Raw genomic sequence first — 72,089 nt, forward strand, 5'->3', positions numbered from 1 at the left:
TAAACTAGGCTTGCATTATCAAACTAGGTTTGCTGATACCGATATCGCCAAAAAAATTGTCCATATTGTCCATTCTTACTATGTATAGCATGTACTGTTATAAAATGTGTGTAATAGCTGTTGTAATATGTGTAACATTATCAGTATGTGGCCTAAACTATGCACATGTTCTTCCTGTCATGAACCATGTCCACCCTGTCATGGAAGGCTTGCTGACAGGGTGGACAATGACAGGGTGGACATTTTTGGCTAATGTTAGCATTTAATGAGCACATGGTGGACCTTCACTTAGCAACATACTACAGTTAGCAAGCTGACTGTGTACTGTTTTACAAATATATTTCAAAGTTCTGATAGGTTTTTCTATCAATTGATATTTCACTATGACAGAGTGGACATGTTAAGCTTGACAACATCCAACTACACACATAATATGATGAAAATTATGAAACATAAGTGTAAATACTTACTCTGCAACTAGACACTGCTTCAGCCTTCATTGAAGAAAGACAAAATGCTCAGTAGTGATGTCACTGAAAACATCAGTGGGTTTCTTAAAGGGCAGTTACCCCATAATGACAGGGTGGACAGCAATTTCAGGGACACATGCAAAATGTTCAATATGATTATGAAAATACAATATACATGATCAAAATTACTTGTTTTATCAAATAACTTATTGTGGACAGTAAAACCATGTAAAAATTGTTGGATTTAGTATAATTTAACCACTTATTACACACACTGTAGTTAGCAGAGCAGTGTGTGGGACATGCCAAAATCACGTACATCCAATGAAAAAAATGTAATAAAATGAAGGAAACACTTTTTTAGAGACTTATCATTCTACTGATATGTGTGCAAATGTCTGGCCACTTATAATAAGACCTCAGACTTTCATTATTCTGCTACATTTTCATGATGACTGAGTGAGTCTGATGAGGACACCAAAGGCACCTCATAGTGATAACTCATATATAGAGTTAACATTTCTCTGTTTGTTTGAGATGGAGACCGAAGCCCCATTTATACCTGTTGCTAACATGCATATTTTGTCCTAATTTGGTCCACATCCTGATTGTGTCCACATTTGAAGACCGGTGTTGACGATTAAAAGACACATTGTGATCTGATTGTGATCTGATCTTCCTGACCACCTCTGGAGGTAGTCAGACGCATTGTGTCTGAATATCTTACAAGTGTAGACGGATCTGGACAGTGAAGCCATTTAAATCATAAACGTCCCGCCCTTTTGAAAATCATTGACAGGTGGGACCATTGACTTATGACATGAATATGTGTCTTAAAGTAAATAAACAGATATTATTTTTGAAAAGAATATCCGTAATATAATTAGCATACAGGGAGGGACCAGGAAATCTGGTCACAATGCAGACACAGTGAAAGATAACAGACACCATGTGTAGACGCCTATCTGAAAATGTGGTCACAATCATAATGTGAACAAGATCAGGAGCGAAGATGCATGTTGGCGCCAGGTATAAACGGGGCTTGAAGTGAATTTCAATTCTGACTTTAATCCTCATTGGTTGTTGAAGCTTATTAAAGACATTGGAGTCTTCTGGCTCTGTGGTGAGTTGTAAATAGATTATTATTGTACACATTATGCTTCTTATTTGAATTCCACTCACTGAAATGACTGACAGCTAATCAATTACTGATCGTCTTTGGTATCAGAGCCAAGTGACGCCAGGACAGCGGAGTCACTGACCACCTTCCGGAGACACTTGAAACCCCACCTCTTTAAGGAATACCTGGGATAGGATAAAGTAATCCTTCTACCCCTCCTTACCCCACCCCAACCCCCCAAAAAAAAAACATATTGTAAAGTGGCTATCCCACTGGCTATAAGGTGAATGCACCAATTTGTAAGTCGCTCTGGATAAGAGCGTCTGCTAAATGACGTAAATGTAAATATACAGTGTTACATCAGTCCATAGTGATCAAAACGGAAACACCTTGTGTTTGATGACAGGCTATAATGCTGCATTTAATTAGGGAATAATTTGTATGACCCTGCTAATATTAGTCTTCATTTCATTCCATTCTTGTAACTGTCTTGACTTGATCAGCATCATCTTTTGAGGAGGATTCATCATTTCAAAAGGCATTCGCACATCTGAGTTATCTTTTTTGCAGATGCCATGGTAACAGTTGAATAAGATGAGAAAAAAAGAAGAAACCTGCACACTGCTCTTGATAGTATCACTGCTCTTGATAGTATCACTGCTCTTGATAGTATCACTGCTCTTGATAGTATCACTGCTCTTGATAGTATCACTGCTCTTGATAGTATCACTGCTCTTGATAGTATCACTGCTCTTGATAGTATCACTGCTCTTGATAGTATCACTGCTCTTGATAGTATCACTGCTCTTGATAGTATCACTGCTCTTGATAGTATCACTGCTCTTGATAGTATCACTGCTCTTAATAGTATCACTGCTCTTAATAGTATCACTGCTCTTGATAGTATCACTGCTCTTGATAGTATCACTGCTATTAATAGTATCACTGCTCTTAATAGTATCACTGCTCTTGATAGTATCACTGCTCTTGATAGTATCACTGCTCTTGATAGTATCACTGCTCTTAATAGTATCACTGCTCTTGATAGTATCACTGCTCTTGATAGTATCACTGCTCTTAATAGTAACACTGCTCTTGATAGCATCACTGCTCTTGATAGTATCACTGCTCTTGATAGTATCACTGCTCTTAATAGTATCACTGCTCTTAATAGTATCACTGCTCTTGATAGTATCACTACTCTTAATAGTATCACTGCCCTTAATAGTATCACTGCTCTTGATAGTATCACTGCTCTTAATAGTATCACTGCTCTTAATAGTATCACTGCTCTTGATAGTATCACTGCTCTTGATAGTATCACTGCTCTTAATAGTATCACTGCTCTTGATAGTATCACTGCTCTTAATAATATCACTGCTCTTAATAGTATCACTGCTCTTGATAGTATCACTACTCTTAATAGTATCACTGCCCTTAATAGTATCACTGCTCTTGATGGTATCACTGCTCTTGATAGTATCACTGCTCTTGATAGTATCACTGCTCTTGATAGTATCACTGCTCTTAATAGTATCACTGCTCTTGATAGTATCACTGCTCTTAATAGTATCACTGCTCTTAATAGTATCACTGCCCTTAATGGTATCACTGCTCTTGATAGTATCACTGCTCTTGATAGTATCACTGCTCTTGATAGTATCACTGCTCTTAATAGTATCACTGCTCTTGATAGTATCACTGCTCTTGATAGTATCACTGCTCTTGATAGTATCACTGCTCTTGATAGTATCACTGCTCTTGATAGTATCACTGCTCTTGATAGTATCACTGCTCTTAATAGTATCACTGCTCTTGATAGTATCACTGCTCTTAATAGTATCACTGCTCTTGATAGTATCACTGCTCTTGATAGTATCACTGCTCTTGATAGTATCACTGCTCTTGATAGTATCACTGCTCTTGATAGTATCACTGCTCTTGATAGTATCACTGCTCTTGATAGTATCACTGCTCTTGATAGTATCACTGCTCTTAATAGTATCACTGCTCATGATAGTATCACTGCCCTTGATAGTATCACTGCTCTTGATAGTATCACTGCTCTTGATAGTATCACTGCTCTTGATAGTATCACTGCTCTTGATAGTATCACTGCTCTTGATAGTATCACTGCTCTTGATAGTATCACTGCTCTTGATAGTATCACTGCTCTTGATAGTATCACTGCTCTTAATAGTATTACTGCTCTTTAATAAGCTTTACGTATCGGCCTCAAGGACGATTCACCAGAAATGTAAATGGCATTTAGTCCAAGTCCAAAACACTGGCTGGATAAATGTGTTGTCTTGTGATGCAAAACCTTTACAGGCGCTGCTCTGGCTGTATAACTGTACTTTACCTCCATCTAGAGGCTAAAGCTGGAATCGCGTTACATTTTGACAGGGACACGCCTTGTTACGTCACACAATAACAAGCACAGCAGTGTACAAAGAATGGTTGTCACTAGTTACCACAGCCACATAGTCAAAATTGGCTATATATCGTAAAGATAAAAATAAAATAAAAAATAAAATGTGCTTTTTGGTCTTAGTTTAAGGTTAGCATTGTTGATTAAGGTTAGGGTTCGGTTTAAAATCAGATTTTAAGAAGATACGTTGTAGTAATAAGCAGGGTGTAGCCATTTGTGGCTGTGGTAAATAGTGACGACCACAAAGAATACGCGTGTGTAATGTTGTTGACCGAACCCCATTCCACTCCTTGCCACTCGTGTCATGGTCCTTGCTAACCTGAACTAAGTCCCTACCCCATTGAGGTTGACATTTCAAATAGTTAGGGGTTTATTTGCATATTTGGACCTCCGTTAGCTTTTGCAAAGGCAGCAGCTGCTCTTCCTGGGGTCCACAAAAAAAACACAAAAACACGACAAGTAACAAAACACTGATACACTGACAGACAAAGACAGGAACCCAAATTTAAAATACAACGATATACAAACAATACAACTACTACTAATAATACAAACATTAAAAAAATATATGTGTCTGTTAGATTGTGTCTGACTGTGTGTGTGTTTGTGTCCCCTCACAGTCCATTAGATGACCCCTGGTGGCTCCCCCTGTAGCTCAGTTGGTAGAGCATGGTGTTTGCAACGCCAGGGGTTGTGGGTTCGATTCCCACGGGGGGCGCCAGTATGAAAAAATTTATGCACTCACTAACTGTAAATTGCTCTGGATTAGAGTGTCTGCTAAATGACTAAAATGTAACATGTAAATAACAGACATACCCCTCCCCATCTTCACAACAACTTTGTCAGTATGACTTGACCATGATAATTGACCATCCAATGTTATACCTAGGAGTCTAACTTGCTCAATGGTCCCACCCTTTATACACAACTCCGGTTTAGGTCTTAGAGAATGTTTCGAACCAAATACAATGCTTTTAGTTTTAGGTGTATTTGAGAAACTAAGTGTGAGAACAGTTAGAGACTCCTGGATCGATGGTGAATTGATAAATCGTATGGTTCAAAGAAATGAGGTGGCCAACAAGTGAGGCTGCTCAGCTGATTGGTTGACATACTGTCAATAAAAACATGTTGTGACTAAACTTAACAAAAATAAGAAGAAATTAGGTCACCAAACAAAGATAAATGACAGAAAACACAATGGAAAAAATACTTTGGAGTGCCTTAAATGATATCATGGGCAGAAACCCAATTCATCTCCGTCGTTCATTGAAGTTGATGGGTCATTTATAACAAAACCTTTCGATATTGCCAATCATTTCAATGACTATTTCATTAGTAAAGTGGAAAAACTCAGAAGTGAAATGACAACATTGAACAGTGAACCGTCATATTTTTGTGTAAAATATCTAATAATGAAAGAGAAGGATTGCTGTTTTGAATTTGGTCAAGTTAGTGTGGGAGAGGTGGAAAAACGATTGTTATCCATCAATAATGATAAGCCACCAGGTACAGACAACCTAGATGGGAAACTATTGAGAATGGTAGCAGACTGTATTGCCACCCCTATTTGCTATATCTTTAACAAAAGCCTAAAGGAGTGTGTGTCCACAGGCGTGGAAGGAAGCTAACGTACACTATACATACAAAAGTATGTGGACACCCCTTCAAATTAGTGGATTCGGCTGTTTCAGCCACACACGTTGCTGACAGGTGTATAAAATCGAGCACACAGCCATGCAATCTCCATAGACAAACATTGGCAGTAGAATGGCCCGTACTGAAGAGCTCAGTGACTTTCAACGTGGCACCGTCATAGGATGCCACCTTTCCAACAAGTCAGTTTGTCAAATTTCTGCCTTGCTAGAGCTGCCCCGGTCAACTGTAAGTGCTGTTATTGTGAAGTGGAAATGTCTAGGAGCAACAATGGCTCAGCCGCGAAGTGATAGGCCACACAAGCTCACAGAACGGGACCACAAGAGTGCTGAAGCTTGTAGCGCGTAAACATTGTCTGTCCTCGGTTGCAACACTCACTACTGAGTTCCAAACTGCCTCTGGAAGCAACGTCAGCACAAGAACTGTTCATCGGGAGCTTCATGAAATGGGTTTTCCATGGCCGAGCAGCCGCACACAAGCCTAAGATCACCATGCGCAATGACAAGCGTCGGCTGGAGTGGTGTAAAGCTCGCCCCCATTGGACTCTGGAGCAGTGGAAATGCCTTCTCTGGAATGATGAATCACGCTTCACCATCGGACAGTCCGATGGACTAATCTGGGTTTGGCAGATTCCCAGATAGAACGATACCCGCCCCAATGCACAGTGCCAACTGTAAAGTTTGGTGGAGGAGGAATTCTGGTCTGGGGCTGTTTTTCATGGTTTGGGCTAGGCCCAGTGAAGGGAAATCTTAATGCTACAGCATACAATGACATTCTAGACAATTCTGTGCTTCCAACTTTGTGGCAACAGTTTGGGGAAGGGCCTTTCCTGTTTCAGCATGACAATGGTTTGTCGAGATTGGTGTGGAAGAACTTGACTGGCCTGCACAGAGCCCTGACCTCAACCCCATCGAACACCTTTGGGATGAATTGGAATGCCGACTGCGAACCAGGCCTAATCACCCAGCATCAGTGGCCGACCTCACTAATGCTCGTGGCTGAATGGAAGCAAGTCCCCGCAGCAATGTTCCAACATCTAGTGGAAAGCCTTCCCAGAAGAGTGGAGGCTGTTATAGCAGCAAAGGGGGGGATCAACTCCATATTAATGCCCATAATTTTGGAATAAGATGTTCGACGACCAGGTGTCCACATAGTTTTGGTAATGTAGTGTACTTCCCCTGTCTAAAAATAGTAAAGCACCCTTTGCTGGCGCTAACAGTCGCCCAATCCGTTTTCTACCTGTTCTTATAAAACTCATGGAGAGAATTGTGTTTGACCAAATACAATGCTATTTTTCAGAGAACAATTTAACTGCTGACTTTCAGCATGCATTTAGGCCCCGATTCCGACCCGAGGTAATTATGCATAAATTGAACTTAATTCCCTTTTTATGCACTTTTCTCTCTGACCTTGAACTTAAGCATGAGAATAGCATGTTATTCACCTGATATTCGTTTTGGATGGAGGGTGGAGCGATTTCAGTGCCAACAGAAATGTTATTTGAATTTTCACATTTTGAATTTATGTTAGGATATTGGATTTGAATTCAATATTTTTTAATTCGTAATGCACAAATTGAATCATAATATTCCTAAATTGAACTTTCAATTGAATGAATATTGCATTCAGTTTAATTCAATATTCAAATTCAATATTTATATATTCAGTTTCAATATGGTAGATATTGCATTCATTTTCTGTGTATCAAGTTTACAAACTATCATTTCAAGTTGACCAAAGTTTTATATATTCAATTTCTCCTATGCATCAAATTCAGTTTTCAAATTCAGTTTCTAAATTCAGTTTCTAAATTCAGATTCGAAACTGCTCTCAACAACATCCTGGTACTTTGCCAGCCAGGAAAAGTAGAAGAACAATGATAAATCTAACTCCCTTCCAGACAGCTACAGTGGGGGAAAAAAGTATTTAGTCAGCCACCAATTGTGAAAGTTCTCCCACTTAAAAGATGAGAGAGGCCTGTAATTTTCATCATAGGTACACGTCAACTTTGACAGACAAATTGCGATTTTTTTTTCTCCAGAAAATCACATTGTAGGATTTTTAATGAATTTATTTGCAAATTATGGTGGAAAATAAGTATTTGGTCACCTAAAAACAAGCAAGATTTCTGGCTCTCACAGACCTGTAACTTCTTCTTTAAGAGGCTCCTCTGTCCTCCACTCGTTACCTGTATTAATGGCACCTGTTTGAACTTGTTATCAGTATAAAAGACACCTGTCCACAACCTCAAACAGTCACACTCCAAACTCCACTATGGCCAAGACCAAAGAGCTGTCAAAGGACACCAGAAACAAAATTGTAGACCTGCACCAGGCTGGGAAGACTGAATCTGCAATAGCAGCTTGGTTTGAAGAAATCAACTGTGGGAGCAATTATTAGGAAATGGAAGACATACAAGACCACTGATAATCTCCCTCGATCTGGGGCTCCACGCAAGATCTCACCCCGTGGGGTCAAAATGATCACAAGAACGGTGAGCAAAAATCCCAGAACCACACGGGGGGACCTAGTGAATGACCTACAGAGAGCTGGGACCAAAGTAACAAAGCCTACCATCAGTAACACACTACGCTGCCAGGGACTCAAATCCTGCAGTGCCAGACGTGTCCCCCTGCTTAAGCCAGTACATGTCCAGGCCCGTCTGAAGTTTGCTAGAGTGCATTTGGATGGTCCAGAAGAGGATTGGGAGAATGTCATATGGTCAGATGAAACCAAAATATAACTTTTTTGGTAATAACTCAACTCGTCGTATTTGGAGGACAAAGAATGCTGAGTTGCATCCAAAGAACACCATACCTACTGTGAAGCATGGGGGTGGAAACATCATGCTTTGGGGCTGTTTTTCTGCAAAGGGACCAGGACGACTGATCCGTGTAAAGGAAAGAATGAATGGGGCCATGTATCGTGTGATTTTGAGTGAAAACCTCCTTCCATCAGCAAGGGCATTGAAGATGAAACGTGGCTGGGTCTTTCAGCATGACAATGATCCCAAACACACTGCCCGGGCAACGAAGGAGTGGCTTCGTAAGAAGCATTTCAAGGTCCTGGAGTGGCCTAGCCAGTCTCCAGATCTCAACCCCATAGAAAATCTTTGGAGGGAGTTGAAAGTCCGTGTTGCCCAGCGACAGCCCCAAAACATCACTGCTCTAGAGGAGATCTGCATGGAGGAATGGGCCAAAATACCAGCAACAGTGTGTGAAAACCTTGTGAAGATTTACAGAAAACGTTTGACCTGTGTCATTGCCAACAAAGGGTATATAACAAAGTATTGAGAAACTTTTGCTATTGACCAAATACTTATTTTCCACCATAATTTGCAAATAGATTCATTAAAAATCCTACAATGTGTTTTTCAGGATTTTTTTTTCTAATTTTGCCTGTCATAGTTGACGTGTACCTATGATGAAAATTACAGGCCTCTCTCATATTTTTAAGTGGGAGAACTTGCACAATTGGTGGCTGACTAAATACTTTTTTCCCCCACTGTATCTTTGCTGGCAGAAGAAGCAAGAGACAGTAGTGATCACTGAGCGATGCCAATTTACCACCACTGTCAACGGTAACTTAACTGTCTTGTCATGATTTGACTTCACTGCATTTATCAAGCTGTCTTATTACCATTGTGATATTGTAAATTAATCGTTTATTGTCTTTATATTTGAAGGGCATGGCTTTGCATGGACAAGGACAAGGACTTGGAATGGTTGGCCGACTAATAAAAAAGGAAGACACAGTCTCCTGTCCTCTGTAGCTCAGCTGGTTAGAGCACGGCGCTTGTAACGCCAAGGTAGTGGGTTCGATCCCCGGGACCACCCATACACAAAAAAATAAAATAAAATGTATGCACGCATGACTGTAAGTCGCTTTGGATAAAAGCGTCTGCTAAATGGCATATTATGAGAAAGTCCATCAGACCCTATACGCTTTCTGTTAACAGGAGAGACATTCACATCTCCCGCCTACGTATTCCGAATAAGTCGCTATGCCATCTCAGAGATTGTCATTGAGACATGCAAGGCGCCGTTAAAGTGTACTGAAGACAGACTATCTGCAGGTGAAAAGCAATAGCCCGAGGATATGAGGAGCTATGTGGTCCTCTGGTCCTATGGTCCTCTGTAGCTCAGCTGGTTAGAGCACGGCGCTTGTAACGCCAAGGTAGTGGGTTCGATATGAGGAGCTATGTCATCGCTTTGGATAAAAGTGTCTGCTAAATGGCATATTATTTATTTTATTTATTTATATGTCAATTCCCAAGGTGTGTGAGCGCTCTGGATGGAAAACATGTCATCTTCCAGTCCCCCCAACACAGTGGCTCCTATTACCACAACTACAAGGGCAGGAATTCCATAGTGTTGTCGATGCCGATCTGAAATTGGAATATGTGGAATGTTGGGGACAAATAGCAGAGTGAGTGATGATGGTGTTTGGAACAAGACCGGCCTTTGCTGAGCCCTTAGGAATGGGACCCTGGACATGCCGAACCCAATCCCCTAAGAACAAAGCCAGTGCCGTATGTTGTGGTGGATAATAAGGCATTTGCCCTGAAAGCCGACACTCTGAAGCCCTACGAACCTAGCTGGTAGATGAGAGCAGGATCTTCAATTACAGATGAGCACTAACCTGTCCGTAAAGACAACACCAAATGCCCCAAAATAATAATAATCATGCTTTTTTTTTTTCCAGCAAGGCTTTCAAGAGCAAGGCGCTGTGTGGAAAACGCGGTGGCAAGTGTTCAGATCGGTCCTGATCTCGTCCTGGCCGCAAACACCTCTTCCTGAGGTCGCGGAAGAGCGTCCAGAGTTGGACAGGGAGGAAGTGGGGAGTGGAGTGGTGGTGTCTGGCGAGTGGCGCTCCGAGGCTCCGTCAGAGTCCATGCTGGATATCAGGGCAGGATCCAGCAATAACTACGCCAGTGAAGCCAAGAATGTCAGACGAGAACAAGGACTATTTCAACTCACCGGAGGGCGCAGTCAGCTGGCAGTGGAACGTTTTCCAATAATCATTGTCACACTTTAACACCATCTTGCTGTAGTTCTAATTATTTCAGAAACTAGTATGTCAACTGTTTGTAGCCTATATCGATTAAAATCTATTGAATTCCATCTCATGCATTATTATTTTTTATTTTTTAACTTATCCACATCATAAAAATGTAATGTATAGAGTAATGAGTCAGAACTGTAGGTTAATCGATTTAATAATGTATTAATGTACAGTTGAAGTCGGAAGTTTACATACACCTTAGCCAAATACATTTAAAACTCAGTTTTTCACAATTCCTGACATTTAATCCTAGTACAAATTACCTGTCTTAGGTCAGTTAGGATCACCACTTTATTTTAAGAATGTGAAATGTCAGAATAATAGTAGAGAGAATGATTTATTTCAGCTTTTATTTCTTTCATCACATTCCCAGTGGGTCAGAAGTTTACATACACTCAATTAGTATTTGGTAGCATTGCCTTTAAATTGTTTAACTTGCGTCAAACGTCAAACGTTTCGGGTAGCCTTCCACAAGCTTCCCACAATAAGTTGGGTGAATTTTGGCCCATTCCTCCTGACAGAGCTGGTGTAACTGAGTCAGGTTTGTAGCCCTCCTTGCTCGCACACGCTTTTTCAGTTCTGCCCACAAATGTTCTATTGGATTGAGGTCAGGGCTTTGTGATGGCCACTCCAATACCTTGACTTTGTTGTCCTTAAGCCACTTTGCCACAACTTTGGAAGTATGCTTGGGGTCATTGTCCATTTGGAAGACCCATTTGCGACCAAGCTTTAACTTCCTGACTGATGTCTTGAGATGTTGCTTCAATATATCCACATAATTGTCCTTCCTCATGATGCCATCTATTTTGTGAAGTGCACCAGTCCCTCCTGCAGCAAAGCACCCCCACAGCATGATGCTGCCACCCCCGTGCTTCACGGTTGGGATGGTGTTCTTCGGCTTGCAAGCACCACCTTTTTCCTCCAAACATAACGATGGTCATTATGGCCAAACAGTTCTATTTTTGTTTCATCAGACCAGAGGACATTTCTCCAAAAAGTACGATCTTTGTCCCCATGTGCAGTTGCAAACCGTAGTCTGGCTTTTTTATGGCTGTTTTGGAGCAGTGGCGTCTTCCTTGCTGAGCGGCCTTTCAGGTTATGTTGATATGGGACTTGTTTTACTGTGGATATAGATACTTTTGTACCAGTTTCCTCCAGCATCTTCACAAGGTCCTTTGTTGTTGATTTGTGATTGATTTGCACTTCTCGCACCAAAGTACGATAATCTCTAGGAGACAGAACGTGTCTCCTTACTAAGCAGTATGACGGCTGCGTGGTCCCATGGTGTTTATACTTGCGTACTATTGTTTGTACAGATGAACGTGGTACCTTCAGGCGTTTGGAAATTGCTCCCAAGAATGAACCAGACTTGTGGAGGTCTACAATTTCTTTTCTGAGGTCTTGGCTGATTTATTTTGATTTTCCCATGATGTCAAGCAAAGAGGCACTGAGTTTGAAGGTAGGCCTTGAAATACATCCACAGGTACACCTCCAATTGACTCAAATTATGTCAATTAGCCTATCATAAGCTTCTAAAGCCATGACATCATTTTCTGGAATTTTCCAAGCTGTTTAAAGGCACAGTCAACTTAGTGTATGTAAAATTCTGACCCACTGGAATTGTGATACAGTGAATTATAAGTGAAATAATCTGTCTGTAAACAATTGTTGGAAAAATTACTTGTGTCATGCACAAAGTAGATGTCCTAACCGACTTGCCAAAACTATAGTTTGTTAACAAGAAATTTGTGGAATGGTTTAAAAAATGAGTTTTAATGACTCCAACCTAAGTGTATGTAAACTTCCGACTTCAACTGTATACACAATAGATACATAATCACAAATAAACATACAATTCAACATTCTCACTCACTACTTAAATCTTTTTTTTAAATACTTAAGCAGCAATTGCTGGATGTCCACTTTTGTCAATCTATCGAAGTCTTGGTAGCGTCCCCTTGGTAGCATCCCCTTGGTAGCATCTTCTTGGTAGCATCCCCTTGGTAGCATCCTCTTGGTAGCATCCCCTTGGTAGCATCCCCTTGGTAGCATCCTCTTGGTAGCATCCCCTTGGTAGCAGATGGATCAGACTATGGGTGCTGGTTCTCGTAGGCAAGCAAGAATTTGGGTATATACCTCCTCCTTTGCCTGATCCTTCACACTGGGATGGACTCTCCTTCTGGAGGTCTGGGTGTCTCTCTAACGGGACTTGACCAACTTTGTGCTTTGGTCCACTGGGGCTTGGTCCACTTTGCGCTTGGTCCACTGGGACTTGGTCCACTGGGGCTTGGTCCACTTTGCGCTTGATCCACTGGAACTTGGTCCACTGGGGCTTGGTCCACTTTGCGCTTGATCCACTGGAACTTGGTCCACTGGGGCTTGGTCCACTTTGCGCTTGGTCCACTGGGGCTTGGTCCAGTGGGGCTTGACCCACTTTGCGCTTGGTCCACTGGGACTTGGACGGGTGCTTGGACTGCGGGGGGTCTTCTGGGCTCATTGTGTGTTTTATCATCTTCCTGAAAAAGAAAAACATATGATGTTTGTGTAAAATTAAAAAAAATGTCCAAAGGCATCTTATAACAGTAGCTAACAGTAGTTTAAATCACATGATCTAAATCAGTGTTTCTCAATAGATTCCTGGAGGATTTCAAGGGTCCGATTTAAATAAGTTGTCGTGAAACTGCCACGTCCGTTTGAAATATTATAACAACAAAGACTTTCCTTTGAACAAAGAAACACCGTTTTTTCCCCCCTTGGACATCATTGTGCATCATTACACACTCGATAGAACAGCAGAGTACATACTACAATACATTGTTTACCACAACACTGGATGCTCATCTCCTCTGTTTGATTAACAAAACAACGAGAAATGTGCCTGGGGCGACCAGTGATGCTGTTTCACCTTTAATGTGCCTGGGGCGACCAGTGATGCTGTTTCACCTTTAATGTGCCTGGGGCGACCAGTGATGCTGTTTCACCTTTTGCAGATCTCAGCTTTAATGAAATCAAAACTCAAAGCCTCCATTTTAGCTTGTCAATCTTACTGTAAAGCAACATAAATTATGCATAAATAAATGCGCCACTAGGTGGCAGCAGAGGATAAGGAACGGCTGACCAGCTATTGGCTGGATTTTTTGGCAACATGTTAACACATCTCAACATCTGGATTTGGCTAACCAGACCATGGTGTGGGGCAAACTGTTGCTACCATAGCTATCTACCTTCATAAGAAGTCTGTTTTGTTCCGTTTTGGTTGCTCTGATGAAATAAAATTAAACATCAACCCATGTGTTACATTTTCTCTTAGTTTTAGTTATCCAAAGAGTTTACATCGCAGTTGACAAGCAGCCAAGTTAGCAACGCGATCACAAGTTTTTTTTTAACCTATTCTAGCTAGCTAACATTACCCCCTATCCTGCATTCCACTAATTAGCGTCGCGAGTCAGTTAAAACTTACCGTTGACAGTGGTTGTACAGTGGCATCGCGCTTGTGCTTGATCAGGTGTAATATCAAAGACGACTCCTGTCTTAGAAGAGTTAGTTCATATTAATACCAAAGACGACTCATTATTTATTTGTTCTGTTTTTTTATTTATCATGGTTCTTCTACTTTTCCTGGCTGGCAAAGTACCAGGATGTTGTTGAGAGCAGTTTTGAATCTGAATTTGAAAGGAGAAATTGAATATATAAAACTTTGGTCAACTTGAAATGATATTTTGTAAACTTGATACACAGAAAATGAATGCAATATCTACCATATTGAAACTGAATATATAAATATTGAATTTGAATATTGAATTAAATAAAAATATAATTTTTAACCTGAATGCAGTATATTCATTCAATTCAAAGTTCAATTTAGGAATTTAATTATTCAATTTGTGCATTACGAACTCAAAAATATTCAATTCAAATTCAATACCCTAACACAAATTCAAAATTATAACATTTAAATTCAATATCCTAACACAAATTCAAAATGTGAAAATTCAAATAACATTTCTGTTGGCACTGAAATCGCTCCATAATTGAGATGGAATAGATGAAGTTGTGGAGGACTACAGATACGCCGTATTCTGACCTTGACTTAATTCCCTCATAATTCCAACAACTTTACATTTGAGGAAACCATGAATAAAGTCTAGCGAACCTACCGGTTCCAAGTGGGAAAAGCATCTACTTTATATTTTTTCCCCAATAGCAATAACACCATTCTCCATGCACTGTAAGACTTATTGATAAGAACTAGGTAAATGACTAGTCTGATTGAATTGTAAATATAAATCAAATCAAATTGTATTTGTCACATGGTTACTTACAAGCCCTTAACCAACAATGCAGTTTTAAGAAAAACAAGTGTTAAGTAAAAAAATAGAACCTTTTTTTTTTGTTATACAAAAAGTTAAAACATTAAAAAAATTACATTTGTTTTATATCTATTTTACCTTATAATCGCTGGAGACAAATGTGAAACCAGTCATATGGCAGCAAACTGAAGCATATCAACTGTCCCACAGTAAAGTTTATGACATGCTGTACCATTACATTTTAGTCATTTAGCAGACGCTGTTATCCAGAGCGACTTACAGTTAGTGAGTGCATACATTTTTCATACATACATTATGCAGAATTTAAATTATACAGCCTTTTAACTTGCAGGGATGGGCACTCTCGAATGTCCTAATTATAGCCTACCCCGATTTTCTCTGTTTCCTATTTCTGTCATGTTAAATATTAGCCACTATCAGTATCGACCATCAGCCTAATAAAAACATACATTCAACTGCCAATTTACTGTTAGCTCCCTTCAGATGTTATAGCCTACATTATCATGACCTTTAATTACATTGTTTTGTTTACCTTCATTTGCTTCCTGTGTAAACGCCGTCACGACCGTGTGGTTGTTGCTGAGGATCATTAGTAACAGTTGAAAATATACAGAAGACATGTAGGCTAAAATAAATCGTTACGGAGCGTAGCGCAGACCAAGCCGTAACAGTCTGAACCTGACGCATGGCGCAATACTTGGCCATTGTTAGTGCAGGCAATAGACGAGGGTATAGCCTACTATTGTACACTGTTCTCCCTATTCTAATTCTATGTACACTAATCTTCCAACAGCACCATGGGTTAAAGAACTGAATGTTGCAATTTTCAGAATGAATCAAACCACAGTATTTTATTAATCAATATATTTTGTGATTCATACATACTTTCATAACCCTAAAATCTGCCTACATAATCTACAAGATAAAGAGTATTTTAAAATGTACCAGTTGGTGTTGAAATGAAGACGAATATGCATATATTTAGATTCTTTAATTAATTCCTTTTTTTCTGAACCCGTTCGCTTGATGCATTCTAGTCTTTCGACAACATTCTAAAAAAGAATGGCTAAAAATAAATGTACTGAAAACCCAATTGAATGAAAGCTCCACGAGAAAATCTGTTGGCTAGCAAGTGGGAGGGTTTTCAGAGGTTTAATTACATTTATTCAGCTTGCACAAGAGTACCACGCCTGCAAAAGCCTGCAACGCACCTTCATAAGGTAAGTCTGAATACCAATTACTGAGAAGTGCGTAGGAAAGGCTTAAGAAAGGCATAATTTCCTAAATTGGAATCGGGCCCATAGAGAAGGGCATTCAACTTGTACTGCACTGACTCAGACGACTGATGATTGGTTAAAAGAAATGGGTAATAAGATGATAGTTGGAGCTGTATTTTTAGATTTCAGTGCAGCCTTTGATGTTATTGATCATAAATTGTTATTGAAGAAACTCACTTGCTATGGCTTTACATCACCTGCCATCACATGGTTGGAGAGTTATTTATCCAATAGAACCCAGAGAGTGTTCTTCAATGGAAGCTTCTCTAACATCAGATATGTACAATGCGGTGTCCCTCAGGGCAGTTGCCTTGGGCCGTTACACTTCTCTATTTTTACCAATGATTTGTCACTTGTCTTACACAAAGCTAGAATGACAATGTATGCGGATGATTCCACACTCTACATGTCAACACTCAAAGCCAGTGAGCTCACTGATATTCTAAATAAGGAGTTACAGACAGAATCGGAATGGGTGACTAATAATAAACTGGCCTTTAAAAAATGACATCAAACTCAACCGTTTATCTTTTCCAGTGATGAAGACATGATAGGGTGGGGTATGCAAAATGGGTCAACTTGGAGCGCCTCTATCTCCTAAATGTGTTGCAAAAAAAAGTTCCTTTCTGAACACTTCTACATTGACATTTTTACATTTACGTCATTTAGCAGACGCTCTTATCCAGAGCGACTTACAAATTGGTGCATTCACCTTATAGCCAGTGGGATAACCACTTTACAATATGTTCATTTTTTTTTGGGGGGTAGAAGGATTACTTTATCCTATCCCAGTTATTCCTTAAAGAGGTGGGGTTTCAAGTGTCTCCGGAAGGTGGTGAGTGACTCCGCTGTCCTGGCGTCGTGAGGGAGCTTGTTCCACCATTGGGGTGCCAGAGCAGCGAACAGTTTTGACTGGGCTGAGCGGGAACTGTGCTTCCGCAGAGGTAGGGGGGCCAGCAGGCCAGAGGTGGATGAACGCAATGCCCTCGTTTGGGTGTAGGGACTGATCAGAGCCTGAAGGTACGGAGGTGCCGTTCCCCTCACAGCTCTGTAGGCAAGCACCATGGTCTTGTAGCAGATGCGAGCTTCAACTGGAAGCCAGTGGAGTGTGCGGAGGAGCGGGGTGACGTGAGAGAACTTGGGAAGGTTGAACACCAGACGGGCTGCGGCATTCTGGATGAGTTCTAGGGGTTTAATGGCACAGGCAGGGAGCCCAGCCAACAGCGAGTTGCAGTAATCCAGACGGGAGATGACAAGTGCCTGGATTAGGACCTGTGCCACTTCCTGTGTAAGGCAGGGTCGTACTCTCCGAATGTTGAACCTACAGGATCGGGTCACCGCCTTGATGTTAGCTGAGAACGACAGGGTGTAGTCCAGGGTCACGCCAAGGCTCTTTGCACTCTGGGAGGAGGACACAACGGAGTTGTCAACCGTGATGGCGAGATCATGGAACGGGCAGTCCTTCCCCGGGAGGAAGAGCAGCTCCGTCTTGCCGAGGTTCAGCTTGAGGTGGTGATCCGTCATCCACACTGATATGTCTGCCAGATATGCAGAGATGCGATTCGCCACCTGGTTATCAGAAGGGGGAAAGGAGAAGATTAGTTGTGTGTCGTCTGCGTAGCAATGATAGGAGAGGCCATCTGAGGATATGACAGAGCCAAGTGACTTGGTGTATAGCGAGAATAGGAGAGGGCCTAGAACTGAGCCCTGGGGGACACCAGTGGTGAAAGCACGTGGTGCGGAGACAGATTCTCGCCACGCCACTTGGTAGGAGCGACCTGTCAGGTAGGACGCAATCCAAGAGTGATGCCCAACTCGGAGAGGGTGGAGAGGAGGATCTGATGGTTCACAGTATCAAAGGCAGCAGACAGGTCTAGAAGGACAAGAGCAGAGGAGAGAGAGTTAGCTTTAGCAGTGCAGAGAGCCTCCGTGACACAGAGAAGAGCAGTCTCAGTTGAATGACCAGTCTTGAAACCTGACTGGTTTGGATCAAGAAGGTTATTCTGAGAGAGATAGCAAGAGAGTTGGCTAAAAACAGCACACTCAAGAGTTTTGGAGAGAAAAGAAATAAAGAATACTGGTCTGTAGTTGTTGACAACGGAGGGATCGAGTGTAGGTTTTTTGAGAAGGGGTGCAACTCTCGCTCTCTTGAAGACGGAAGGGACATAGCCAGCGGTCAAGGATGAGTTGATGAGCGAGGTGAGGTAAGGGAGAAGGTCTCCGGAAATGGTCTGGAGAAGAGAGGAGGGGATAGGGTCAAGCGGGCAGGTTGTTGGGCGGCCGGCCGTCACAAGTCGCAAGATTTCATCTGGAGAGAGAGGGGAGAAAGAAGTCAAAGCATAGGGTAGGGCAGTGTGAGCAGGACCAGCAGTGTCATTTGACTTAACAAACGAGGATCGGATGTCGTCAACCTTTTCTCAAAATGGTTGACAAAGTCATCCACAGAGAGGGAGGAGGGGGGAGGGGGAGGAGGATTCAGCAGGGAGGAGAAGGTGGCAAAGAGCTTCCTAGGGTTAGAGGCAGATGCTTGGAATTTAGAGTGGTAGAAAGTGGCTTTAGCAGCAGAAACAGAGGAAGAAAATGTAGAGAGGAGGGAGTGAAAAGATGCCAGGTCCGCAGGGAGTCTAGTTTTCCTCCATTTCCACTCGGCTGCCCGGAGCCCTGTTCTGTGAGCTCGCAATGAGTCGTCAAGCCACAGAGCAGGAGGGGAGGACCGAGCCGGCCGGGAGGATAGGGGACATAGAGAGTCAAAGGATGCAGAAAGTGAGGAGAGGAGGGTTGAGGAGGCAGAATCAGGAGATTGGAGGGAGAAGGATTGAGCAGAGGGAAGAGATGATAGGATGGAAGAGGAGAGAGTAGCGGGAGAGAGAGAGCGAAGGTTGCGATGGCGCATTACCATCTGAGCAGGGGCAGAGTGAGTAGTGTTGGAGGAGAGCGAGAGAGAAAAGGATACAAAGTAGTGGTCGGAGACATGGAGGTGAGTTGCAGTGAGATTAGTAGAAGAACAGCATCTAGTAAAGATGAGGTCAAGCGTATTGCCTGCCTTGTGAGTAGGGGGGGACGGTGAGAGGGTGAGGTCAAAAGAGGAGAGGAGTGGAAAGAAGGAGGCAGAGAGAAATTAGTCAAAGGTAGACGTAGGGAGGTTGAAATCCCCCAGAACTGTGAGGGGTGAGCCATCCTCAGGAAAGGAACTTATCAAGGCGTCAAGCTCATTGATGAACTCTCCAAGGGAACCTGGAGGGCGATAAATGATAAGGATGTTAAGCTTGAATGGGCTAGTGACTGTGACAGCATGGAATTCAAATGAGGAGATAGACAGATGGGTCAGGGGAAAAAGAGAGAATGTCCACTTGGGAGAGATGAGAATTCCTGTGCCACCACCCCGCTGACCAGATGCTCTCGGGGTATGCGAGAACACATGGTCAGACGAGGAGAGAGCAGTAGGAGTAGCAGTGTTTTCAGTGGTAATCCATGTTTCCGTCAGCGCCAAGAAGTCGAGGGACTGGAGGTTAGCATACGCTGAGATGAACTCTGCCTTGTTGGCCGCAGAACGGCAGTTCCAGAGGCTGCCGGAGACCTGGAACTCCACGTGGGTCGTGCACGCAGGGACCACCAGGTTAGAGTGGCAGCAGCCACGCGGTGTGAGGCGTTTGTATAGCCTGTGCGGAGAGGAGAGAACAGGGATAGGACAGACACATAGTTGACAGGCTACAGAAAATGGCTACAATAATGCAAAGGAGATTGGAATGAAATTAGCTAAACATCTGGGAAAGCGAGAGAGCGGGGCCTCCCTCACTTACGTTTCACTGAAACACTCAAATATAACTCTCCCAACTTCCACCTCAGAAACTATAATTGTTGTAAACTACAGCGGTTCAATGTTTTCTAGGAATAGACTAACTTAGTTTATTCAGCTATCTAACTTGGTACAGTATTCTTCCGTGAAAACCGTCCAGGGCACCGAATCCTATGACGCCACAGCCAACTAGCATGCCAGCCTCCAACAACACGGTTTAGCACCAATACTCGGCCACAACAAACCACCAGTGTGTCAACACGCCAAGCAGATCGTTCGTGTCCGTGTCTAACGTTGTGGGTTAGTCCCGACAGCTTGAGCGAGTCCGTCGTCAACTTATTCAGCCAGTTAGTTAGCTAGAATAGTTAGCATACTAGCTAGCCATTGCTTTCTGCCAACGAAAAGAAACCTCCTCCCACGGCACGAACACACAGAGAGAGCCAAGCTAACGTTAACTAGTCACCCATGTCCCGAATTCCCTTGAACGACTCTGGTTACCAGTATGTAAAAACAAAACAGAAATGTAGGTTATAACTTACCCCTAGCAGCTACTGTTAGCTAGCCAAGTGCAAAGCTAGCCACTGAATCGACTCAGCCAGTTCGCGTCTGTTCGCTAGGTCGTTCCAGCTATTGTTTAGTAGCTATCCTGGTAGCAACAAGCTAGCTACATTTCGGGCACAGTAGCTACTAACTACCTAACGTTAACGCTTCAGACAATGAGGTTAGAAAAACAGCTGAATGGTAGGCAGCTAGCTGGCGTAATTACAGGTATTCTCAAGCGTGAAACAACTATCCACAGTTGCTAATAGCAAATACGTATAAAAAGTTTCATTCAAATCAAAAGGGATGCGGTCAAAAAGGGATTCAAATCAAATTGAACGACCACCATGTTAGTTTCTGCTAATAACCTGCTACGTTAATTATCCTAACCTGTCACGTTAGTTATCCTAAGCTGCTATGTCAACGAACAATCAATACAGACAAGCCATCAATATCACCACACTGGTTCCAAAACCAATAGAATCAATGCTAATCCGGTTCACCAGCCACGGGGCATTAATTGAATCCCCTCAGGAGGAGAGAGGGAAAGAGAGACAGCAACCAACCAAGCCGTTTAGCGCCAGAAGACTAAACTTCTAGCTGCCATAGCTAGGTTATTTATCATCCAATATGATTACGTAGCACTTGTCTTGACTGCATCAAACCGGGAGAAGCTAGTTAAACTAGCTTGCTAGGCTGATTCTAGCCTACAGATTCAGACCTTACGTTCGCTGTAATTACATCTTCCCTGTAAGGTCGGCTGTGATCAGGACACGGCGGAGCCGGCACAAGATATGGCTCGGAAAACATATATCAATCCAGTGATGGGAGAGGGCGCTGTACTCCTAATTATCCTATTATCCAAAATTACACATTGAGAAGACTGAAATACTGCTAGTTTTTAATTAAACTGCCATTGTCATTATCATGCTAGGCTAGCTAATGCTAAAGCAACCCATTGGATTTGACTATGCTTCCGGTAGCTCCTTACCCCAACGTTAGGCGTCGCATTTTCAACTGTAGTGTATTAGCGACACCTAGTGGTGCAATACCAGCCGAGTACTATACATACATGTGATGATGCATGGATGTATGCTGTCTATGTGTGTGACCACGAGTAAAGTACAGTTCAATTATTCCCGCGAGTCCGAGTCAAGTATATACATTACACCTGGCGACAAGAATATGGAAATAAAAATGAACCTTATCCATTTTTCAGAAAAATCCGAGGGGAAAACCTAGCGTAGCCATTCAGCTAACTAGCAACAAGTGAGCTAGCTAGCAAACCTTCTCTCCCGCCTTTTGATTTGCATTCCGACCCAGCCATTGTTGGTTTGCGATGGTCAAAATGGATTAATAGTTTCAAACTGTTCATTACTGCGTCGAGAGTCAAAGATGCAGGACGAAAACAAGCTATTTTATTGCATTTAGGAGGCTCGGATGTGCAGGATATTGTAGCGACCCTCGGGGGGTAGGGTTGGAAGACCCTGCCCCAACCTAGGGTGCGTTCAAAAAATTTGGTCTGGCCATCTACTCTGATTTCAGCAAAAAAGCTTAATTAAATTGTTGCCAGCAGCACAGTTACAGTCACCAACGCTCTAGATAACATGAAAACAGCCTAACCAGCTCTGCTAGGGCGAGTAAAATGGTCAGAGCGAGATGTTCCCTCATTTTAGTCTGGAAGTAGCTAGCAAGCTAGCTAATTTTAGCCAGTTAGCTTGGCTGCTTGACTGCCGTTGTGAGGTCAGAACGCTCAGATCAAACCTAACGGTAGCTAACGCACTTTTGTACATCGTGCTGTTCCGTACATTTGACCTTATTTTAGCGCCCCAAAAATGTAATACTTCCAGGTCAACTGTAATATGAATAACATTGTAAAGCACCATTTCTCCCCTTTCCAGCAAAGTCAATGACGAGACCTTCATGCTGTCTGCTGCTGCATGATTGAAGAAAGCAATGGAGCTCCGCCGGGTTCTTTTTAAAAATGGCGGATGGGGAAGCGAACGCTACTGCATTATAGTGAAAGGGGGAGATATGTCGTGTGGGGAACCGGCTTTTTTCACCCGATTTGTCCAACTTATCACCTCTAAAATGTAAATAAACATGTTTCATTACATACCTATTTGAAGGTTTGTGTCGAATTTGAATAGGGTTTTTGGGCGGCACTAAATTTATCTTCACAATTAAACTGTGGGTGTCACGGTTTTTGAGAGTCATGATGGTTCGCGGTGATTACGCGAATCAATAGTTAATTGATTGAATTAACTATTGATGAACTCACAAGTAATTAACTTTACACTCGCAATTGATAATTTCTTGTTCTTAATCTGCGATTACAGGTCTAACATTAAAACAGCCTAACCAGATCTGCTAGGGCGAGTAAAATGATCCGTGAGGTGCAGAGCTCGTCGCTGTTGAGGCGATTCAGTCCATGTGGGAGAAGAACTCCAAAGGCATGGAGTTGGAACAACAACGTCGCCTTTGGGATCTGCTGTTTGAGATCCACCATAGCTTCACCACCACCCCTGGAGATGCTGGGTGTACCCATCTGGTGCAGCACTGAATCAACACAGGCCAAGCCATCCCCATCCGTCAGCGCCACCGTCGCCTCTCACTGGACGGCAGGCCATCGCAGATCAGCTGAACAGCCCCTGGGCCTCACCAGTGGTATTGGTCCAAAAGAAGGACGGGGCATGGAGGCACTGTGTTGGTTACCGCCGGGTGAATGACATAACTGTCAACAACTCCTACCGCTGCCCCCGGCTGGCTGAGTCCCTTGATTGGTGGTGAGGTCCACATGGTTCTCTTCGGCTGAGTCCCTTGTTTGGTGGTGAGGTCCACATGGTTCTCTTCTTTGGACCTTCGAAGTGGCTAGTGGCAGGTGGCCATGGCTCCAGTAACTACTCCAGAACTGTGTGGTTGGTAATTTATAGCCTTACAATCGCAACGTTGTATGTGTCTCAGTGCCGCTGCCTGTGCTCAGACCCCATAATGGGACAGATACAATGTTGCGATTTCTATACATCTCTATGACAACAGGACAGAGAATGAGGAAGTCGGTAGAATCTCATTTCTTATGATTATCAGTATAATTAACACATTTATAAAATATAAATTACCATGTATAGCTTTGCAAGACTATAAATGACCAACCACCCAGTTTTGGAGTAGTTAGAAGGTCTTGCCAGGGACCTCACCATACGATATTATCATCATACCAAATACCAAATACTTATTTTCCACCATAATTTGCAAATAAATTCATAAAAAATCCTACAATGTGATTTTCTGGATTTTTTTCCCTCAATTTGTCTGTCATAGTTGACGTGTACCTATGATGAAAATTACAGGCCTCTCTCGTCTTTTTAAGTGGGAGAACTTGCACAATTGGTGGCTGACTAAATACTTTTTTCCCCACTGTACATGTGGGTAGAGTTAAAGTGACTATGCATAGATAATAAACAGAGTAGCAGCAGCGTAAAAGATGGGGTGGGGGGACAATGCAAATAGTCCGGGTAGCCATGATTAGCCTGTTCAGGAGTCTTATGGCTTGGGGGTAGAAGCTGTTAAGAAGCCTCTTGGACCTAGACTTGGCGCTCCGGTACCGCTTGCCGTGCGGTAGCAGAGAGAACAGTCTATGACTAGGGTGGCTGGAGTCTTTGACAATTTTGAGGGCCTTCCTCAGACACCGCCTGGTATAGATGTCCTGGATGGCAGGAAGCTCGGCCCCAGTGATGTACGGGGCCGTACGCACTACCCACTGTAGTGCCTTGTGGTCGGAGGCCGAGCAGTTGCCATACCAGGCAGTGATGCAACCAGTCAGGATGCTCTCGATGGTGCAGCTGTATAACTTTTTGAGGATCTGAGGACTCATGCCAAATCTTTTCAGTCTCCTGAGGGGGAATAGGCTTTGTCGTGCCCTCTTCACGACTGTCTTGGTGTGTTTGGACCATGATAGTTTGTTGGTGATGTGGACACCAAGGAACTTGAAGCTCTCAACCTGTTCCACTACAGCTCTGTCAATGAGAATGGGGGCGTGCTCAGTCCTCTTTTTTTTCCTGTAGTCCACAATCATCTCCTTTGTCTTGATCACGTTGAGGGAGAGGTTGTTATCCTGGTACCACAAGGCCAGGTCTCTGACCTCCTCCCTATAGGCTGTCTCATGATCAGGCCTACCACTGTTGTGTCGTCGGCAAACTTAATGATGTTGTTGGAGTTGAGGATCAGCGTGGCAGATGTGTTGTTACCTACTCTTACCACCTGGGGGCGCCCGTCAGGAAGTCCAGGATCCAGTTGCAGAGGTGAGGTGTTTAGTCCCAGGGTCCTTAGCTTAGTGAGGTGGCAACACATGTCCCGGAGTGGTGGGGTCCGGCAACCCAACTAGGTAAAACTCCAGGCCCTGTAGGGTATAACATTAATTAATCAGTTGTAAGAAGGTTTTGTATGGGCTATGATGGGACCAGAGTTTTTTCTAATTAGGTCACATGGTTTAAAAATAAAAAACTCCTGAAAAAAACTCACCTGTCCAGCTGCAGCAACCTTGAACTTGTTCATATGAATTATATTTTAAAACTTTAAACGGGGTTACATTATATATATACAGTGGGGGAAAAAAGTATTTAGTCAGCCACCAATTGTGCAAGTTCTCCCACTTAAAAAGATGAGAGAGGCCTGCAAAGTATTGAGAAACTTTTGTTATTGACCAAATACTTATTTTCCACCATAATTTGCAAATAAATTCATTAAAAATCCTACAATGTGATTTTCTGGATTTATTTTTCTCATTTTGTCTGTCATAGTTGACGTGTACCTATGATGAAAAGTACAGCCCTCTCTCATCTTTTTAAGTGGGAGAACATGCACAATTGGTGGCTGACTAAATACTTTTTTTCCCCACTGTATATTTTAAAACTTAAAACGGGGTTTGCTTTACACAGACACAGAGACAATAACTGTGATTGTCCAATAGAACGCACAGGGCTCAGCTTGCTTTATGCAGGTTTGCATCGCCTATGCAACTGAAATTTCAAAAGTTGCTCACACAGTCTATGTCATCACTGTTGTATTGATTGGTTGAATCCAGTTTTGGATTGAAAAGGTCCAGGTAGCCTAGCAAGCCCAAGTCTGAATATCAACCAAAATTGACCACGTTCACATTTTTTCTCCTTACACAAATAAATGGGCTTTAAATACATAACGTTACCTCTTCGTTTACCCTGGCCAGAGTGGATGGGGACATTCTGTCATCTGTATGCATCTACAGTTGATCAGACTGAAAAATAGTATTGTTTTCAACCCATACAGTCTATGAGACCAGGCTGATTTGAGCAAACATGATAACACATCACTACCAACTGACACAAGCATAACCCTTTTACAGCCTACTCGTAAACAATAAACGTCTCAGATCTGACCTGCAGCCTGGTCTCATCGACCAGACGTAACATCGTAAATGTAACTCCGGGACACTCCAATTAGTATGATATGTGAAAGGAGGGTGGATGGGTGGGCGTATAACGTCAACTATCTAGCAACCCAAAGGTTGCGTGTTCGAATCTCATGATGGACAATTTTAGCATTTTAGCTAATGAGCAACTTTGCAACTACTTACCTATTTTTAAGCTACTTTTTAGCTACTTTGCAACTACTTTGCATATTAGCTAACCCATAATCATTTTAGCTAACCCTTTAACCTAACTCCTAACCATAACCCTAACACTGACCCTAACCCCTATTCTAGCTAATGTTAGCCAGCTAGCTGTACGTTTTGCAAATTCGTAACATATCTTACGAATTGCAATTCGTAACATATTGTACGAATTGCAATTTGTAACATATCATACGAATTGTAATAAAAAATGTATACATACCATACGAAACGTAACATGTACTAAATGGAGTGTCTATGATTTATGTACAGAATAATACGAAATGCTCTGAGACCAGGTTGGCTAAACAAATACCAGAGGAAAGTGTCTCTTTGCTAGACCTGCATTGTGCCTGGTCCTAAGACCTGTATTTCTGTGAATATGATTGGTCAAAACACACACAGAACCAGCAACAATTTGCGTGAGTTGACAAATCATGAGGCAAGTCAGTCTAATAAACAGTAGCATACTTTCCTATTTTTTATGTTTTCATGTCAATATTTTTATCATAGTAAATCACAATGGATTGAAAACTGCTGGGACAAATGCCAGCTCGCCACACATTTGCCGGCGGCCGTGTAATCTGGTTTGGTTGTAGGGCCGACCAGTAATCTTGTTTGGTTGTACCAGTAATCTTGTTTGGTTGTTGGGCTTACCAGTAATCTTGTTTGGTTGTAGGTCCTACCAGTAATCTTGTTTGGTTGTAGGGCCGACCAGTGATCTCTTTTGGTTGTAGGTCCTACCAGTAATCTTGTTTGGTTGTAGGGCCGACCAGTAATCTTGTTAGGTTGTAGGTCCTACCAGTAATCTTGTTTGGTTGTAGAGCCTACCAGTAATCTTGTTTGGTTGTACCAGTAATCTTGTTTGGTTGTAGGGCCTATCAGTAATCTTGTTTGGTTGTACCAGTAATCTTGTTTGGTTGTAGGGCCTACCAGTAATCTTGTTTGGTTGTAGGGCCTACCAGTAATCTTGTTTGGTTGTAGGGCCTACCAGTAATCTTGTTTGGTTGTAGGGCATACCAGTAATCTTGTGTGGTTGTACCAGTAATCTTGTTTGGTTGTAGGTCCTACCAGTAATCTTGTTTTTTTGTAGGGCCTACCGGTAATCTTGTTTGGTTGTACCAGTAATCTTGTTTGGTTGTAGGGCCTACCAGTAATCTTGTTTGGTTGTACCAGTAATCTTGTTTGGTTGTACCAGTAATCTTGTTTGGTTATAGGGCCTACCAGTAATCTTGTTTGGTTGTAGGGCCTACCAGTAATCTTGTTTGGTTGTAGGGCCTACCAGTAATCTTGTTTGGTTGTAGGGCCTACCAGTAATCTTGTTTGGTTGTAGGGCCGACCAGTAATCTTGTTTGGTTGTAGGGCCTACCAGTAATCTTGTTTGGTTGTAGGGCCTACCAGTAATCTTGTTTGGTTATAGGGCCTACCAGTAATCTTGTTTGGTTGTCTGTCATTTCAGAGTTACACAGCTCAGTGTGTCCTCATCCAGCTAACATTGATAGAGCTCTGCTTTTTATAATGTGAAAATTACTAAACATTTCACTGTATTTGATCCGTTTCCCTGTCAGTAACATAATGTTGTGTAGGAGGATGAGAGGGCAGAAATTAGGAGTTAGTCATAAAAAAGTGTTTTATTGCTCTAACCATTAGGCGACCTGCCGCCCTACATCAGATAGACAGGGCTCTTCATTTCAGCATCTATACAGTCAACATTACTCTGTTTGTTTGAGATGGAGACTGATTCATGTTTTCAATGCATGTGTATCACATACTGCTTACTGGAAAAAGGTAGACTGCTTACTGTAACGTGCGTGCTGATAATTTGCATAAGGAACTTTATTTACCAATACATGCCATTTGAGGATACTTTTTTTGAATCAGTGTCAGGCTGTGTAATACGAGATCCTCCGAAAAGTTTGGTTTGACAGTAGACAAAATCTCAATTAACTCGAAAGTCGTATCACTGATACCTTGCTGAGTAATTAATTACACTTGAGGTAAAATGGCTATTACTTTTTCTGCAACCATTTCATGAGTTGTAACTAGATAGTGCACATTATAGTAAAAAAAAAACTCAAAATATCCTATTTGACATACAGGATGTATAACTGTGCTTCTACCGCCATCTCGTGGCTGAATACTATTAGAGCAGTCTTTAAAAGGACTACGCCTTGCATACGTCATACAATAATACGGAAGCAGAGCGGTGGACAAAGAATACCGTACACACGCGGGTAATATTGACAGAATCCTACAAGAAAAGTATGTAAAAACAGCATTTTATTTATGTTACTTACCAAGCTATAAACTACACGTCAGCATTTTAACCTTGTGTATTCAATATTTGATTATGTTAGTGAACAAGATTTTGTACAGTAGTACACTGTTTCTTGTTTCATTGTCAGACTGCCAACTCAACCGCAAATAAAAGGGGAAACCTTTAGCATGTGTCAAGTGATGGCCCAAGCCAGGAAGTCAAATTGACTGACCCACTTTATAAATAAAGTGATAAAGACAGCCCAATGTTTGAGTTGGCTAGTATAATTACAAAATAACAACATACAAATTGATTGTAATGCTTTCTAGTAATATATTGTTCTCCATTCAGGTCAATGCCAGTGTGACCATGGATGGGTACTCGGTCCATAAAGTAATAGGTGAAGGGTCCTTTGGTCGGGCACTGCTGGTCCAATCCAGAACCAACCATGAGAACTATGTCATGAAAGAGATCCTACTCCCAAAGGTAGGTTATTATTACCATAGAATGGAATACAGTAAACAAGTAACTGCCAAAATAAAGGAAACACCAACATAAAGTGTCTAATAGTGCGTTGGTTGGGCCACCACGAGCCAGAACAGCTTCAATGCACCTTGGCATAGATTCTACAAGTGTATGGAACTCTATTGGAGGGATGAGACACCATTCTTCTGTGAGAAATTCCATCATTTGGTGTTTTGGTGGTGGAAAACACTGTCTCAGGCGCCGCTCCAGAATCTCCCATAAGTGTTCAATTGGGTTGAGATCTGGTGACTGAGATGGTCATATGGTTTTCATGCTCATCAAACCATTCAGTGCCCTGTGGATGGGGGCATTGTTACAGGTTTTGGTTTTTCCATTTATGTTAGCACGTAGGCCGCATCGATTGGTGTCACCTCGTTAGTCAGTATGTGTTACACCCGTGCTGGTTGCGATCTCGTTAGTGGGAAGGTGTTTCACCTGTGCTGGCCCAGGTGATATTTAAGACTGGCTGGCCCAGGTGATATTTAAGAGTGGCTGGCCCAGGTGATATTTAAGAGTGGCTGGCCCAGGTGATATTTAAGAGTGGCTGGCCCAGGTGATATTTAAGAGTGGCTGGCCCAGGTGATATTTTAGAGTGGCTGGCCCAGGTGATATTTAAGAGTGGCTGGCCCAGGTGATATTTAAGAGTGGCTGGCCCAGGTGATATTTAAGAGTGGCTGGCCCAGGTGATATTTAAGAGTGGCTGGCCCAGGTGATATTTAAGAGTGGCTGGCCCAGGTGATATTTAAGAGTGGCTGGCCCAGGTGATATTTAAGAGTGGCTGGCCCAGGTGATATTTAAGAGTGGCTGGCCCAGGTGATATTTAAGAGCGGCTGGCCCAGGTGATATTTAAGAGCGGCTGGCCCAGGTGATATTTAAGAGTGGCTGGCCCAGGTGATATTTAAGAGTGGCTGGCCCAGGTGATATTTAAGAGTGGCTGGCCCAGGTGATATTTAAGAGTGGCTGGCCCAGGTGATATTTAAGAGTGGCTGGCCCAGGTGATATTTAAGAGTGGCTGGCCCAGGTGATATTTAAGAGTGGCTGGCCCAGGTGATATTTAAGAGTGGCTGGCCCAGGTGATATTTAAGAGTGGCTGGCCCAGGTGATATTTAAGAGTGGCTGGCCCAGGTGATATTTAAGAGTGGCTGGCCCAGGTGATATTTAAGAGTGGCTGGCCCAGGGGATATTTAAGAGCGGCTGGCCCAGTGCCCCGGTTGTCTTGATAGATGTGGAGCGTTAACACCTTTAGTTGTCTCTCCCTATTTGACTTCTAGAAAAACATGTTTTAATCTGATCTTTCCTGTTTTCATTTTGCTCCACTTTGTGGTTTGCGTCCTGTCTTTCAGTTTGTGGGTTTTTCTTGTCTTGCCTCTTCTTGGATTTAGTGGGTCTCATGGTGGTCGTCTTTTAGGTCCCAGTTGTTGTTGCTAGTCAACTTCCAGTGGACCCCCCCATAGTGTCTTCCAGAACCCCTCCTAAAACCACCTGTTATGTTTTGGTTGTTGTCAGTGACTCTTTGTTAGTTCCCCCTTCTGTTTGAGTGACATTTTTGGTTTTCTAGCAGGGGAACGTAACAGCGTGGCCTGCCCAGTATTTTGATACATTACCCTAAACATTGTTAATTTCTTATCTCAGGAACCACACCTGTGTGGAGAAGAGAAGGGAAGGGAAGCAGACCTGTGTGGTAGGGAAGGGAAGGGAAGGGAAGGGAAGGGAAGGGAAGGGAAGCAGACCAGACTCATTGGTCCTTTAAAAACCTGTATGTAAAATATTGCTAAAGCTTGGAAAATAAATAAATGTGACATGTTTGTTTCCAACATTAGGGCTGATTTCCGTAAGTTAAATCCGCTTCGTGTTTCGTATCCTTGCCAGGATACTAACGAGTATGGCGATACTGCCCTACTGTGTGGAACCACCAGCTTTCAATATAATGAGTCATTTACTCAATTGTTTCCATTATTTGGCCCTTACCTGTATATCTAGCAATATCAATTTGCATGTTTTCCTTTTGGCGTTAACCTACACTACCAGTCAAAAGTTTGGACACACCTACTCATTCAAGGGTTTTTCTTTATATAAAAAAATGTTTACATTGTAGAATAATAGTGAAGACATCAAAACTATGAAATAACACGTATGGAATCATGTAGTAACCAAAAAAGTGTTAAACAAATCAAAATATATTTTATAGTTGAGATTCTTCAAATAGCCACCCTTTGCCTTGATGACAGCTTTGCACACTCTTGGCGTTCTCTCAACCAGTTTCATGAGGTAGTCACCTGGAATGCATTTCAATTAACAGGTGTGCCTTGTTAAGTTAATTTGTGGAATTTCTTTCCTTAATGCGTTTGAGCCAATCAGTTGTGTTGTGACAGAAGATAGACTTATTTGGTAAAAGACAAAGTCCATATTATGGCAAGAACAGCTCAAATAAGCAAAGAGAAACGACAGTCCATCATTACTTTCAGACATGAAGGTTAGTCAATACGGAACATTTCAAGAACTTTGAAAGTTTCTTCAAGTGCAGTTGCAAAAACCATCAAGCGCTATGGTGAAACTGGCTCTCATGAGGACCGCCACAGGAATGGAAGACCCAGAGTTACCTCTGCTGCAGAGGATAAGTTCATTACAGTTACCAGCCTCAGAAATTGCAGCCCAAATAAATGCTTCACAGAGTTCAAGTAACAGACACATCTCAACATCAACTGTTCAGTAGAGACTGTGTGAATCAGGCCTTCATGGTAGAATTGCTGCAAAGAAACCACTACTAAAGGACACCAATAAGAAGAAGAGACTTGCTTGGGCCAAGAAACACAAGCAATGGACATTAGACCGGTGGAAATGTGTCCATTGGTCTGGAGTCCAAATGTGAGATTTTTGGTTCCAACCGCTGTGTCTTTGTGAGACACGGTGTGTGTGAACGGATGATCTCTGCATGTGTATTTCCCACCGTAAAGCATGGAGGAGGAGGTGTAATGGTGTGGGGATGCTTTGCTGGTGACATTGTCTGTGATTTATTTAGATTTCAAGGCACACTTAACCAGCATGGCTACCACAGCATTCTGCAGCGATACGTCATCCCATCTGGTTTGGGCTTAGTGGGACTATCATTTGTTTTTCAACAGGACAATGACCCAACACACCTCCAGGCTGTGTAAGGGTTATTTTACCAAGAAGGAGAGTGATGGAATGCTGCATCAGATGACCTGGCCTCCACAATCCCCCGACCTCAACCCAATTGAGATGGTTTGGGATGAGTCGGACGGCAGAGTGAAGGAAAAGCAGCCAACAAGTGCTCAGCATATGTGGGAACTGCTTCAGGACTGTTGGAAAAACATTCCAGGTGAAGCTGGTTGAGAGAATGCCAAGAGTGTGCAAAGCTGTCATTAAGGCAAAGGGTGGCTATTTGAAGAACCTCAAATAGACATTTACATTACATTTACGTCATTTAGCAGACGCTCTTATCCAGAGCGACTTACAGTTAGCACATACATTATTTTATCGAACCCACAACCCTGGCGTTGCAAACGCCATGCTCTACCAACTGAGCTACATCCCCTGCCGGCCATTCCCTCCCCTATCCTGGACGACGCTGGGCCAATTGTGCGCCGCCCCATGGGTCGAAAATGTATTTTGATTTGTTTAACACTGTTTTGGTTACTACATGATTCCATATGTGTTATTTCATAGTTTTGATGTCCCTAATCAAATCAAATCAAATTGTATTGGTCACATGCGCCGAATACAACCGGTGCAGACATTACAGTGAAATGCTTACTTACAGCCCTTAACCAACAGTGCATTTATTTTTAACCAAAAAAGTAAAAATAAAACAACAACAAAAAAAGTGTTGAGAAAAAAAAGAGCAGAAGTAAAATAAAATAACAGTAGGGAGGCTATATATACAGGGGGTACCGTTGCAGAGTCAATGTGCGGGGGCACCGGCTAGTTGAGGTAGTTGAGGTAATATGTACATGTGGGTAGAGTTAAAGTGACTATGCATAAATAATTAACAGAGTAGCAGCAGCGTAAAAAGGATGGGGTGGGGGTGCAGTGCAAATAGTCCGGGTAGCCATGATTAGCTGTTCAGGAGTCTTATGGCTTGGGGGTAGAAGCTGTTGAGAAGTCTTTTGGACCTAGACTTGGCACTCCGGTACAGCTTGCCGTGCGTTAGCAGAGAGAACATTCTATGACTAGGGTGGTTGGAGTCTTTGATAATTTTCAGGGCCTTCCTCTGACACCGCCTGGTATAGAGGTCCTGGATGGCAGGAAGCTTGGCCCCAGTGATGTACTGGGCCGTACGCACTACCCTCTGTAGTGCCTTGCGGTCGGAGGCCAAGCAGTTGCCATACCAGGCGGTGATGCAACCAGTCAGGATGCTCTCGATGGTGCAGCTGTAGAATTTTTTGAGGATCTGAGGACCCATGCCAAATCTTTTCAGTCTCCTGAGGGGGAATAGGCTTTGTCGTGCCCTCTTCACGAATGAGTAGGTGTGTCCAAACTTTTGACTGGTACTGTATATGTATGCATTTATCATAATAACTACCTCTGGTCCAGAGGTGTCTACATGGCTTCTTAAGATTCTAGACCAGAGCTAAGTAATAACTGTCTTTTTCAGATGCAATCCAAGATGGAGAACACCAGAAGAGAAGCTGTACTCCTGTCCAGGATGAAACATCCCAGCATAGTGGCCTTCAGGGACTCTTTTGAAGGTAGACAGTTTCACTGTGGCTATCTTGATTGTGAAATGCAACTGCTTTGATACTGCCATCCTTGTAAGATTATGCAATCCCACTGGGCAAAAACTGGTTCAAAAACTGGTTCAACAACAAAATTCAATGAGATGACATTGAATCAACATGGAAAACTGATTTTAGATTTGAAAAGACATCAGTAAGGGCATTTGATCATTTTTTTCACCCCACTTTTAACCTAAATCCAATGACATGGTGACATTTTTTTTGTTGATTTCATGTTGAATTCACATTTAGTTGACAACTCAACCAAAATGTAAATCAAAACTAGACGTTGAACTTGACGTCTGTGCCCAGTGGGATGCTTTTTGTTCTGCTTATGTATGTAATTGGGTATGTATTGCTTATGAATGTGATATGAAGTCTGTGTATGTGAAGTAGAGCTGGTGTCTTGTCTCCTGTAGGTGATGGCCACCTGTACATAGTAATGGAGTTCTGTGGCGGGGGGGACCTGCTCCAAAGGATACAGCAACAGAAAAACACACTGTTCTCACAGGACACAGTATGACACCTTCATTCATAAATGAATTTGGTTAATTAGCTAACTCGGCCAAATGCAAATCTCAAATAGTAGACCAGTATATGGTTTCCCACTGTTTTGAAAACACTAACTGGTAGGGATGTGACGAACGTGGAATTTTGGATGACTGTAATTGGCCAGCCAAATGACGAGGTCTCGGTAAAACCATTCGAATATCATTTAAAAAAATAATATATATATATATATATATATATATATATACACACAGTTGAAGTCGGAAGTTTACATACACCTTAGCCAAATACATTTCAATTTTAATATTTTTGTAATATTTTTTTATATTTTGTTTATTATTAATTGTATTTATTTTCATTTATTTTATTTTTTTGGGGGGGGGAATCTTAGTAAAAATTCCCTGTCTTAGGTCCGTTAGGATCACCACTTTTATTTTAAGAATGTGAAATGTTCTAATAATAGTAGAGAGAATGATTTATTTCAGCTTTTATTTATTTCATCACATTCCCAGTGGGTCAGAAGTTTACATACACTCAATTAGTATTTGGTAGCATTGCCTTTAAAATGTTTAGCTTGGGTCAAACGTTTCGGGTAGCCTTCCACAAGCTTCCCACAATAAGTTGGGTGAATTTTGGCCCATTCCTCCTGACAGAGCTGGTGTAACTGAGTCAGGTTTGTAGGCCTCCTTGCTCGCACACGCTTTTTCAGTTCTGCCCACAAATGTTCTATTGGATTGAGGTCAGGGCTTTGATGGCCACTCCAATACCTTGACTTTGTTGTCCTTAAGCCATTTTGCCACAACTTGGGAAGTATGCTTGGGGTCATTGTCCATTTGGAAGACCTATTTGCGACCAAGCTTTAACTTCCTGACTGATGTCTTCAGATGTTGCTTCAATATATCCACATAATTGTCCTTCCTCATGATGCCATCTATTTTGTGAAGTGCACCAGTCCCTCCTGCAGCAAAGCACCCCCACAGCATGATGCTGCCACCCCCGTGCTTCACGGTTGGGATGGTGTTCTTCAGCTTGCAAGCGTTCCCCTTTTTCCTCCAAACATAACGATGGTCATTATGGCCAAACAGTTCTATTTTTGTTTCATCAGACCAGAGGACATTTCTCCAAAAAGTACGATCTTTGTCCCCATGTGCAGTTGCAAACCATAGTCTGGCTTATTTATGGCGGTTTTGGAGCAGTGGCTTCTTCCTTGCTGAGCGGCCTTTCAGGTTATGTCGATATAGGACTTGTTTTACTGTGAATATAGATACTTTTGTACCTGTTTCCTCCAGCATCTTCACAAGGTCCTTTGCTGCTGTTCTGGGATTGATTTGCACTTTTGGGACAAAAGTACGTTAATCTCTAGGAGACAGAACGCGTCTCCTTCCTGAGCGGTTTGACGGCTGCGTGGTCCCATGGTGTTTATACTTGCGTACTGTTGTTTGTACTGATGAACGTGGTACCTTCAGGCGTTTGGAAATTGCTCACAAGGATGAACCAGACTTGTGGAGGTCTACAATTTCTTTTCTGAGGTCTTGGCTGATTTCTTTAGATTTTCCCATGATTTCAAGCAAAGAGGCACTGAGTTTGAAGGTAGGCCTTGAAATACATCCACAGGTACACCTCCAATTGACTCAAATGATGTCAATTAGCCTATCAGAAGCTTCTAAAGCCATGACATCATTTTCTGGAATTTTCCAAGCTGTTTAAAGGCACAGTCAACTTAGTGTATGTAAACTTCTGACCCACTGGAATTGTGATACAGTGAATTATAAGTGAAATAATCTGTCTGTAAACAAAAAATACTTGTCATGCACAAAGTAGATGTCCTAACCGACTTGCCAAAACTGTAGTTTGTTAACAAGAAATTTGTGGAGTGGTTGAAAAACTAGTTTTAATGACTCCAACCTAAGTGTATGTAAACTTCCGACTTCAACTGTATATAAAAAAATAAAGCAAAACCTGGAATGAGTACTACCAGTGAAAAGTTTGGACACACCTACTCATTCCAGGGTTTTTCTTTATTTTTACTATTTTCTACATTGTAGAATAATAGTGAAGACATCAAAACTATGAAATAATACATATGGAATCATGTAGTAACCAAAAAACTGTTAAACAAATCAAAATATATTTTATATTTGAGATTCCTTGATGACAGCTTTGCACACTCTTGGCATATTCATATATTCATTGCGGCGATTCTGTTGAAAACATTTCTTAAACTGACCTACCTGAATTTGTCTAATAGAAAATGGTTTGTTTGGACGAGTGATTACACCCTAGATCTGCTAGATGCAAGCGAGAGTGTGCAAAGCGGTATTGAATGTGTCACTGTCACCTTGATTACTCCAATTTGCCTCTCGACCTGTGTGCACCTATGTTATAAACTTTAATTTCATAGGCTAGGTTGTAGCAACCTCATGATGAGTACAGGGTAAATTCTAGTATCATGTAGTAGCCTAAACCTATCGATGCTACATTGAACTGGGTGAATGGAATATGAATGACAGTCATCCAATATGCTGTAATAGAAATAAGGCCGTGCTCGTATAATAAAAATTGGCCTCCCCTAATTTTAAATGTATCGCATCACAATACCATACAGCAGAGTGTATGTGGCTGCTATGAAAGTGAACTGTGTGTGCAGTTGATAAGGGGTATATTCATTTGTTTGCTTTGTTTCAACAAAGTTTCATCACGTTGTTAAGAGTCCATGTTTTTTTAGTTTTACTTTGCTCTTTATGACTTTTATTTTATTTACACAGTTATAAAGTAATTGTGCCTGCCCTAACTGGTGTAATCTCTGAAGAAAGGATCCCACTCGGACTGTATTTCATGTCTCTGCGTTACTAGATTCTGAAGTGGTTTGCTCAGATGTGTTCTGGTACGAAGCACATCCATGACAAACGTGTCTTACACAGGGATCTCAAGTCCAAGGTAAGTTCCAAAGTTTACGTTTTTTTCCATAGCTACGTTTCAGATTGGCAACATATTTCCTTTTTAAGGTCACGTTGTGAGTTGCAGATATTACGTTTATCGTCCTGTGGCTGCCATCTTTTGACATTTTTCACGTACATTTCTCTTGAATGAAGAATGGGCCTAAAAAAAATACTTTCTAAAGAATTCGTATTGGAACAGTATATTCCAAATCCTATTATAACAATTGGATGACTTTGGGTGTTTCAGTAAAGCATTAATTTGCCTTCATTAGTCTACTTTATTACAATGTTTGTTTTATGTCACTTCTCATGTCAAGTGTAATTGCGCCATTTTGTATTTTCCCAAGTTCTCTCTCAACTCCGGGACCACCCGCAAGCAATATTTTTGTTGTTGTTGTTGGCCTGATGCAGGATTCTAGAGAGACTCTTAGACTGAAACATTCACACCTCCATTCATTTACAAAAGGGAAGTCCAATAGCTCGGCTAGGTGTGAAAAATCCCCCTTTTTTGTGCGCCACAGTTTAGACATTTACATTTTAGTCATTTAGCAGACGCTCTTATCAGAGCGACTTACAGGAGCAATTAGGGTTAAGTGCCTTGCTCAAGAGCACATCGACAGATTTTTCACCTAGTCGGCTCGGGGATTAGAACCGGCGACCTTTCGGTTACTGGCACAACGCTCTTAACCACTAAGCTACCTGCCGACCCTAGACTGTGATAGATCAGCGTTCTGACTACCCCTTGTGACAGTGGGGTGCAATGACAGAATGACGCAGTTTACCACAAACTGTTGCGGCATAAGCTTGGATGTTTTGAGGAACCACTGTATATATTGAAAGCCTATATCTGAAAAGAATTTCAGCTCTTCCACGTAGTCTCCCGAGTGGCGCAGTGGTCTAAGGCACTGCATCGCAGTGCTAGCTGTGCCACTAGAGATCCTGGTTCGTATCCAGGCTCTGTCGTAGCCGGCCGCGACCGGGAGACCCCATGGGGTGGCGCACAATTGGCCCAGCGTCGTCCAGGGTAGGGGAGGGAATGGCCGGCAGGGATGTAGCTCAGTTGGTAGAGCATGGCATTTGCAACGCCAGGGTTGTGGGTTCGATTCCCACGGGGGGGGCAGTATGAAAAATGTATGCACTCACTAACTGTAAGTCGCTCTGGATAAGAGCGTCTGCTAAATGACTAAAATGTAAATTGAATGTGTTTCACCTCTAAATCAGACAGAAGGAAACAGGAAGTCATGTAGTTTTACTGTACATTTATTTTCATCACTTCCTTCTCGTTTGTCCTCAGAATATCTTCCTGACAGACAATGGGACAGTGAAGCTGGGTGACTTTGGCTCAGCCTGTGTTCTAAACAGGTACCAGAAGATGCTTTGCCATTTAATACTTTTCTGAAAATATCACTTTTCTAATACTGTTTCTATATTACTATAATTATACACGGAGTATACAAAACATTAAGAACACCTTCCTAATACAAGGTGTCGAAAGCGTTCCACAGGGATGCTGGCCCATGTTGACTCCAATGTTTCTCACAGTTGTGTCAAGTTGGCTGGATGTCCTTTGGGTGGTGGACCGTTCTTGATACACACGGGAAACGGTTGAGCGTGAAAAACCCAGCAGCGTTACAGTTCTTGACACCAAACCGGTACGCCTACCACCATACCCCGTTCAAAGGCACTTCAATCTTTTGTCTTGCCCATTCACCCTCTGAATGGCACACGTGCACAATCCATGTCTCAATTAAAACACTGATTGTAGATGAAGGGGAGGAGACGGGTTAAAGTGGATTCAACGAATGACATCAATACGGGATCGTAGCTTTCACCCAGTCAGTCTACGTCACGGAAAGAGCAGGTGTTCTTAATGTTTTGTACACTCAGTGTATGGAGTCATTTTAGATATTATTTATCATTTGCTTTAATGATGTCCTGTTATTCTCTGTCACAGTACGAAGGCCTTTGCTCACACCTACGTTGGAACTCCGTACTACGTTTCCCCTGAGATCTGGGACAGTAAGCCATACAATAATAAGAGGTACTATCATAATACCCTGTACTATGACATCCAAAAATCTATTGATCAATGATTAGAGATTTCTGATTAACCCTACAATCCACTGTATAGAAATAATATATTTAACTTTAAACTTAGCCAAGGGAGGCGTGGGATGTGTGATATCTAACTCTGTCAGTGTTACAGTGATGTGTGATATCTAACTCTGTCAGTGTTCCAGTGATGTGTGATATCTAACTCTGTCAGTGTTACAGTGACGTGTGGTGCCATGTAATTTCTCGTCTGTGTGAATATATTTGTGTGTGTTCCAGCGACGTGTGGTCTCTCGGCTGTGTCCTCTACGAGCTCTGCACCCTGCGACACCCGGTACACACACACACACACACACACACACACACACACACACACACACACACACACACACACTCTCACACACACACTCTCACACACACTCTCACACACACACACACACACTCTCACACACACTCTCACACACACACACACACACACACACTTTCTCTCTCTCGTCTGTCTAACTATAGTGATTGAATCGTTGTGTGTGTGTGTGTGTACAGCGCTTCGGCTAACTCCCACTGTAAGAACCATTGTTTCATATTGAGGGAAGGACGGTGTCTTCAGCTGAGTTGGATTAGGACATGTATATGTCCCAGCCCAGGGAGCTGTAGCAGTCTGGAGCTGTAGCAGTCTGGAGCTGTAGCAGTCTGGAGCTGTAGCCTGTAGCAGTCTGGAGCTGTAGCAGTCTGGAGCTGTAGCCTGTAGCAGTCTGGAGCTGTAGCAGTCTGGAGCTGTAGCCTGTAGCAGTCTGGAGCCGTAGCCTGTAGCAGTCAGTCTGGAGCCGTAGCAGTCTGGAGCTGTAGCAGTCAGTCTGGAGCTGTAGCCTGTAGCAGTCTGGAGCCGTAGCCTGTAGCAGTCAGTCTGGAGCTGTAGCCTGTAGCAGTCTGGAGCTGTAGCCTGTAGCAGTCTGGAGCTGTAGCAGTCTGGAGCTGTAGCAGTCTGGAGCTGTAGCAGTCAGTCTGGAGCTGTAGCCTGTAGCAGTCTGGAGCTGTAGCAGGCAGTCTGGAGCTGTAGCAGTCTGGAGCTGTAGCAGTCAGTCTGGAGCTGTAGCAGTCAGTCTGGAGCTGTAGCCTGTAGCAGTCTCTCAGTCTGGAGCCATAGCCTGTGGCAGTTGTCTGGAGCTGTAGCCTGTAGCAGTCATTTTGGAGCTGTAGCCTGTGTCAGTCAGTCTGGAGCGTAGCCTGTGGCAGTCATTTTGGAGCTGTGGCCTGTAACAGTCTGTCTGGAGCCGTAGCCTGTGGCAGTCAGTCTGGAGCGTAGCCTGTGGCAGTCATTTTGGAGCTGTGGCCTGTAACAGTCTGTCTTTCTGGAGCTGTAGCCTTTGGCAGTCTGGAGCTGTAGCCTTTGGCAGTCTGGAGCCGTAGCCTGTAGCAGTCAGTCTGGAGCTGTAGCCTTTGGCAGTCTGTTTGGGGGTGTAGCCTGTACCAGTCTGTCAGTTTGGTTTGTGTTTCCAGGGATCCTCCTAAACCTCTGTTCTCCCTCCCTCCCTCCCCGTCTCAGTTCCAGGCTCCTAGTTGGAAGAGTCTGATCATGAAGGTGTGTCGTGGTTCCTACCCTCCTCTACCACAACACCTGCCTTATGAGCTGCACTACCTGGTCAAACACATGTTCAAGACCAACCCCAAAGACCGTCCGTCCCTCCACACCATCCTCACGTCTCACCGCGTAGCCAGACTCCTGCGCAGACACCTGCCCAACAAGGTACAAGGCCTGTTCAGAACAAGGCCCCTACCCCCTAGACACCATCCCCTACCAACAAGGTACAAGCCCTGTTCAGAACAAGGCCCCTACCCCCTAGACACCATCCCCTACCAACAAGGTACAAGCCCTGTTCAGAACAAGGCCCCTACCCCCTAGACACCATCCCCTACCAACAAGGTACAAGGCCTGTTCAGAACAAGGCCCCTACCCCCTAGACACCATCCCCTACCAACAAGGTACAAGCCCTGTTCAGAACAAGGCCCCTACCCCCTAGACACCATCCCCTACCAACAAGGTACTAGATAAGCTCTGTTCAGAACAAGGCCCCCACCCCCTAGACACCATCCCCTACCAACAAGGTACTAGATAAGCTCTGTTCAGAACAAGGCCCCTACCCCCTAGACACCATCCCCTACCAACAAGGTACTAGATAAGCTCTGTTCAGAACAAGGCCCCTACCCCCTAGACACCATCCCCTACCAACAAGGTACTAGATAAGCTCTGTTCAGAACAAGGCCCCTACCCCCTAGACACCATCCCCTACCAACAAGGTACTAGATAACCTCTGTTCAGAACAAAGCCCCTACCCCCTAGACACCATCCCCTACCAACAAGGTACTAGATAAGCTCTGTTCAGAACAAGGCCCCTACCCCCTAGACACCATCCCCTACCAACAAGGTACTAGATAAGCTCTGTTCAGAACAAGGCCCCTACCCCCTAGACACCATCCCCTACCAGAGCATGTGAGCGGTCGGAAATCCCCCTCATCACTCGTGGAGCGGCGCTTCGCTCCATTCATTAGAATCACCATTTAACCAACACCCCATCTATATTCGGTTTTGAAGTATTGAAACCAAACCATATGATTTGAATGAAAAGGATTTTAATAAACATGAAAAGGTGACTGTAAGAAAAGCTCATTATTTCAAATAGGCTACGTGTCATATTAAACAGCATATAAACACTGGGCGGCAGGTGGCTTAGTGGATAAGAGCGTTGTGCCAGTAACCGAAAGGTCGCTGGTTCTAATCTCCGAGCCGACTAGGTGAAAAATCTGTCGACGTGCCCTTGAGCAAGGCACTTAACCCTAATTGCTCCTGTAAGTCGCTCTGGATAAGAGCGTCTGCTAAATGACTAAAATGTAAATAGGTCAGGAGCCAGACAAGGAGCCTAACAAGCAACGAAAATTCATTATTTAGGCTGTATTATTTCAATTATTTTCAAGGCTATAGCCTACAAAGAAATACATTGTGAAGCATTTTGCGAGAGCGACACACTAGGCTGGTAGGGACGTTAAGCGCTCAGCATTTTTAAACAACATTTCATTGTATTAAATCATTATAGATTTGTATTGAATCTATACATTTCACATATAGGCTGTGACTTAAATTAAAATGGAAAATACCTTTTATTAGGCTCAGTGCCTTTTTGAATTCATTTTTAGAAACACCAGTTTGGTCGCAGTGCTAGCTGTGCCACTAGAGATCCTGGTTCGAGTCCAGGCTCTGTCGCAGCCGGCCGCGACCGGGAGACCCATGGGGCGGCGCACAATTGGTCCAGCGTTGTCCACGGTAGGGGAGGGTTTGGCCGGCAGGGATGTGGGTTCGTTTCCCACAGGGGGCCAGTATAAAAAAAATATAAAAAAACATGTATGCATTCACTAACTGTAAGTCGCTCTGGATAAGAGCGTCTGCTAAATGACTAAAATGTAAATGTAAATGTCAGTCTCTGTCTTCAGGCTCATGCGATGGTGCCTGGAGAGCCGGCCAGCAGCGGAGAATATCCTCTCTGCGCTTGCAGGGCCACTGGGGCTAAACACCCTTTTAGCTGCTCTTGCCAGGCAGAAATGCAGTTGTTTTTTTATTTTTATTAAAGATCAGCTTTAATATTTCAGGTAGATTGTAGCTTCCATCAATGTAATCGTCTGCATAATTTCCAATCCCCCGTAGATGTAAATAGATAGATACACTACCGTTCAAAAGTTTGGGGTCACTTAGAAATGTCCTTGTTTTCGAAAGAAAAGCAAAAAAACATGTTGTCCATTTTTTAAATAACATCAAATTGATCAGAAATACAGTGTAGACATTGTTAATGTTGTAAATGGCTATTGTAGCTGGAAACGGCTGATTTTTAATAGAATATCTACATAGGCGTACAGAGGCCCATTTATCAGCAACCATCAGGCCTGTGTTCCAATGGCACGTTGTGTTTGCTAATCCAAGTTTATCATTTTAAAAAGGCTAATTGATCATTAGAAAACCCTTTTGCAATTATGTTAGCACAGCTGAAAACTGTTGTGCTGATTAAAGAAGCAATAAAACTGGCCTTCTTGAGACTAGTTGAGTATCTGGAGCATCAGCAATTGTTGGTTCGATTACAGGATCAGAAATGGGCAGAAACAAATAACTCTCTTCTGAAACTCGTCAGTCTATTCTTGTTCTCAGAAATGAAGGCTATTCCATGCGAGAAATTGCCAAGAAACTGAAGATCTCGTACAACGCTGTGTACTACTCCCTTCACAGAACAGCGCAAACTGGCTCTAACCAGAATGGAAAGAGGAGTGGGAGGCCCCGGTGCACAACTGAGCAAGAGGACAAATTCATTACAGTGTCTAGTCTGAGAAACAGATGCCTCACAGGTCCTCAACTGGCAGCTTCATTAAACAGTACCCGCAAAACACCAGTCTCAACAGTGAAGAGGCGGCTCCGGGATGCTGACCTTCTAGGCAGAGTTGCAAAGAAAAAGCCATATCTCAGACTGCCCATCTTAATCTTTTATTTTCATTGGTCAGTCTGAGATATGGCTACTCTGCGTTTTTGCCTTATAATATGAAATTACAGTAGGCTACCGATAGCCTTTATCGATTACCCTTTTTCATACGTAATGGAATGTGGCCCCTTGAAAGCGCCTCGGCTATGGCATGTTTTGTTTGTCTGTCTGTTAGGGTAGGCTACACTACGGAATTTTTTAAATGCCGACACGAAACGTTCTCTGGAGATATGAACGTGCATTTTACTTGTCTGTAAAGGCATGAGGTTTCTGAAGCGGCACTAATTCTCAGGCGACCAGAACTGTCAATCAAATCATATTGAGCTGCTGCGCGCAGCTTAATCTCTCCAAAAAAAAAAAAAAGTACTTTAAAGTTTAGTTAAATACCGTGACTTACCAAGACATTTAGTAGAAATAAAACGCATCTAGCTTCCATACCATAAAAGAACACAGCAGCACATCAATCAGTAACATGTATTGTTGTCAGGGAAACAATACAGAAATTTTTTATGCCGGAGCAGAATTCTACTGTCACTTTTTTTAGTTGTGGGGGGTGCGCAACTCAATACTATGAAGGTGTTCCTAATGTTTTGTACTCTCAGTGTACATGGCTATCCTCGTGGTGACACTACCGTGCCTTCTAGTGTGTACACAGGTGAAATCTTTTTGAAGTGAACCCATGCTCATCTATCAAACTGACATGTTGTGATCAAATGTAGAATTTAACAATTTAAATCCAAAACTTCGGCGCCACGTGTTAGAGGGTTGTGTGTGTGTGTGTGTGTGTGTGTCTGTGTGTGGGCGCTCGTGTGTGTGTGTGTGTGTGTCTGTGTGTGGTAGCTGGTGGTACGTTTCTGATGCAGCACGTTGCTTTCGGGATCTGATCCGTAGGAGTTGGAGAGGAGAACCGGGAGGTGGAGGAGAGAGGAGGGGGAGAAGGTAGCCTCACTCCTGGGGCAGAAGACCCTCATGACAGCCTCTACCTTGGAGGGTAAGCAGGCTAGGAAGATGTTCTTCATCTCATGGTGAGATTGAACTGCAGGGTCCTAGTGTGAAGACCAGCAGGTTGAGTAGGACATTTTAAACATCATTTATCATCAATTTACAACCTGTTATTCGTAAAACTTTATTTTACGGTGTGTGTATATAGATAAACTACTACGTATTTACTAATAAATGACACGGTAGAGCGGTAATAACACAGTCATAACCTATGGATTATTGTGTTTCTTTTAGATTAATTTGAATGAAACTAAACTGGTCCTTTTTAAGGTCCCTCACAGTGAAAGTGCCCTGGTGTGAAAAACTGTATTTTTCTAAAATTTATTTATAAGGAAGTTGAACGTGTTTGATGATGTCTTCATACAGGTCTGGAGTCCTGTGTGGCCCCTGCTGAGGCCCCTGCTGAGAGCGGCAGCAGTGGAGAGCAGCGTGGCCCTCGTAGACAGTGGGCCCCGTGCCCATCAGACACAGCTCTACTGCTGTTGCCTAACACTGACCTCCTCTCCTCTGGGAGTCTGGCAACCGCAGGCCAGACACATTCAGGTATGCAGGTACTCTCACTAAGGCAGGCCAGACACACCCCTTATCAGGTACTGAAACAGGCCAGACACATTCAGGTATGCAGGTACTCTCACTAAGGCAGGCCAGACACACCCCTTATCAGGTACTGAAACAGGCCAGACACACCCCTTCTGACCCCTAGATAGGTACTCTCACTGAAACATTATAGAAAGTAACGTTGTCGTCATTCAAACATCACAGGATATCCAGGTACACTAAAACAAAGTAGAATGAACAACGCACAGTATATATTTTTGCAATAAACATTTATTGAGAAGTGATGTTTTGAGTCACTAAAGCATCCACTCCACAAACATTTTGAGTCCTACAATCTGCCCTCAGATTTCACCATTCATTCATGTTAAGAGGATTCAATAAAATCTATTAAAAACTAATAATATTATTATTATTTTATTAGAAACTGTCAATATGTCCATTCATTCTGTAGAGAACAGAGAGAGAAAAGTATGGGACAGGAGTCCACCAGAGAGACTACTCCGTCTGTTAGAGAAAGCCCAGCTCAGCACCGCTTTCAGAACCTACTCCATACACACAGAAGGTATGTCCTGCTTACAGGGAAATCTTATTATAAACATTTACAGTATAATGTACCTGTCTACCACATGGTTGGTCATGCATGCTGAATCCTTATTTTCTGATTGAAGGTATTGTAAGAGATGATTGACGTATGACTTGCCAAGTGATATTTTAGATGAAGTGACGCAGATCTCTCAACATCCCGAACGTCGTGCTATTAGTGATAGACGTGGTTGCAACTCTTCCATGTGCTTCCATCTCTACTGTTATGACTTACTGCAAGGTCTACCACTGTTCAGCGGTGGAAAAAGTACCCAATTGTCATACTTGATTAAAAGTAAAAAATACTCAAGTAAAAGTGAAAGTCACCCAGTAAAATACTACTTGAGTAAAAGTCTAAAAGTATTTGGTTTTAAATATACTTAAGTATCAAAAGTAAAAGTATAAATCATTTCAAATTCCTTCAATTAAGCAAACCGGACAGCATCGTTTTTTTCTAGTTTTTTTTATTTACGGATAGCCAGGGGCATGCTCCAACACTCTGACATAATTTACAAACGAAGCATGTGTTTAGTGAGTCCGCCAGATCAGGGGCAGTAGGGATGACCAGGGATGTTCTCTTGATAAGTGTGGGAATTGTGCCCAGTGACACAAGCCTACCAGACGAGCTAAATCACTTCTATGCTCGCTTCGAGGCAAGCAACACTGAAACATGCATGAGAGCATCAGCTGTTCCGGATGACTGTGTGATCACGCTCTCCGTAGCCGATGTGAGTAAGAGTTTTAAGCAGGTCAACATTCACAAGGCCGCACAGCCAGACAGATTACCAAGACGCGTACTCCGAGCATGCGCTGACCAACTGGCAAGTTCTTCACTGACATCTTCAACATGTCCCCGACTGAGTCTGTAATACCAACATGTTTCAAGCAGACCACCATAGTCCCTGTGCCCAAGAACACTAAGATAACCTGCCTAAATGACTACCGACCCGTAGCACTCACGTCTGTAGCCATGAAGTGCTTTGAAAGGCTGGTCATGGCTCACATCAACACCATTATCCCAGAAACCCTAGACCCACTCCAATTTGCATACCGCCCCAACAGATACACATATGATGCAATCTCTATTGCACTCCACACTGCCCTTTCCCACCTGGACAAGAGGAACACCTACGTGAGAATGCTGTTCATTGACTACAGCTCAGCGTTCAACACCATAGTGCCCTCAAAGCTCATCACTAAGCTAAGGACCCTGGGACTAAACACCTCCCTCTGCAACTGGATCCTGGACTTCCTGACGGGCCGCCCCCAGGTGGTAAGGGTAGGTAACAACACATCTGCCACGCTGATCCTCAACATGGGGGCCCCTCAGGGGTGCGTGCTCAGTCCCCTCCTGTACTCCCTGTTCACCCATGACTGCATGGCCAGGCATGACTCCAACACCATCATTAAGTTTGCCGACGACACAACAGTGATAGGCCTGATCACCGACCACTATGAGACAGCCTATAGGGAGGAGGTCAGAGACCTGGCAGTGTGGTGCCAGGATAACAACCTCTCCCTCAATGTGATCAAGATAAAGGAGATGATTGTGGACTACAGGACAAAAAGAGGACTGAGCACGCCACCATTCTCATCGACGGGGCTGTAGTGGAACAGGTTGAGAGCTTCAAGTTCCTTGGGGTCCACATCACCAACAAACTATCATGGTCCAAACACACCAATTCCCCCTCAGGAGACTGAAAAGTTTTGGCATGGGTCCTTAGATTTTCAAAAAGTTATACAGCTGCACCATCGAGGGCATCCTGACTGGGGAGAGGCGACGGTCGAGAGCCATGCGTCCTCCAAAACACAACCCTGCCAAGCCGCACTGCTTCTTGACACACTGCTCGCTTAACTCGGAAGCCAGCCGCACCAATGTGTTGGAGGAAACGCTGTCCAAACGAAATCAGCTTGCAGGTGCCCGGGCCCGCCACAAGGAGGTGCTAGAGCACGATGGGACGAGGAAATCCCAGCCGGCCAAACCCTCCCCTAACCCATTTAGGCAGGTTAGACTGACCAGGTGAATCCAGGTGAAAGCTATGATCCCTTATTGATGTCCCTTGTTAAATCCACTTCATTCAGTCTAGATGAAGGGGAGAAGACTGGTTAAAGAAGGATTTTTAAGCGAATTGAGACATGCATTGTGTATGTGTGGCCATTCAGAGGGTGAATGGGCAAGACAAAATATGAAAGTTCCTTTGAACGGGGTATGGTAGTAGGTGCCAGGCACACCGGTTTGTGTGAAGAACTGCAAAGTTGCTGGTTTTTCACGCTCAACCGTTTCCCGTGTGTATCAAGAATGGTCCACCACCCAAAGGACATCCAGCCAAACTTGACACAACCGTGGGAAGCATTGGAGTCACCACGGGTCAGCATCCCTGTGGAACGCTTTCGACCACCTTGTAGAGTCCGTGGCCCGACAAAGTGAGGCTGTTCTGACGGCAAAAGGGGGGTGCAACTCAATATCAGGAAGGCGTTCCTAATGTTTTGTTCACTCAGTGTACACTCATTCTGATTTAGGGCTAGGCACTGATTTTATAGGGGTCAAAAGTAGGGCCCTATAATGTATGGAATAGGGCCTTGTCCCACTCTACATAAGGGTAAAGGGTGTGATTTGAAAACGTGTCCCTCTACCCCAGGGGAAGACCCTCTGGTAGGTCCCCTGTCCAGGGGAGGAGGGGACGACACAGACGGACAGACAGCCGGACAGACAGAGGATGAAGACAGGCTGCAACCACGCTCTGATGACGAGGACACGTGAGTCCTCCTGGAAGCCCGTTGGCCAGACCAGCCATAAGTTGTGTCCCAAATGGCACCCTGATCCCCATATAGTGCACTACTTTTGACCAGAGCCCTGTCGGGTGTAATTTGGGACCAACACAGAGAATAGGAAGTAATATAACCATTAGACTCTATAGGTCCATCTGATCTGAAATTAGTTAAATAACTCATGCTTCAGTGGAACCATATTGAGGAGTCAATACCCATCCATTCTGTGAATATTACCCTTCTATCATTTGGGGATGTTTGTATCAAAGCCTCTCGGAGTAGGAGTGCTGATCTTTGGATCAGTTTTGCCTCTCAGATCATAATGAATAAGATGAGATGGACATGGAGGAGCTGACTTTAGATCAGCACTTCTACTCTGAGAGAAGCTTGATACATACGGTTCCCTGTTTTCTAACAATACCATGTCCTATCCTCAGAGACTTTGAAGAGGACTGTCCCTGTGACTGGATGGATGAACTGGAACAGATGTCTATGGACCACTGATGTTACCTAGTGGTCTGCCTACCTAGATATGTCCACTACAGTAGTCCCCTGTCCACTACAGTAGTCCCCTGTCCACTACAGTAGTCCCCTGTCCTCTACAGTAGTCCCCTGTCCACTACAGTAGTCCCCTGTTCACTACAGTAGTCCCCTGTCCACTACAGTAGTCCCCTGTCCACTACAGTAGTCCCCTGTCCTCTACAGTAGTCCCCTGTCCACTACAGTAGTCCCCTGTCCACTGTCTACAGTATGTCCACTACAGTAGTCCCCTGTCCACTACAGTAGTCCCCTGTCCACTACAGTAGTCCCCTGTCCACTACAGTAGTCCCCTGTCCACTACAGTAGTCCCCTGTCCACTACAGTAGTCCCCTGTCCTCTACAGTAGTCCCCTGTCCACTACAGTAGTCCCCTGTCCACTGCAGTAGTCCCCTGTCCACTACAGTAGTCCCCTGTCCACTCCAGTAGTCCCCTGTCCTCTACAGTAGTCCCCTGTTCACTACAGTAGTCCCCTGTCCACTCCAGTAGTCCCCTGTCCTCTACAGTAGTCCCCTGTCCACTACAGTAGTCCCCTGTCCACTCCAGTAGTCCCCTGTCCTCTACAATAGTCCCCTGTCCACTACAGTAGTCCCCTGTCCACTACAGTAGTTCCCTGTCCACTACAGTAGTCCCCTGTCCACTGTCTACAGTATGTCCACTACAATAGTCCCCTGTCCACTACAGTAGTCCCCTGTCCACTACAGTAGTCCCCTGTCCACTACAGTAGTCCCCTGTCCACTACAGTAGTCCCCTGTCCTCTACAGTAGTCCCCTGTCCACTACAGTAGTCCCCTGTCCACTACAGTAGTCCCCTGTCCACTACAGTAGTCCCCTGTCCACTCCAGTAGTCCCCTGTCCTCTACAATAGTCCCCTGTCCACTACAGTAGTCCCCTGTCCACTACAGTAGTTCCCTGTCCACTACAGTAGTCCCCTGTCCACTGTCTACAGTATGTCCACTACAGTAGTCCCCTGTCCACTACAGTAGTCCCCTGTCCACTACAGTAGTCCGCTGTCCACTACAGTAGTCCCCTGTCCACTACAGTAGTCCCCTGTCCACTACAGCAGTCCCCTGTCCACTACAGTAGTCCCCTGTCCACTCCAGTAGTCCCCTGTCCACTCCAGTAGTCCCCTGTCCTCTACAGTAGTCCCCTGTCCACTCCAGTAGTCCCCTGTCCACTCCAGTAGTCCCCTGTCCACTCCAGTAGTCCCCTGTCCTCTACAGTAGTCCCCTGTTCACTACAGTAGTCCCCTGTCCACTCCAGTAGTCCCCTGTCCTCTACAGTAGTCCCCTGTCCACTACAGTAGTCCCCTGTCCACTACAGTAGTTCCCTGTCCACTACAGTAGTTCCCTGTCCACTACAGTAGTTCCCTGTCCACTACAGTAGTCCCCTGTCCACTACAGTAGTCCCCTGTCCAATGTCTACAGTATGTCCACTTCAGTAGTCCCCTGTCCACTACAGTAGTCCCCTGTCCTCTACAGTAGTCCCCTGTCCACTACAGTAGTCCCCTGTCCACTACAGCAGTCCCCTGTCCACTACAACAGTCCCCTGTCCACTACAGTAGTCCCCTGTCCACTACAGTAGTCCCCTGTTCACTACAGTAGTCCCCTGTCCACTACAGTAGTCCCCTGTCCACTACAGTAGTCCCCTGTCCACTACAGTAGTCCCCTGTTCACTCCAGTAGTCCCCTGTCCACTACAGTAGTCCCCTGTCCACTACAGCAGTCCCCTGTCCACTACAGTAGTCCCCTGTCCTCTACAGTAGTCCCCTGTCCACCACAGTAGTCCCCTGTCCACTACAGTAGTCCCCTGTCCACTACAGTAGTCCCCTGTCCACTACAGTAGTCCCCTGTCCACTACAGTAGTCCCCTGTCCACTCCAGTAGTCCCCTGTCCACTACAGTAGTCCCCTGTCCACTACAGTAGTCCCCTGTCCTCTACAGTAGTCCCCTGTTCACTACAGTAGTCCCCTGTCCACCACAGTAGTCCCCTGTCCACTACAGTAGTCCCCTGTCCTCTACAGTAGTCCCCTGTCCACCACAGTAGTCCCCTGTCCACTACAGTAGTCCCCTGTCCTCTACAGTAGTCCCCTGTCCACTACAGCAGTCCCCTGTCCACTACAGTAGTCCCCTGTCCACTACAGTAGTCCCCTGTCCACTACAGTAGTCCCCTGTTCACTCCAGTAGTCCCCTGTCCTCTACAGTAGTCCCCTGTCCTCTACAGTAGTCCCCTGTCCACTACAGTAGTCCCCTGTCCGCTATAGTAGTCCCCTGTCCACTCCAGTAGTCCCCTGTCCTCTACAGTAGTCCCCTGTCCACTACAGTAGTCCCCTGTCCACTACAGTAGTCCCCTGTCCTCTACAGTAGTCCCCTGTCCACTACAGTAGTCCCCTGTCCACTACAGTAGTCCCCTGTCCTCTACAGTAGTCCCCTGTCCTCTACAGTAGTCCCCTGTCCACTACAGTAGTCCCCTGTCCACTACAGTAGTCCCCTGTCTACAGTATGTCCACTACAGTAGTCCCCTGTCCACTACAGTAGTCCCCTGTCCACTACAGTAGTCCCCTGTCCTCTACAGTAGTCCCCTGTCCACTACAGCAGTCCCCTGTCCACTACAGTAGTCCCCTGTCCACTACAGTAGTCCCCTGTCCACTACAGTAGTCCCCTGTCCACTACAGTAGTTCCCTGTCCTCTACAGTAGTCCCCTGTCCACTACAGTAGTCCCCTGTCCACTACAGTAGTCCCCTGTCCACTACAGTAGTCCCCTGTCCACTACAGTAGTCCCCTGTCCACTACAGTAGTCCCCTGTCCACTACAGTAGTCCCCTGTCCACTACAGTAGTCCGCTGTCCGCTACAGTAGTCCCCTGTCTGCTACAGTAGTCCCCTGTCCGCTACAGTAGTCCCCTGTCCTCTACAGTAGTCCCCTGTCCACTATAGTAGTCCCCTGTCCACTATAGTAGTCCCCTGTCCACTACAGTAGTCCCCTGTCCACTACAGTAGTCCCCTGTCCTCTACAGTAGTCCGCTGTCCACTACAGTAGTCCCCTGTCCACTACAGTAGTCCCCTGTCCACTACAGTAGTCCCCTGTTCACTATAGTAGTCCCCTGTCCACTACAGTAGTCCCCTGTCCTCTACAGTAGTCCGCTGTCCACTACAGTAGTCCCCTGTCCACTACAGTAGTCCCCTGTCCACTACAGTAGTCCCCTGTCCACTATAGTAGTCCCCTGTCCACTATAGTAGTCCCCTGTCCTCTACAGTAGTCCCCTGTCCACTACAGTAGTCCCCTGTCCACTACAGTAGTCCCCTGTCCACTACAGTAGTCCCCTGTCCACTACAGTAGTCCCCTGTCCACTGTCTACAGTATGTCCACTACAGTAGTCCCCTGTTCACTACAGTAGTCCCCTGTCCACTGTCTACAGTATGTCCACTACAGTAGTCCCCTGTCCACTACAGTAGTCCCCTGTTCACTACAGTAGTCCCCTGTCCACTACAGTAGGCCCCTGTCCACTACAGTAGTCCCCTGTCCACTACAGTAGTCCCCTGTCCACTACAGTAGTCCCCTGTCCTCTACAGTAGTCCCCTGTCCACTACAGTAGTCCCCTGTTCTCTACAGTAGTCCCCTGTCCACTACAGTAGTCCCCTGTCCACTACAGTAGTCCCCTGTCCTCTACAGTAGTCCCCTGTCCACTACAGTAGTCCCCTGTCCACTACAGTAGTCCCCTGTCCACTACAGTAGTCCCCTGTTCACTACAGTAGTCACCTGTTCACTACAGTAGTCCCCTGTCCACTACAGTAGTCCCCTGTCCACTACAGTAGTCCCCTGTCCACTACAGTAGTCCCCTGTCCACTACAGTAGTCCCCTGTCCACTACAGTAGTCCCCTGTCCTCTACAGTAGTCCCCTGTTCACTACAGCAGTCCCCTGTCCACTACAGTAGTCCCCTGCCCACTACAGTAGTCCCCTGTCCACTACAGTAGTCCCCTGTCCACTGTCTACAGTATGTCCACTACAGTAGTCCCCTGTCCACTACAGTAGTCCCCTGTCCTCTACAGTAGTCCCCTGTCCACTACAGTAGTCCCCTGTCCTCTACAGTAGTCCCCTGTTCACTACAGCAGTCCCCTGTCCACTACAGTAGTCCCCTGTCCTCTACAGTAGTCCCCTGTCCACTACAGTAGTCCCCTGTCCACTACAGTAGTCCCCTGTCCACTGTCTACAGTATGTCCACTACGGTAGTCCCCTGTCCACTACAGTAGTCCCCTGTCCACTACAGTAGTCCCCTGTCCACTACAGTAGTCCCCTGTCCACTACAGTAGTCCCCTGTCCACTACAGTAGTCCCATGTTCACTACAGTAGTCCTCTGTCCACTACAGTAGTCCCCTGTCCTCTACAGTAGTCCCCTGTTCACTACAGTAGTCCACTGTCTACAGTATGTCCACTACAGTAGTCTGCTGTCCACTACAGTAGTCCCCTGTTCACTACAGTAGTCCCCTGTCCACTACAGTAGTCCCCTGTCCACTACAGTAGTCCGCTGTCCACTACAGTAGTCCGCTGTCCACTACAGTAGTCCCCTGTCCACTACAGTAGTTCCCTGTCCTCTACAGTAGTCCCCTGTCCACTACAGTAGTCCGCTGTCCACTACAGTAGTCCCCTGTCCACTACAGTAGTTCCCTGTCCTCTACAGTAGTCCCCTGTCCACTACAGTAGTCCCCTGTCCTCTACAGTAGTCCCCTGTCCACTACAGTAGTCCCCTGTCCACTACAGTAGTCCCCTGTCCTCTACAGTAGTTCCCTGTCCACTACAGTAGTCCCCTGTCCACTACAGTAGTCCCCTGCCCACTACAGTAGTCCCCTGTCCACTACAGTAGTCCCCTGCCCACTACAGTAGTCCCCTGTCCACTACAGTAGTCCCCTGTCCACGACAGTAGTCCCCTGTCCACTACAGTAGTCCCCTGTCCACTACAGCAGTCCCCTGCCCACTACAGTAGTCCCCTGTCCACTACAGTAGTCCCCTGTCCACTACAGTAGTCCGCTGTCCACTACAGTAGTCCGCTGTCCACTACAGTAGTCCGCTGTCCACTACAGTAGTCCGCTGTCCACTACAGTAGTCCCCTGTCCTCTACAGTAGTCCCCTGTCCACTACAGTAGTCCCCTGTCCACTGTCTACAGTATGTCCACTACAGTAGTCCCCTGTCCACTACAGTAGTCCCCTGTCCACTACAGTAGTCCCCTGTCCACTCCAGTAGTCCCCTGTCCACTACAGTAGTCCCCTGTCCACTACAGTAGTCCCCTGTCCACTACAGTAGTCCCCTGTCCACTACAGTAGTCCCCTGCCCACTACAGTAGTCCCCTGTCCACTACAGTAGTCCCCTGTCCACTACAGTAGTCCGCTGTCCACTACAGTAGTCCCCTGTCCTCTACAGTAGTCCCCTGTCCACTACAGTAGTCCCCTGTCCTCTACAGTAGTCCCCTGTCCTCTACAGTAGTCCCCTGTCCACTACAGTAGTCCCCTGTCCACTACAGTAGTCCCCTGTTCACTACAGTAGTCCCCTGTCCACTGTCTACAGTATGTCCACTACAGTAGTCCCCTGTCCACTCCAGTAGTCCTCTGTCCACTCCAGTAGTCCCCTGTCCACTACAGTAGTCCCCTCTCCACTGTCTACAGTATGTCCACTACAGTAGTCCCCTGTCCACTACAGTAGTCCCCTGTCCACTCCAGTAGTCCCCTGTCCACTACAGTATTCCCCTGTCCTCTACAGTAGTCCCCTGTCCTCTACAGTAGTCCCCTGTCCTCTACAGTAGTCCCCTGTCCACTACAGTAGTCCCCTGTCCACTACAGTAGTCCCCTGTCCTCTACAGTAGTCCCCTGTCCACTACAGTAGTCCCCTGTCCTCTACAGTAGTCCCCTGTCCACTACAGTAGTCCCCTGTCCTCTACAGTAGTCCCCTGTCCACTACAGTAGTCCCCTGTCCACTACAGTAGTTCCCTGTCCTCTACAGTAGTCCCCTGTTCACTACAGTAGTCCCCTGTCCACTACAGTAGTCCCCTGTCCTCTACAGTAGTCCCCTGTCCACTACAGTAGTCCCCTGTCCTCTACAGTAGTCCCCTGTCCTCTACAGTAGTCCCCTGTCCACTACAGTAGTCCCCTGTCCACTACAGTAGTCCCCTGTCCACTACAGTAGTCCGCTGTCCACTACAGTAGTCCCCTGTCCACTACAGTAGTCTGCTGTCCACTACAGTAGTCCCCTGTCCACTACAGTAGTCCCCTGTCCACTACAGTAGTCCCCTGTCCACTACAGTAGTCCCCTGTCCACTACAGTAGTCCCCTGTCCACTACAGTAGTCCCCTGTCCACTACAGTAGTCCCCTGTCCACTATAGTAGTCCCCTGTCCACTGTCTACAGTATGTCCACTACAGTAGGGTTGGTTGTCGATCAGGTGGCATCATAAGCCACCTTGGGTTCATCCTATGGTTATCTGCACCTAGTGTTGTTTTAACCCCCAATCCCGGCTTAGTTTCCCGGACGCAAGAATGATTAGACACAATGAGGCGTTTAGCTCCAGCTGTCTCTAGTGACCGTACGCCCAGATGAGCTGCAGGGAGCTACTGTGGAGACCATCGCTTTACCAAAACACAGCATTAGTAGAACAGAAATGTCTTACTCTTTGTTAAGTATGTAATTGTTAACTATTAATATCAAACAAATCGGGTAAATACGTCATTTTTCTCACACAATGTCCACACTGTATATCTTACTATCCAGATCAGGGCTCTCCCAACCCTGTTCCCTCCTGCAGGTTTTTGCTCCAACCCCATTTGTAACTATCCCGATTCGGCTAATCATTAGAATCAGGTGTGTTAGATAACCTACAGGAGGGTAGCTCTCCAGGAACAGGGTTGGAGTTAAAACCTACAGCAGGGTAGCTCTCCAGGAACAGGGTTGGAGTTAAAACCTACAGGAGGGTAGCTCTCCAGGAACAGGGTTGGGGTTAAAACCTACAGCAGGGTAGCTCTCCAGGAACAGGGTTGGAGTTAAAACCTACAGGAGGGTAGCTCTCCAGGAACAGGGTTGGAGTTAAAACCTACAGCAGGGTAGCGCTCCAGGAACAGGGTTGGAGTTAAAAACCTACAGGAGGGTAGCTCTCCAGGAACAGGGTTGGAGTTAAAACCTACAGCAGGGTAGCTCTCCAGGAACAGGGTTGGAGTGAAAACCTACAGGAGGGTAGCTCTCCAGGAACAGGGTTGGAGTGAAAACCTACAGCAGGGTAGCTCTCCAGGAACAGGGTTGGTGAGCCCTGATCCAGGTAGTAAAAAAGTATGAGTCTAGTCATATAAAGAGAAATATCCCCAGAGTGGTCAGTCACACTATCACAATACAAACACATACATACAGATTGCATTCCCTCTTATTTATTACATATGAATTACTAAATGGCAACACTTACTGTAACTAAAACTAGTCACCAAACTTCCCATTTAACTGTTTCCTGTGGGGATATTCATGTGATTTCCACGAAGATCATTTACATTACAATTGAGTCATTCAGCATTCACTCCTTTCCAGAGCGGCTTACAATCAATCAGTCCATTCAACCACAGTAGATAAATCAACTATCATAATCACTGTACAAGAGAAACCTTCAAATACCAGCTGTCTGCTAAATCAATACTAGTAATTGTAAAGGCAAAGATAATTACATATCAACATTGTGTGTGTGTTTCCTTCAGGAATACCCTTTTTTATGATGGTTATCGTCAGATTATCAATTTGTCAGTCATTCGTTGTATAATGTAGGCCGAATACTGAATAGCGGCATATAATTTATGGTTCTGTTCTGAACTTTACTCCTTCCTGATCACGAGGGTCATATTCCTTAGTGCGCACAGTAGTGAAACGTTTTACAACAGAAAACATGTGTTTCCTATTGGACAAGTTCAGGTAGTCCCTCCGTGTTTCAGTCCATTTGGGTATTTTATTAGGATCCCCAATTAGCTGTTCCGAAAGCAGCAGCTACTCTTCCTGGGGTCCACACAGAACATGAAACATGACATAATGCCGAACATTAATGGGCACGAGCAGCTCTCAAGGACAGAACTACATCCATTTCTTCTGTTTGGTGCTTAAGTGAATATGACTCAGGTTAGGTGAGGGGTGGACCTAATGAGGGATGTTTAGCAGGATTCACTCATCGTTAATTCCTATACTGTACGCTGATCAATACTACATAACACTCCTGGGATTCCCCTTCACATTTACCGTTTACATATCTATTTGCACTGTTTTTCGTTTTGAAATCATGGATATGAATTACTTCAATGGGAATCAGTCACGTGTATTTTGACTGTATGATGAACAACTTTGTGATACCGTTCATACTTTTACTAAATGTCTTTATTATAAAGTATTCCACTGAGGAAAATGTAAATTTTAAAAATGTTTTTGAAATGTGTTGAAGAGAAATGAGGTGAGCAGGTGAAAGACCTTTACCTATTGAGTGATCTCTGCTTAGCTTTTTAGATTGATCAAGAGTTGTTTTGTCTTTTAATATTTAAATAAATGGTAACTTAACAATGTATGAATTATTACAGAAAATAAAGAACATTGTGATGTATTTCATTTAAATGTATAGTGCCTGAGCGCTAGTCTGTTTGTGCGATCATTCATTTACATTTTTACATTTACGTCATTTAGCAGACGCTCTTATCCAGAGCCACTTACACATTGGTGCATTCAACTTATGATAGCCAGTGGGACAACCACTTTACTATATATATATATATATATATATACAGTGAGGGAAAAAAGTATTTGATCCCCTGCTGATTTTGTATGTTTGCCCACTGACAAAGAAATGATCAGTCTATAACTTTAATGGTAGGTTTATTTGAACAGTGAGAGACAGAATAACAACAAAAAAATCCAGAAAAACGCATGTCAAAAAATGTATAAATTGATTTGCATTTTAATGAGGGAAATAAGTATTTGACCCCTCTGCAAAACATTACTTAGTACTTGGTGGCAAAACCCTTGTTGGCAATCACAGAGGTCAGACGTTTCTTGTAGTTGGCCACCAGGTTTGCACACATCTTAGGAGGGATTTTGTCCAACTCCTCTATGCAGATCTTCTCCAAGTCATTAAGGTTTCGAGGCTGACGTTTGGCAACTCGAACCTTCAGCTCTCTCCACAGATTTTATATGGGAATAAGGTCTGGAGACTGGCTAGGCCACTCCAGGACCTTAATGTGCTTCTTCTTGAGCCACTCCTTTGTTGACTTGGCCGTGTGTTTTGGGTCATTGTCATGTTGGAATACCCATCCACGACCCATTTTCAATGCCCTGGCTGACGGAAGGTTCTCACCCAAGATTTGACGTTACATGGCCCCGTCCATCGTCCCTTTGATGCGGTGAAGTTGTCCTGTCCCCTTAGCAGAAAAACACCCCCAAAGCATAATGTTTCCACCTCCATGTTTGACGGTGGGGATGGTGTTCTTGGGGTCATAGGCAGCATTCCTCCTCCTCCAAACACGGCGAGTTGAGTTGATGCCAAAGAGCTCCATTTCGGTCTCATCTGACCACAACACTTTCACCCAGTTCTCCTCTGAATCATTCAGATGTTCATTGGCAAACTTCAGACGGGCATGTATATGTGCTTTCTTGAGCAGGGGGACCTTGTGGGCGCTGCAGGATTTCAGTCCTTCACGGCGTAGTGTGACCAATTGTTTTCTTGGTGACTATGGTCCCAACCTGCCTTGAGATCATTGACAAGATCCTCCCATGTAGTTCTGGGCTGATTCCTCACCGTTGTCATGATCATTGAAACTCCACGAGGTGAGATCTTGCATGGAGCCCCAGGCCGAGGGAGATTGACAGTTATTTTGTGTTTCTTCCATTTGTGTATAATCGCACCAACTGTTGTCACCTTCTCACCAAGCTGCTTGGCGATGGTCTTGTGCCCATTCCAGCCTTGTGTAGGTCTACAATCTTGTCCCTGACATCCTTGGAGAGCTCTTTGGTCTTGGCCATGGTGGAGAGTTTGGAATCTGATTGATTGATTGCTTCTGTGGACAGGTGTCTTTTATACAGGTAACAAACTGAAATTAGGAGCACTCCCTTTAAGAGTGTGCTCCTAATCTCAGCTCGTTACCTGTATAAAAGACACCTGGGAGCCAGAAATCTTTCTGATTGAGAGGGGTCAAATACTTATTTCCCTCATTAAAATGCAAATCAATTTATAACATTTTTGACATGCGTTTTTCTGGATTTTTTTGTTGTTATTCTGTCTCTCACTGTTCAATAAACCTACCATTAAAATTATAGACTGATCATTTCTTTGTCAGTGGGCAAACGTACAAAATCAGAAGGGGATCAAATACTTTTTTCCCTCACTGTATATATATATATATATATATATATATATATATATATATATATATATTTTTTAACTTTGGGTTGGGGTAAGGGGGGGTAGAAGGATTACTTTATCCTATCCCAGGTATTCCTTAAAGAGGTGGGGTTTCAAGTGTCTCCGGAAGGTGGTGAGTGACTCCGCTGTCCTGGCGTCGTGAGGGAGCTTGTTCCACCATTGGGGTGCCAGAGCAGCGAACAGTTTTGACTGACATTCCAACTCATTGCCATGCCAACCAGTCTTGCCTTGACAACCCTTTTCTACTGCGAAGTCCTTTTTTTAAAATGGGAAACTAACGTGGAGGCAGCCAACACAGGGTCCTTCTTTATAAACACACAGACGGAAACACAAGCAATGGAGACATTGGAAATGCATTCAATGAGATCCCAGAAAGCAGTCTTAAATCTTAATACAACTAGTAGTCACCACAAAGACTATTAGTTAAAACTTAACATCTATTTCCTGTGTGCATATCAATGTCAATTCCATACAGAGAATTTACATTACAATTGAGTTGTCCTTTATAGCTCAGCTGGGGGGTGGGGGGGATGGGGGGTGGGGGGGGACACAGCAGGTGTTAAATATCACTGATCAAATAAAAATGTGATGGAAAGAAATTCAACAAAAGAACCGTTTCAGATTGTTCTCTATAGTGAGACGAAGGCCTTCAACGCTTCATCACAGCGTCTGTCATCCCTCTGACAGAATGCTACACTAAAGCACATCAGAGTAGATGCGGCGGTAAAGGAGTCAATGGAACACGGACATTCAACAAATCTGATCTAACAAAGTGGATGTTCGTCAAATCCGTCATGAGTTATGTATTGTAAAAGGCCCACAATGTGGTTACTTAAGTCAGATTTGGATATATTTGCTGCATAACATGTAGAAGTTGTCCCTTTTCAGGTTTAGAAGAAGTAACTGCTAAATGCTAACTCCCGTTCGTATAAACTGGTTAGCACAGCTAGCATACAGAAATCGGTGGTGGTAGGCAGTCATTTTGAACTGTAATGCAGTTGATTGGTAACGATGACATTAACATGTGTTGGGGTTGACATCCATAGAAGCATTATACTCAAATTTTTACCTCAACATACTGTGAAATACACAAACTAATTTGTCTGGGGGGGCAATGAGGAGACTCAGGATCTTTCCCCCACAACCCTTTTCCCCATGTGTTTCCATGACAATTCCATTGTTGTGGTAGAGATCGATTGACCTCTTTACCACATCTATGCTACACCGAACGACATCAGAATGTTACACTGAAGAACATCAGAATGCTACACTGAAGAACATCAGAATGTTACACTGAAGGACATCAGAATGTTACACTGAAGGACATCAGAATGCTACACTGAAGAACATCAGAATGTTACACTGAAGGACATCAGAATGCTACACTGAAGAACATCAGAATGTTACACTGAAGGACATCAGAATGCTGCACTGAAGAACATCAGAATGCTACACTGAAGAACATCAGAATGTTACACTGAAGAAGTGGAACAGGTTGAGGGCTTCAAGTTCCTTGGTGTCCACATCACCAACGAACTATCATGGTCCAAACACACCAAGACAGTCGTGAAGAGGGCACGACAAAGCCTATTCCCCCTCAGGAGACTGAAAAGATTTGGCATGGGTCCTCAGATCCTCAAAAAAATCTACAGCTGCACCATCGAGAGCATCCTGACTGGTTGCATCACCGCCTGGTATGGCAACTGCTTGGCCTCCGACCGCAAGGCACTACAGAGGGTAGTGCGTACGGCCCAGTACATCACTGGGGCCAAGCTTCCTGCCATCCAGGACCTCTATACCAGGCGGTGTCAGAGGAAGGCCCTCAAAATTGTCAAAGACTCCAGCCACCCTAGTCATAGACTGTTCTCTCTGCTACCGCACGGCAAGCGGTACCGGAGTGCCAAGTCTAGGTCCAAAAGACTTCTCAACAGCTTCTACCCCCAAGCCATAAGACTCCTGAACAGCTAATCATGGCTACCCGGACTATTTGCACTGCCCCCCCACCCCATCCTTTTACGTTGCTGCTACTCTGTTAATTATTTATGCATAGTCACTTTAACTCTACCCACATGTACATATTACCTCAACTACCTCAACTAGCCGGTGCCCCCGCACATTGACTCTGCACCGGTACCCCCCTGTATATATAGCCTCCCTACTGTCACTTTATTTTACTTCTGCTCTTTTTTTTCTCAACACTTTTTTTGTTGTTGTTTTATTTTTACTTTTTTTGTAAAAAATAAATGCACTGTTGGTTAAGGGCTGTAAGTAAGCATTTCACTGTAATGTCTGCACCTGTTGTATTCGGCGCATGTGGCCAATAAGATTTGATTTGATTTGATTTGAAGAACATCAGAATGTTACATTGAAGAACATCAGAATGTTACACTGAAGAACATCAGGATTCTACACCGAACGACATCAGAATGTTACACTGAAGAACATCAGAATACTACACTGAAGAACATCAGAATGCTACACCGAACGACATCAGAATGCTACACTGAAGAACATCAGAATGCTACACTGAAGAACATCAGAATGCTACATTGAAGAACATCAGAATGTTACACTGAAGAACATCAGAATGTTACACTGAAGAACATCAGAATGCTAAACTGAACGACATCAGAATGTTACACTGAAGAACATCAGAATGTTACACTGAAGAACATCATAATGTTACACTGAAGAACATCAGAATGCTACACTGAAGAACATCAGAATGCTACACTGAACGACATCGGAATGTTACACTGAAGAACATCAGAATGCTACACTGAAGAATATCAGAATGCTACACTGAACGACATCAGAATGTTACACTGAAGAACATCAGAATGTTACACTGAAGAACATCAGAATGTTACACTGAAGAACATCAGAATGTTACACTGAAGAACATCAGAATACTACACTGAAGAACATCAGAATGCTACACTGAATGACATCGGAATGTTACACTGAAGAACATCAGAATGCTACACTGAAGAATATCAGAATGCTACACTGAACGACATCAGAATGTTACACTGAAGAACATCAGAATGCTACACTGAAGAACATCAGAATGCTACATTGAAGAACATCAGAATGTTACACTGAAGAACATCAGAATGCTACACTGAAGAACATCAGAATGTTACACTGAAGAACATCAGAATGCTCAGCCTGGTCTGATAGACTAGACATAACATAGTACATTTAAATCGCGGAAAACAGAAAGGAAAACGCTGCACACTGCTGGGCTGGGTTTCTGTTTTCCGTGCGTTTCCCTACAACTCCAGCACCTGCAGAAAGTACCTGGATGGGCCTCTGTTCTTCAGCTTTTCTAAATGTAAATCCCGGTCACTCAAATTAGTATGATACTGTATGTTTTATGTTTGGTATGATTACATAAGACAGATGATTACTTAAGGCAAAAACGAAAGTTGGATGGATGGTTGATGGGTTGGAGTATAACGCGAACGTCTAGCAACCCAAAGGTTGCGAGTTCGAATCTCATCATAGACAACTTTAGCATTTTAGCTAATTAGCAAATGTTCAACTACTTACTACTTTTTCGCTACTTTGCAACTACTAACCCTAACTTTAACCCTTTAACCTAACTCCTAAACTTAACCTTAATCCCTAGCCTAGCTAACATTAGCCAGCTAGCTAACATATACATTTGACAAATTCGTAACATATTGTGCGTTTTGCAAATTCATAACATATAATATGAATTTTAATTCGTAACCTATGGGTGATGAATATTCACAAATTAACAAAACCATACATAACATATCATACTAAATGGAATGTCTTGGATTTATGTACAGAATAATACGAAATGCTCTGAGACCAGGTACACTGAAGGACAGAATGCTATCCACTGATTAAGACAGACCGGGACAGAACCACAGAAGTAGAATGCGTAGAACGGGCCTCCCCATATGTAGTGTACCCATGAATTTACCAGTCAGATTGCCAGGGTTAGAGGCTCTAAGAATTCTCACCGATGTGGAACAAGTTTGTTATTGACCTCCGTGAAACCAAGCAGCCTAGTGTCCACCTCCGAGCCAAGGACCTACCTATATTTATCAGACCTCTGGGTTGTCAGGAAGTTGTTAGGGCTGGGCTTGGTTAGACTGGGTTACTGTTAGGGCTGGTCTGGGGCTTGACTGGGTTACTGTTAGGGCTGGACTGGGTTAGACTGGGACTGGGTTACTGTTAGGGCTGGACTGGGTTAGACTGGCTTACTGTTAGGACTGGACTGGGTTAGACTGGCTTACTGTTAGGGCTGGACTGGATTAGACTGGGTTACTGTTAGGGTTAGACTGGATTAGACTGGGTTACTGTTAGGGCTGGACTGGGGCTTGACTGGGTTACTGTTAGGGCTGGACTGGATTAGACTGGGTTACTGTTAGAGCTGGACTGTGGCTTGACTGGGTTACTGTTAGGGCTGGACTGGGTTAGACTGGGTTACTGTTAGGGCTGGACTGGGTTAGACTGGGTTACTGTTAGGGCTGGACTGGGTTAGACTGGGTTACTGTTAGGGCTAGACTGGGTTAGACTGGGTTACTGTTAGGGCTAGACTGGGTTAGACTGGAATACTGTTAGGGCTAGACTGGGTTAGACTGGGTTACTGTTAGGGCTGGACTGGGTTAGACTGGGTTAGTGTAAGGGCTAGACTGGGTTAGACTGGGTTACTGTTAGGGCTGGACTGGGTTAATGTTAGGGCTGGACTGGGTTAGACTGGGTTACTGTTAGGGCTAGACTGGGTTAGACTGGGTTACTGTTAGGGCTAGACTGGGTTAGACTAGGTTACTGTTAGGGTTAGACTGGGTTACTGTTAGGGCTGGACTGGGTTGAACTGGGTTACTGTTAGGGCTGGACTGGGTTACTGTTAGGGCTGGACTGGGTTAGACTGGGTTACTGTTAGGATTAGACTGGGTTACTGTTAGGGCTGGACTGGGTTAGACTGGGTTACTGTTAGGGCTAGACTGGGTTAGACTAGGTTACTGTTAGGGCTAGACTGGGTTAGACTAGGTTACTGTTAGGGTTAGGCTGGGTTACTGTTAGGGCTGGACTGGGTTAGACTGGGTAAATGTTAGGGCTAGACTGGGTTAGACTAGGTTACTGTTAGGGTTAGACTGGGTTACTGTTAGGGCTGGACTGGGTTAGACTGGGTTACTGTTAGGGCTGGACTGGGTTGAACTGGGTTACTGTTAGGGCTGGACTGGGTTACTGTTAGGGTTAGACTGGGTTGAACTGGGTTACTGTCAGGGCTGGACTGGGTTAGACTGGGTTACTGTTAGGGCTGGACTGGGTTAGACTGGGTTACTGTTAGGGCTGGACTGGGTTAGACTGGGTTACTGTTAGGGCTAGACTGGGTTAGACTGGGTTACTGTTAGGGTTAGACTGGGTTAGACTGGGTTACTGTTAGGGCTAGACTGGGTTAGACTAGGTTACTGTTAGGGTTAGACTGGGTTACTGTTAGGGCTGGACTGGGTTAGACTGGGTTACTGTTAGGGCTGGACTGGGTTAGACTGGGTTACTGTTAGGGCTGGACTGGGTTACTGTTAGGGCTGGACTGGGTTAGACTGGGTTACTGTTAGGGCTGGACTGGGTTGAACTGGGTTACTGTTAGGGCTGGATTGGGTTACTGTTAGGGCTGGACTGGGTTAGACTAGGTTACTGTTAGGGCTGGACTGGGTTACTGTTAGGGCTGGACTGGGTTAGACTGGGTTACTGTTAGGATTAGACTGGGTTACTGTTAGGGCTGGACTGGGTTACTGTTAGGGCTGGACTGGGTTGAACTGGGTTACTGTTAGGGCTGGACTGGGTTACTGTTAGGGTTAGACTGGGTTACTGTTAGGGCTGGACTGGGTTACTGTTAGGGCTGGACTGGGTTAGACTGGGTTGAACTGGGTTACTGTTAGGGCTGGACTGGGTTAGACTGGGTTACTGTTAGGGTTAGACTGGGTTGAACTGGGTTACTGTTAGGGCTGGACTGGGTTAGACTGGGTTACTGTTAGGGCTAGACTGGGTTGAACTGGGTTACTGTTAGGGCTGGACTGGGTTGAACTGGGTTACTGTTAGGGCTGGACTAGGTTAGACTGGGTTACTGTTAGGGCTAGACTGGGTTAGACTGGGTTACTGTTAGGGTTAGACTGGGTTACTGTTAGGGCTAGACTGGGTTAGACTGGGTTACTGTTAGGGCTGGACTGGGTTACTGTTAGGGTTAGACTGGGTTGAACTGGGTTACTGTTAGGGCTGGACTGGGTTAGACTGGGTTACTGTTAGGGTTAGACTGGGTTACTGTTAGGGCTGGACTGGGTTACTGTTAGGGTTAGACTGGGTTGAACTGGGTTACTGTTAGGGCTGGACTGGGTTAGACTGGGTTACTGTTAGGGTTAGACTGGGTTACTGTTAGGGCTGGACTGGGTTGAACTTGCTTACTGTTAGGGCTGGACTGGGTTAGACTGGGTTACTGTTAGGGCTGGACTAGGTTAGACTGGGTTACTGTTAGGGCTGGACTGGGTTAGACTAGGTTACTGTTAGGGTTGGACTGGGTTAGACTGGGTTACTGTTAGGGCTGGACTGGGTTAGACTGGGTTACTGTTAGGGCTAGACTGGGTTGAACTTGGTTACTGTTAGGGCTGGACTGGGTTAGACTGGGTTACTGTTAGGATTAGACTGGGTTACTGTTAGGGCTGGACTGGGTTAGACTGGGTTACTGTTAGGGCAGGACTGGGTTAGACTAGGTTACTGTTAGGGTTAGACTGGGTTACTGTTAGGGCTGGACTGGGTTAGACTGGGTTACTGTTAGGGCTAGACTGGGTTAGACTAGGTTACTGTTAGGGTTAGACTAGGTTACTGTTAGGGTTAGACTAGGTTACTGTTAGGGTTAGACTGGGTTACTGTTAGGGCTGGACTGGGTTAGACTGGGTTACTGTTAGGGCTGGACTGGGTTAGACTGGGTTACTGTTAGGGCTGGACTGGGTTAGACTGGGTTACTGTTAGGGCTAGACTGGGTTGAACTGGGTTACTGTTAGGGCTGGACTGGGTTGAACTGGGTTACTGTTAGGGCTGGACTAGGTTAGACTGGGTTACTGTTAGGGCTAGACTGGGTTAGACTGGGTTACTGTTAGGGTTAGACTGGGTTACTGTTAGGGCTAGACTGGGTTACTGTTAGGGCTGGACTGGGTTAGACTGGGTTACTGTTAGGGCTGGACTGGGTTAGACTGGAATACTGTTAGGGCTAGACTGGGTTAGACTGGGTTACTGTTAGGGTTAGACTGGGTTACTGTTAGGGCTAGACTGGGTTACTGTTAGGGCTGGACTGGGTTAGACTGGGTTACTGTTAGGGTTAGACTGGGTTACTGTTAGGGCTGGACTGGGTTAGACTGGGTTACTGTTAGGGCTGGACTGGGTTAGACTGGGTTACTGTTAGGGCTAGACTGGGTTAGACTGGGTTACTGTTAGGGCTGGACTGGGTTAGACTGGGTTACTGTTAGGGCTGGACTGGGTTAGACTGGGTTACTGTTAGGGCTGGACTGGGTTAGACTAGGTTACTGTTAGGGTTAGACTGGGTTACTGTTAGGGCTGGACTGGGTTAGACTAGGTTACTGTTAGGGCTGGACTGGGTTAGACTGGGTTACTGTTAGGGCTGGACTGGGTTAGACTGGGTTACTGTTAGGGCTGGACTGGGTTAGACTGGGTTACTGTTAGGGCTGGACTGGGTTGAACTGGGTTACTGTTAGGGCTGGACTAGGTTAGACTAGGATACTGTTAGGGCTGGACTGGGTTAGACTGGGTTACTGTTAGGGCTGGACTAGGTTAGACTAGGATACTGTTAGGGCTGGACTGGGTTAGACTGGGTTACTGTTAGGGCTGGACTGGGTTAGACTGGGTTACTGTTAGGGCTGGACTGGGTTAGACTGGGTTACTGTTAGGGCTGGACTGGGTTAGACTGGGTTACTGTTAGGGCTGGACTGGGTTAGACTAGGTTACTGTTAGGGTTAGACTGGGTTAGACTGGGTTACTGTTAGGGCTGGACTGGGTTAGACTGGGTTACTGTTAGGGTTAGACTGGGTTACTGTTAGGGCTGGACTGGGATACTGTTAGGGCTGGACTGGGTTAGACTGGGTTACTGTTAGGGCTGGACTGGGAGAGAAACAGGAAACACTACTTCCAGAGAAGCTGTGACTCCCTGGGGTCGCTCTAAACTAAACGTGTTCAGAGCCTTCATGTTCATGTCCTCTCCAATAATACCACATAGCATACACTAAACAGGTGCTCTGTGCTGTTCTCTGCACTGTTGTTCTCTGTTGTCTGATGTAAACAGATATGTGTGGGCCCCTCTATTCTTTGTCCTGATATAGACTAAACACACCAGACCAAAATGATATACCAAATGATACCCTATTCCCTACATGACCAGAGCACTCTTGCTTTTCTCCTCTGTCTTATGTCAGAGGTTTGCCTGTAGATTCCATAATACACCCCTGTGGAAACTCTGCTCATATACAGGATGATTCAGTGTCTCCACGGTCTGAATGAACTTTGTAGGACTACAGAAATAACGGTTCTGAGGTTTCGTCAAACCTCAAATTGGATGTTGTTGTGTTTTTCTCTGTCTGCTGACATCAGAGTGAAGACAAAGGATAAAACCACATGTTTCTGTTTGTCTGGGGAAGAGAGTAACCACCCCGTCCTACCCTTAACCTTCTGGTGGGGAGACAGTAGGAGAGTCACCATCCCTACCCTTAACCTTCTGGTGGGGAGACAGTAGGAGAGTCACCATCCCTACCCTTAACCTTCTGGTGGGGAGACAGTAGGAGAGTCACCATCCCTACCCTTAACCTTCTGGTGGGGAGACAGTAGGAGAGTCACCATCCCTACCCTTAACCTTCTGGTGGGGAGACAGTAGGAGAGTCACCATCCCTACCCTTAACCTTCTGGGGGGGAGACAGTAGGAGAGTAATCATCCCTACCCTTAACCTTCTGGTGGGGAGCCAGTAGGAGAGTCACCATCCCTACCCTTAACCTTCTGGGGGGGAGACAGTAGGAGAGTAATCATCCCTACCCTTAACCTTCTGGTGGGGAGACAGTAGGAGAGTAATCATCCCTACCCTTAACCTTCTGGGGGGGAGACAGTAGGAGAGTCACCATCCCTACCCTTAACCTTCTGGTGGGGAGACTGTAGGAGAGTGACCCAGACCCACTGGGTTGGATACAGACCTCTATAATAGCCTGGATAAACAACATCTGAGTCAAACCAGTTCGCCAGTGTAGCCTGCAGCATCCTGTATGTGAGCGTACTATGGACTCTGCAACGAGATCTGGGCCTTTTTGGCACAGGTGGTAGTGCGGTGCGCTCGTCCCGTAGCTGGGGGGCGCCTAGGCTGCTCCCATCAGGGATGACTGTTGTTGGTTACCTCCCCTTCCTCCCTCCTGAAACCTCCTGTTATGGAGGAAACAGCAGGCAGCTCAAGGCCTTATCTTAGAGACACACCTGTGGGTCAAACTCAAGGACACCAACGCTTTTTAGTGTTCCTCTTTTCCTCGACAGTGTGTCCCAAATGGCACCTTATTTCCTACATAGTGCACTACCTTTGACCAGAGTGACTGGTCGCCCGCAGATGTGCACTGTATAGGGAATAGGGTGCAATTTGGGACACAGACATAAGGCTATTGTCTTCAAGATAAAACAGACCTTATGATGGAAGAGCTCAGTAGTTATAAACAGACCTTATGGAAGAGCTCAGTAGTTATAAACAGACCTTATGATGGAAGAGCTCAGTAGTTATAAACAGACCTTATGGAAGGGCTCAGTGGTTATAAACAGACCTTATGGAAGAGCTCAGTAGTTATAAACAGACCTTATGGAAGGGCTCAGTAGTTATAAACAGACCTTATGGAAGAGCTCAGTAGTTATAAACAGACCTTATGATGGAACAGCTCAGTAGTTATAAACAGACCTTATGGAAGGGCTCAGTAGTTATAAACAGACCTTATGGAAGAGCTCAGTAGTTATAAACAGACCTTATGGAAGGGCTCAGTAGTTATAAACAGACCTTATGGAAGGGCTCAGTAGTTATAAACAGACCTTATGGAAGAGCTCAGTAGTTATTTGGAAATTGAGCAAGTTGAGGTGACAAAACTGTTTGGAGTAACCCTGGATTGTAAACTGTCATGGTCAAAACATATTGACACAACAGTAGCTAAGATGGGGAGAAGTCTGTCCATAATAAAGCGCTGCTCTACCTTAACAGCACTATCAACATGGCAGGTCCTACAGGCCCTAGTTTTGTCGCACCTGGACTACTGTTCAGTCGTGTGGTCAGGTGCCACAAAGACATGCTACCAGAGGTCTCTTCACAGTCCCCAAGTGCAGAACAGACTATGGGAGGCGCACAGTACTACATAGAGCCATGACTACATGGAACTCTATTCCACATCAGGTAACTGATGCAAGCAGTGAAATTAGATTTAAAAAACAGATAAAAATACACCTTATGGAACAGCGGGGACTGTTAATTATTATTTATTATTATTATTATTATTATTATTATTATTATTATTATTATTATTATTATTATTATTATTATTATAGTAGTACATCTGCAGTAACAGCATTGAAACCACTGGTGATGGAGTTCTGGGCTGCCATTGAGCAGAAACACACTTCCTGCTTGCTGCTTTAAACAGGGCGTGTTCATAGGATCATATGGAGACCCAAAGGAGTTACTGACCCTCTGCTGGACCCACTCCTGGCTCCACCTATTGGAGACCCATAGGAGTTACCGACCCTCTGCTGGACCCACTCCTGGCTCCACCTATTGGAGACCCATAGGAGTTACTGACCCTCTGCTGGACCCACTCCTGGCTCCACCTATTGGAGATATAGGAGTTACTGACCCTCTGCTGGACCCACTCCTGGCTCCACCTATTGGAGATATAGGAGTTACTGACCCTCTGCTGGACCCACTCCTGGCTCCACCTATTGGAGATATAATGCTACCTAGAACTTAGTTACACACCATCACCTATTAAATGATGTCCTGTGACTCAGCTACTCTTCCAGGGGTCCGGCAAAATAAAGGCAGTTAACAATTTTAAAAACATTACAATACATTCATAAAATATTTCACAACACACTGTGTGCCCTCAGGTCCCTACTCTACTACCACATATCTACAACACAAAATCAATGTGTACGTGTATTATTATTATTATTGTTATTATTTATTATTATAATATATATATATTTTTTTTATTATTATTATTATTTATTATGTATTATTATTATGTATTATTATTATTAGACATGTCCCAAAGTCGCTTTATAATTGTAGAAATGAAAACAGGAGTCAAAACTAAAACAATGTTGAAAGGAGGAAGAATGAGGATTTGACAGTCTGTTTTGTGTGGCGGTGAAAGGAAAGGGAGGAGTCCAGGATGACGCCAAGGTTGCGTGCGTGGAGGGAGGGAGGGAGGGAGGGAGGGAGGGAGGGAGAGAGAGACAGTGGTGTCCTCAATGGTGAGGGTGAGGTTGACAACTTTGGTGAGGGTGGATGTGGTGCTTATGAGTAGGAGTTCCATTTTATCACTGTTGCTAGGGTACAATAGTAGATCTCTGTAGATAGGAAGGGAGGTGTTGCTAGGGTACAATAGTAGGTCTTTGTGGATAGGAAGGGAGGTGTTGCTAGGTTACAATAGTAGATCTCTGTAGATAGGAAGGGAGGTGTTGCTAGGGTACAATAGTAGGTCTTTGTAGCAACTAGGTGCTCTTTGGTAAAATGGGTTCATTGGTCATCAGAAAGAAAGGAAGACACTTCATATAATTAAAACAAGGAAGACCAAGGCACTCTTTATTTTGATGGCATGTTCAATGGAACAAAATAGTTCAAAACTGCCGCATTTTGGCAGCATGGCCTTCATCAGGTAGTACAAAAGACAGTTTGATTAGTGCGTAACCTCCTGTCAGGAATAAACACAAAACAATGATTATTGACAGAGCTTTCAGAGGCCAGAGGCATTATAACAGACGTTTAGAAAGAGGAAATGTTTTAACGCAACTTCCCCTGTGCTTCGTTTATATAGATGTTTTTTTCTATTGAGAAACTCTGATAAAATATAGACCTGACAAACAAATGCATTAACCAGAACTTCCCCTTGCAGTTAGAGAACACGTTCAGTGTCCCTAATGGCACCCTATTCCATATGTACTAAACTACTTTTGACCAGGGCACGTATTCCATTTGTCCCGTGTAGCTCAGTTGGTAGAGCACGGCGTTTGCGATGCCAGGGTTGTGGGTTCGATTCCCACGGGGTGGGGTGGGGTGGGGGGGGGCCAGTATGAAAAATGTATGCACT

At 44.5% G+C, this 72,089-nt stretch overlaps 2 protein-coding genes across 2 annotated transcripts; one reads left to right on the top strand and one right to left on the bottom strand.

The window, feature by feature from the left end:
- Positions 1–12,495: 12,495 nt before the first annotated feature.
- Positions 12,496–15,641, bottom strand: LOC121567183 (ejaculatory bulb-specific protein 1-like). Its single transcript, XM_041877115.1, has 2 exons — positions 15,602–15,641; positions 12,496–13,254 (listed from the first exon to the last, which is right to left on the bottom strand). The coding sequence occupies exons 1-2, from the start codon at positions 15,605–15,607 to the stop codon at positions 12,895–12,897; spliced, it is 366 nt and encodes a 121-aa protein (XP_041733049.1). The 5' UTR covers positions 15,608–15,641; the 3' UTR covers positions 12,496–12,894.
- Positions 15,642–28,522: 12,881 nt separating this feature from the next.
- On the top strand, positions 28,523–49,370 carry nek3 (NIMA related kinase 3). Its single transcript, XM_041876757.2, has 14 exons — positions 28,523–28,591; positions 28,938–29,072; positions 33,727–33,820; positions 34,267–34,364; positions 37,211–37,294; positions 38,591–38,658; positions 39,251–39,337; positions 39,628–39,682; positions 40,892–41,092; positions 44,754–44,853; positions 45,231–45,407; positions 45,874–45,984; positions 48,644–48,761; positions 49,211–49,370. Exons 2-14 carry the CDS (start codon positions 28,956–28,958, stop codon positions 49,275–49,277), a joined length of 1,377 nt encoding a protein of 458 aa, XP_041732691.1. The 5' UTR covers positions 28,523–28,591; positions 28,938–28,955; the 3' UTR covers positions 49,278–49,370.
- The last annotated feature ends 22,719 nt before the right edge of the window (positions 49,371–72,089 follow it).

This window comes from Coregonus clupeaformis, chromosome 5 (assembly GCF_020615455.1).
Source record: "Coregonus clupeaformis isolate EN_2021a chromosome 5, ASM2061545v1, whole genome shotgun sequence".
NCBI classification, from domain to species: domain Eukaryota; kingdom Metazoa; phylum Chordata; class Actinopteri; order Salmoniformes; family Salmonidae; genus Coregonus; species Coregonus clupeaformis.

Coding starts and splice junctions, on each gene's coding strand:
- nek3 (XM_041876757.2), top strand. CDS start 28,956: ATGGATGGGTACTCGGTCCATAAAGTAATAGGTGAAGGGTCCTTTGGT. Junction 37,295..38,590: donor ACAGGGATCTCAAGTCCAAG/GTAAGTTCCAAA, acceptor GTTTGTCCTCAG/AATATCTTCCTGACAGACAA. Junction 41,093..44,753: donor GCAGACACCTGCCCAACAAG/GTACAAGGCCTG, acceptor TCTGATCCGTAG/GAGTTGGAGAGGAGAACCGG.